Source organism: Triticum urartu, chromosome 1A (genome assembly GCF_056163025.1).
Source record: "Triticum urartu cultivar PI428250 chromosome 1A, HENAU_Tu73, whole genome shotgun sequence".
In the NCBI taxonomy this organism is placed as follows: Eukaryota; Viridiplantae; Streptophyta; class Magnoliopsida; order Poales; family Poaceae; genus Triticum; species Triticum urartu.
Genome location: NC_141873.1, coordinates 547,180,978 through 547,252,601, shown reverse-complemented (window position 1 = coordinate 547,252,601; position 71,624 = coordinate 547,180,978). Strand labels below are relative to the sequence as shown.

The 71,624-nt window shown below is 47.1% G+C and overlaps 4 protein-coding genes, 2 non-coding genes and 3 pseudogenes across 6 annotated transcripts; 4 read left to right on the top strand and 5 right to left on the bottom strand.

Annotated features, from left to right (window-relative positions):
- Positions 1-228: 228 nt before the first annotated feature.
- LOC147992513 (uncharacterized) lies at positions 229-985 on the bottom strand. Its single transcript, XM_087539046.1, has one exon. The coding sequence runs from the start codon at positions 976-978 to the stop codon at positions 229-231; it is 750 nt and encodes a 249-aa protein (XP_087395172.1). The 5' UTR covers positions 979-985.
- Positions 986-3,372: 2,387 nt separating this feature from the next.
- Positions 3,373-4,558, top strand: LOC147992512 (F-box protein At5g07610-like; annotated as a pseudogene).
- An 8,526-nt stretch (positions 4,559-13,084) lies between these two features.
- On the bottom strand, positions 13,085-13,156 carry TRNAD-GUC (transfer RNA aspartic acid (anticodon GUC)). Its single transcript has one exon. It is a non-coding gene; the product is annotated as a tRNA-Asp (tRNA).
- Positions 13,157-13,666: 510 nt separating this feature from the next.
- LOC147992511 (uncharacterized) lies at positions 13,667-19,175 on the top strand (annotated as a pseudogene).
- A 25,536-nt stretch (positions 19,176-44,711) lies between these two features.
- Positions 44,712-46,911, bottom strand: LOC125528206 (GDSL esterase/lipase At5g45910). Its single transcript, XM_048692712.2, is given in 4 exon segments — positions 44,712-45,207; positions 45,796-46,019; positions 46,021-46,423; positions 46,507-46,911. Coding segments are annotated over 4 exon segments (1,098 nt in total). The 5' UTR covers positions 46,760-46,911; the 3' UTR covers positions 44,712-44,989.
- Positions 46,912-47,286: 375 nt separating this feature from the next.
- Positions 47,287-51,775, top strand: LOC147992510 (uncharacterized). The gene is made up of 6 exons (XM_087539045.1): positions 47,287-48,254; positions 49,659-49,793; positions 49,962-50,031; positions 50,145-51,203; positions 51,300-51,451; positions 51,661-51,775. Exons 1-6 carry the CDS (start codon positions 47,287-47,289, stop codon positions 51,773-51,775), a joined length of 2,499 nt encoding a protein of 832 aa, XP_087395171.1.
- Positions 51,776-54,407: 2,632 nt separating this feature from the next.
- On the bottom strand, positions 54,408-55,563 carry LOC125528305 (F-box protein At5g07610-like; annotated as a pseudogene).
- Positions 55,564-57,735: 2,172 nt separating this feature from the next.
- TRNAD-GUC (transfer RNA aspartic acid (anticodon GUC)) lies at positions 57,736-57,807 on the bottom strand. Its single transcript has one exon. It is a non-coding gene; the product is annotated as a tRNA-Asp (tRNA).
- Positions 57,808-62,220: 4,413 nt separating this feature from the next.
- Positions 62,221-64,492, top strand: LOC125528317 (GDSL esterase/lipase At5g45910). Its single transcript, XM_048692806.2, has 4 exons — positions 62,221-62,643; positions 62,735-63,050; positions 63,179-63,498; positions 64,036-64,492. The coding sequence occupies exons 1-4, from the start codon at positions 62,271-62,273 to the stop codon at positions 64,251-64,253; spliced, it is 1,227 nt and encodes a 408-aa protein (XP_048548763.2). The 5' UTR covers positions 62,221-62,270; the 3' UTR covers positions 64,254-64,492.
- Positions 64,493-71,624: the final 7,132 nt, after the last annotated feature.

Below are 71,624 nucleotides of genomic sequence, written 5' to 3'. Positions count from 1 at the left end.
CTAGTAATAACTATTTCACATGACAACTCTACCTTAGCATTTGAAGGGGAGTCAAGTCTTGACAATCAAACCTAAGTTGTTATATCCAGTTTGCCAACTAAAATGCCAAAATTCCTTGGATTCTGACTCAAATATGTGCACAATATTGCCTCCCTTGCAAACTGTTGTTTCATGTCAGTCTAATAACCTATGAACAACCAAAGCCATGCATTTTTCCACGGACCCAAACTAATCAATTTTACAGAAACACAAACACATCAAGCAAAGCATTGAGCGAACGAGGACCTTACGGAGCAGCCGCTTATTGCCCTCCTCCGCCTCCTGAGCAAGCCTCTCCAACCTCCTTAGCATCCCGGAATACATCTCCTCCGTCTCGGTTGCTTGCTCTCCGATGTTTGCTGGCGGAGGCGGCAGCCACGGCATTGTCGACTCCGCCGTGAAGGTGTGGCACTGGTACTGGCCCCGGAAACGAGGACCCACGTTGACGATCGTGAGGGAGGTGGGGACGAGGCGGGAATCAACAAGGAGGAAGGCGCGGTGGTCGAAAGAGTGGATGGAGAGGTCGGAGGCGACAGAGGGGGCTAAGAGGAGAAACACGACAGGGTGGGTGAGGGCCAGAGATTTGGAGAGGGAGCGGGCGACGGCGGCCTCGCGCATGGAGGGGCGGCGCGTCGCCCACGCGCTGCGGCGGGAGGAGAAGAAGCCGACGGTGGCCGTGCCCGGGCGGGCGGGGGAGTAGGGCTTGAAGCAGTCGAGTGCGTTGGATAGGACGGAGCGTCGGGCGAGCGACGAGTGGCCGGTGACGTAGATGGGTAGGGTTGGGGCGGGATCGTCGTCGGGGAAGGAAGGGGGGAGGGCGGCACGGCCGAGGAGTATCCCGTCGCAGTCCCCGCCAGCGGCCGCACAGCAGTCGAGGAGCGCCGCGAAGGCCTGAAAGGAGACGGAGAGCTTCGCGGCGTCGGCGTCGGCGGCGGCCATTCCTGGACTGCGATGCGATCTGGGGTTTGGCCGTTCGAGGGCTGCTTCGGCCTTCGGAGCGTGTACTTATCGGTTTATCGATCGGTCAACTATTTTCCACTTCAGTGTCAGCTTTTTAAGTACCGTCAGATCTTTATGCAACGGCTCAGATTCGTCCCCACTCGTACATCCGCAGTCACCACTCTTCACTCCTGTACATTTTTTTGATGGATTCACTCCTGCACTACATTTGAAGGTGCTTATACTGGTGTCACAATTGTCATGTTGCTCTTTCTATGTGACGGTGAAACGGCGAGAGATTGGAGAAAGACATGCTACTTGGTTTCTTCAAGAGCTGGATGATTGATGGCTTTCTCAACAAGGCTCCTTAGTTTAGGCAATGGAATAAACTAAAAGCAGCAATGGCATTGATGTTATAAGGACTTAGGCTAGCGTTCAATGGATACTAGAGGAGACGGCACGCTCCGCCACGCCTGGCTATTGTCGCTAGTCCGTAGATGATTTTAGGGTGATTGGGTTGACGTAGTTTTTCATTTTATTTTGTGGGATGGTCGGATCGACGTAGGTTAAGCCTTGTGTATCTATGTGTCTTGTTTTTTAGGGATCATCAACATGAGCTGCATCTTTTTCTGAAAAAACACCCCATATATTAATTAATTAAAAAGTTTTTTTGCGCAGAATTAAAAAGATTATTACAATTGTTCATTACAAAATTTGCCACCCATGGTGGAACACTATTAAGAAGAATGACATTAGATCTACTAATAAACCTAAACTTCACATTTTCGTGAGCCACCCCCATTGGTTACCAGATTAATTTTTGCAATTTTAAGATTCGTGATCATCCTGGATATACTCAAGGCTTCTTCTTTTTTCAGATCTAAGCTTCTTATTTGCAAGGAAAGAACAAACAAAAGCACTAAGGTTTGACCATTTGCACTCTTATACTCTAAGCTATCTGAACTAGTGCTATCCATGCTAAACACTAAGTTTTGATCATCGGGAATACTCCTCTTGCTACCCGTCGTGCTCTCTAGAATGGTTGCAAAGGCACCCTTGCGGTTGGACATGTCGTTGCCGCTATTTGGGAGAGTGGGGAGCCCAAACTTCACATCCTTGGCGCACAATCTATGAACGGCAGTGCGCTCCACCTACTCATCTCTATACAATCTTTTTCATCGGCCTCGAATAGATTCAGTTCTCTTGGATGGGTCAGCAGCCTCCCCTTCAGCATGGGCGCTCATGTTGATGGAGCTAGCACCCACGCCTTTAGTGCCATCTACATCCACCAAGTCACCCTAGCTGACTATAGGGGCACCATCCGCAGCTTCTTTCTGTCACAACACAGTAGCGGTAAGGGTCTCGGGAGCACTCAAGATGATGGAGGAAGCGCCTCCCTTAACCCCCACATCAGCCTGATCCGGCTCGTTCACCCACCTAGACACGATGTCCATCCCAGCATCATTGAGAGGCCCCTGTCCTGGGAACCTGCAGCCCCAGCGTCTCCTCCCCACAATTCTACACACCAGCAGAAGTGGGAAACAAAGGCGCCGTAGCGATCGTGAGCTTCTGGACAGTCATGGTCACTGCCTTGACCACCTTCTCCAGCAGCTTGGACCTGCCCGCCATTTCCGCATCTCCAGGGGTCCGACAGACCTCCATAATCAAGGAGCCGCCAGGTCGAAGCTCCCCAAAGCATGCAAGTCCTTCGGAAGCGTAGGAGCCTTGAGGTTAATGGAGAAGTTCTTCTTCCGTAGCTCGCTAGGGGCTCCACAGAAACCAAGTTGTAGTGTGCCCCATGATGTTGTAGCAGAAACAAAATTAGGCAACTTTTCTTATTTAACAGGAAAATATATCTTGTTAGTGCCCCAACGTCGGTTGTGTCAATGGATTTCCTCACTGGCTCGTCCACTTGATGCTTGACGCCGGACGCGGATGTACTCATTGATGATCTTCTTCTTCTTGTGTGACACCGCAATGACGGTGCCGAGCTTGTCGCCTTGTGACGGTGATGTGGTATGGGAGCAAATATTATTTGTGCCTACAAAATAACTAAAGACATTTAAAAATGTTCACCGTTTTATCTTGAGTGAATGATCACCGTTTTGTGATATTTTTTGAGGGTTTTTTAGGGGATGCTATCTTTTTAGGTGATCACCGTTTTGTGATAATTTATCGGTTCATGGGTTTCGGCCGAGTTACCGACTGGATCAACACGTGCCCTAGATATTATTATTCCTTATTAGGCCAGGCCTAAGGCATTTGTCTTTTTTAATAGAAAAGGGAGACCAAGGCCCAAGGAGGTGGAGCACAATAAACCCCAAAATTCGATATAACATTTCAGATACGTACGCCGCCGTCGTCATCCGGCTGGATCTCCACCACTACGGGACGATGGCAAAGAGGTCCAGGAAGAAGAAGGATCAGCCGGCGGCGGCGGCAGAGAGCCTCCCCGATGATCTCCTCGTGGAGGTTCTTGCGCGGGTGCCGTACGGATCCCTCTGCCGCTTCAAGTGCGTGTCCAAACCATGGCTCGCCCTCTGCTCCGACCCCGGCATCTGGAAGAGGTCGCCGCAGGCCCTATCGGGCTTCTTCTGCTACGCCCGCGACGACCGGAAGCACGAGCTCCGCTTCCTCGACCTGCCGGGCGAGGCCAGCCCCTCGTCGACCCCGGCCTCCCCTTCCTGCGCGGCGCGTGGGACGGGGGCGTCCAGACCGTGGACTGCTGCGGCGGCCTCCTCCTTTGCCAATGCTGGAAGAGACCTTCTCGAGCCGGCTCCGCCGGCGTGGAGTACGTCGTGTGCAACCCGGCCACCGAGGAGTGGACCGTCGTGCCTGCCACCAAGCAGCTGCACCCGAGCAAGAAGAACACCGTCCGCTTGGGTTTTGACCCACTCGTCCCCTCCCGCTTTGCCGTGTTCGTGCTCGTGCGTGGCCACGGGGTCACCAGAGTGGAGATCTTCTCGTCGGAAACCGGGAGGTGGATTTCCAAGGAGAGCGAGTGGGGCGACCGCACCAGCGTGGACGATCACAATTGTTCAGCCTCTGTCTTCTTCGGTGGGGCGCTGCATCTGACAACCAGCGATTCTTCCTTGATCACGGTGGACACCGAGGGGAATACTTGGCGGCAAATCCGAATGTCGCTCAACCTAGAGGACACCTCGGATTACGGTTATATCGCGCAGTCTCAGGGACGCCTGTATGCAATGCATATGGATTACTGCAATGATAAGTGCGAGCTCTCAGTGTGGGTTCTTGAAGATTATGCTAGTGGGCAGTGGACTTTGAAGCATACAGCTGACATGTCGGGAATGATAGGCCACGATGAGGTGTGTACATTTGTCGCAGTCGATATTGAACGCAAATCGATCTTTTTCCAGACCAATGGGTCGAATGAAAAGTTGTGTCATACCATATGGAAAACGAGAGATGTCGTGTTATCTTCAGTTTTGAGAGGGATTTTAATCTCCGATGCGAACCTTATATCCCTAGTTACATGGAATGTGTCAGATGGTTTGTTAAAATCAGCAACGTAATTGCCTACCGAGTTTGCATGCCACCAATACCTTCATATAAGTGAGCTGTTAAATATGGGTCAGATCTTCTATGCAGCTTGGTTTTCTTCTGTATTTTGATGTTCTGGTCCATGACATTGTGGCTTTGTTCAATGTTAGTTAAAAAGGGTTGATATTTAGTCCGTAGTCACTTCACTTCAATTCCTTTGCTTTGGTCACTTGTGAGGCACTCATGTGGTGGCAAATGCTTGCGATACTCTGCATTTTCTTTTTTTTCTATTTATTCCCTGTAATGATATGCATGTTCTCCTTAACCATATTCCTATGTATTTGGAAAACTGGATGAATCGCTCTCCCATTTGTTGTCCGCTGCAGTAATCTCCTATATCACTAAGCTCTCTATGGGTTGAAGAACTGAGAATCAGTTGAGGTGTCCAATTTTGATTTTGGTCAACAATTTTGACCAAGATTGCTACTATATGAAGGGCTGGGCGAATTGATTGCTGTGTGGGCTGCGATTTCCCCAGAAGGTTCATATTTTCGAGCTCTCCTCCACTCAGAGGCGCCTCCACCGCCCTTATTCTCTTCCGACCAGCGACGGGCCCTATCCTACTAGCCGCACCTCCCCCTCTCTATCGGCCGCACCTTTCTTCTCCCGAGGATCGTCGCCCTAACTTTCTTGTGTCGCTCAAGCTTGAACGCGGTTTTTGCACGCGCATGACATCCATGGCGAGTCGAGGCGGTGAGGGCAGCCTGGGACGACTTGGACGGCGGCGTGTGCAGGGGGTCCCGTGTGTGGCGGCCACACTCAAACTTGCCCCTATGCTAGCGCCGTCTCCTCCCCCATCCTAGCCCCTGGTGCGGTTGCAGCGGCCACAAAATCCGGCGTCTGTGCCACCCCGTGGACGCCCCTATTTGAGGTGCACGTCGGGTGTCACCGTGGACGTCTCGACGTCAGTGCCATAGCCTGCGCCGAGCGAGGGGCGATGGAGCCTGCAGGCGATGCGAGATCAGCCAAAAAGATGGGGGTTCAGTACCTCCCACACGCGACGGCGCACAGGCTTAGATGTGTGTTGGTCTGTGTGATTTGATGTGCTTGCTTTGTTCTGGCGTTGCCCAACTGCCACTTCAGAGCATCTCCACTCGCGCCCCCAACAGGCCCCCGAGGCGAGTTTTCTCGCGCCGGCACCGAAAAAAACCCCAGTCGCGCTCCCAGGACGCCGAAATCCGTCGGCTCGGCCCATTTTTTGGCCCGGCAATCCCAGGCCGAACCCAGCGCACTGAGGGCGCTTGGGGGTTCCGGCTGAAGGAAAACCGCACATGGGCCACCACTGTCAAGCGAAAACACATCTTGCACATCCAGATCCCCCCCCATGCATGCTCTTTCACCGCTGTGCCGATCCCGGCGCCGCCTACCCACCCACCGCCGCTAGATAGGCCATTCCCCCACCGGGAAAGAGAGAGTTCCGTCGCGGCAGCCTCCACCTCACTCCTGGGCGAGCTTTCCGGCGCTCCGACCACGCAGCGCGGGAATACCGGCGGCTTCGTGCCTACAACACTTGCCAGGTGTTCAGCAATTTATTTGCTCGGTGATGGACTCGGACGACAAGGAGGTGCTCGCGGCGCTGCTGGAGGAGGTAGCCGATGCCGATGCCCAGGACGAAGAGCATCTCATGGTCCTCGCCGCTCTGGCCAGCCTGTTCGCGGGCAATGCAAACCGCGGCAATGTGGCTCGGCGCCGGGCCGACTGAAGGCAAAGCAAAGGCATCATCTGGAAGGCTATTGCTTGCTCTACTCCGACTACTTCGCCGATGCTCCACTGCACGAGGAAGCAGTTGGCATTCTCGTTCGAAGGAAAGGTACTTGTTCGAGGAAAGAAAGCGTATTAGTGCTCTGGGCTAATCGGTCGGGCAGTGTATTTCAACGCCGTTATCGGATGAGCCAAAAACTCTTCCTCAGGATTGTGAATTCCATCCGTGAGTTCGACAGCTATTTCAAGTGCAAGAAGGATTGCACTAGCACACTTGGATTCACCTCACTCCAGAAGTCCACGACAGCTATGAGGATGCTTGCATACAAAGCTCCCGGTGATTCACTGGAAGACTATGGACGCATGGCGAGTCCACGGCCATTGAGTGTTTGTACAAGGTCTGCAGGGCAATGATGGCAGTGTTTGGACCGCAATACTTGCGATCACCCAATGTTGAAGACACTGCTCGGATCCTAGCATAGAATGCAGCAAGAGGATTTCCTGGGATGCTTGGAAGCATCGACTGCATGCACTGGAAATGGAAAAACTATCCATTTGCTTGGCAGGGGATGTACAAAGGCGCCAAAGGCGATTGCAGTGTGGTACTTGAGGCAGTGGCCACACACGACCTCTGGATTTGGCACTCCTTCTTTGCTATGCCAGGAACTCACAATGACATCAACGTACTGCAGTGCTCCCCTCTCTTTGCCAAGCTTATTGAAGGTCATTCTCCTCTGGTGAACTTTGAGGTCAATGGGCGGCACGATAACAAGGGATACTACCTAGCAGATGGCATCTATCCGAGATGGTCTACATTTGTGAAGACTATCTCAAATCCTGTGCCAGGAGGCAAGAACTCCCACTTTGCCAAGTGTCAGGAGGCTTGCAGGAAGGATGTCGAGCGGGCATTTGGTGTGCTTCAATCACGATTTGTTTTTGTTGGGTACCCCGCTTAGACTTGGTCGAAAGATCAAATGTGGGAGGTCATGACTTGCTGTGTCATCTTGCACAACATGATCATTGAGAGCGAGCAGGAAGAGCCAGTGTTTGACACTGAAACATATTACAGGCAGGGTCCTCTTGCCCAAATTGATCGCCAGCTACCGGCAACTTGGAGTGCCTTCCTCAATATGCGTCAGGAGATCCAAGACCCACAGGTGCATCAACAACTGCACCGGGATCTTGTGGAGCACCTATGGAGGCTCAAGGGCAACGTCTAGCTCGACGTGTGATGAAATATGAATTTTTATTTGTTGAACTATATGATTTGTATTGATTTGTTGAACTATTTGATTTGTATTGATTTTCTGTGATGAACTATGTGATAAAAAATAGCTTATGTTGAATTTGTGCCGAAGCATGCAGAATATGGACCGAAATTGATCAATTTGCGTTGATAGTGGGCCAATTTGCGCTGAAAGTGGGCCAATTTGCGCCGAAAATGGGTCAAAATCGACGCCTGAAGGCGACCTTAAAGGGGCAGCTTGGAACCCGACTGCCCCACAACGATTTTTCCACCGGCACGCCCCCAGACGGCGCTATTTCATGCCCCTGGGGGGCCGAACGGCTGGAGATGCTCTCAACATGCTCCCGGCCACCGCTCAAGAGCTGCCCCGCGTGCCTCATGTAGATGCCATTGAGACAGGTTGGCGGTTAGGCACTTCTCTACCTCTAATTGATTCTCACGTAAATAATCTCTCTCTACTAATTGATCCTCATCCGGCCCCTGATATGTCAGTTTTTATCCTTTTCGTTTGTTGAAGTTAATCCATGAGCATCATGTTTTGTATCCGCTTCATGCTATATTATTCGCTTTATGGAAAAAAGGGAAAAATGTGTATTCTCAAGGTAAATCATTCATGAACTGAACAATTTTTCATGATTATCCAAAACATTATTTGCAAAAAAAATTGCCCCAACCTGAACTTTTTGTTACGGTAACTAGAGTAGGATTAGATTGATAATACCGAAGTAACTCTTATCAAGAACATAATTGGACCCTTCGGCCAAGCTAATTCGCCCGCAACCCTTTATAAGCCCGACCCCTTTCAACTCCCAAACCGACCCAACAACACCTTTCCTCCCGAGCTAAATCGATTCCTTCGGTAGCGCTCTCATTCTCATTTGTTTAGCCAAGTTCAAATGTCGTCTCTCAGTGATGTTGTTGCTCTCGTGGCCGGCGTTGTGGCGCCCGGGCTCATCGTCTCCTTCGGTGAAATTCTGATTAACATTGTGTCTGACGTGCCCGGTGTCTCGCTTGCCGAGTCCGCGGGCTTCGTGAAGGCGCCCGCCAACGTCGCATGCGCCGTCTCCGAGCTTGGCAAATCCTTCGCCTTCGTCGGCAAGGTATGCACGGATAAATCGTTGTCCCTTTCTCCCTGTCCGATAGATCCGTATTAATTGCCCTTAGGTCTTGATTATTTAGTGGATGACAAATATGGTGCCAATATTTATACTAAACTTATATACTTATTTATAACGCATATACATATCAAAATCCTAGATTGTACATCTTATAAGTTACTTTTCATTAATATAAGCAGATAATAATATATTTTTAAACAAATAATGTAGTTCTTTGTGCTACAATTGTAATGTCTATTGTTGAGAAATGTGCATGCAATGTGGTAATTTGGACCATATTTGTATACATTGGACCTTAAACATATATATTTAGAACCAATCTTTTTAAATGTGGGAAAATAAGAAAACAAAAATCATAAGCTTCGGTGGATGATTTGTAACATAGTGTGTGCATATGCGATATCTGAACTTTATGGTCTGAGAAATATCCTCATTGTGGTTTCTACTTTATGATTATGCATGACAATAATATTCTAGAACATACAAGGCCTCCTTTGGTTTGTAGGAATTTTATAGGAATTCTATAGGATAGGATTTGCATAGGAAAAATTCCTTTGAAGCTCTTTGGTTTGTAGAAATGGATTCCTATTCCTATGTAGGATAGGAATCAATACTTCACATTTTGAAGGGAAAAAACATTAGCCTAGACTCAATGGAAAAATTCCTATCCTATGCACCAAATGACATCTCTTCCTCTACAGGAATTGAGATGCATGTCATCTCACTTCCTATGATTTTTCTATTCCTATAAAATGTCTATCCTATGAACCAAAGGAGGCCAAAATGTTTACAAGAACACTACTAGGCAAAACCCTAGCACTAGCGTTGGTTAAACGCCTAGTAGTAGCGCGGGAACTCGCGCTACTGGTACATCGCTACAGCTAACTTTTAGCAGTAGCACGGATGCCCCTCGCTATTGCTATCCGTATGTATCGCGTTTTAGAATACCACGCTACTGCTAAAAGCTGCAGCGCCGCTATTTATAACGCGCTACTGCTAAGGCCGCGCTACTGCTACACACATACCCCGTGCTACTGTTATTATTTTCTATTTTTTTCCTGTAGCGCATTTACTCTGTATTTGTACAGGTTTTATACAATAGTCTCTCTCATATCATACACACAATAGTCTCATCATATCATACACATACAAATTTAATCATATCATACACATACAAATAGTCTCATCAAATTATGTCATCATCATAATCATTGCAACACAAATGATGTCTCTTGTCATCATCTCAAAATAGTGATACAAGTTATGACATGTCTCGAATACATGCAACTACATCGTCATCCATTTAAACAATGATATAGAAGAGAAGAGCTATCACTATGAGCAAGAGCGGAATTATGCAGTACATGAGGCGCCGGTTCTAATTCTTTCTCGTGCTAGCGTGAACCTCAAGTAACTAGCTTCCACTTCTTATCTGCTATCGAACCCTTTCTGGCTACCGCCTGAGAACCCTGACACTCTAGCCACTCGTCGTACACTTTCGCAACCCTCCCTATGTACACGACATAGCACTTCTTCATCATCAAAGGCCTATGTGCCTGTTAGAGATGCATCTTCATCAAGCGAATTCAACAATAATATGCAACATAATATACTTGAGCAACACGAAGCAAAAGAGTTAGTAACTAAATGCAACATATAGTAAATATAATCTACGCAGGTTCATTGTACCCAAACTAATTTACTAGATGTACGCATGTTCATCGTACCCAAAACTAACTAACCAGCGTTACGCAAGTTCATCAGGACCGTTTACATCACAAAGTTTCATCGCTATAGAAAGTACATATTCAACCGACACGTCATCATCGACATCGTCAATCACTGGAAGTTCTATCCATCCATATCCGGGAGGATGCACCCTAGCTTCGTGAACGGCGTCAGGTCCAAACATTGTAGGCCTATGCGAGTTCGGACGTCATCTCGCGATATAGGGCCGTGGTGGAACATCCCATTCTCTTCAATGACTTCTTTCATGATGATCATTGCAATGCCTTCTGGATGCGAAAAAAGTCATCTCTGAGTTTATAATCCGCTTCGACTCCTAAGGATTCTGCCCATTTGCAGATATGATCATCGTTTCTGGTTTTCATGCGAAGTTATTGGCGATCCCTTCTGAACTCCATCATGAGATGGAGGATGTAGAATCCATCATTCTTGCTTGTTGTCTGTTGATGGACGCGACAGAAGGTAGTTTTATGCGATAAACCCGGCGCGCCCTTCCTTTGTTTCTTGATCTCGATGTGGCCTCCCTTCATGCTGAAGCTGTGGAGAGCAGCATCCACAATATTCATTATGTGGGTGCAGTTCTTCTTCTGGAAGTTTCTAGACGAGTCAAAATACACGGCGTGGGAGACTAGCAGGAAAACAACAATAAGGACGGTGCGCCCGTTGCTGCGAAAAATATACACCTCAAATTAGCCTCCATATGAACGAAGGAATGATTGAAACGTACAAGAGGGCTGTCCAACAATGACTTACATTGGATGATAAGGCAGGAGAACCGTTTCCTTTTCCTTATTCATCATCATGAAGTTTACCCTAGCAGCTTGATGTTTAAAGTCGCCGAGACTCAAGGACTCATGCATGAAGTATGGATCCACCACCAAGATTTGCGAAATTTGTTCTCTCCTGATGACGAAGTTCATAACTTCATATGTAGAGCAAAAAGACGGACCATCGTAAAACCGAGCCGCCTCGTGAGACACAATCTCAAAGATGTGATCAAACCGCAGGAAGTACACCTCCACGGGAAGTTTGTCGACGTAGCACCTGTCCTTAGGCACACGAACCACATAAAGTGGGTATCCTAGAGTCTTCGAGGCGAGAAGGCTTTTCTCTGTCAACAACACATGGTCGTGCAGTTTCCTGAGATCCCCTGATATGCGCTCTAACAGTTTCGGTTGTAGGATCCGCTCGCCCGTGACATGGACCATCGCCGCACCTTTGACCGGTACATGGTTTGCAAAATCGGTTGGCAGAGCCGACTGGCTGTTAGAAGCTTTGGTAGCTTTGGCGGCAGCAGAGACTCTCTTCGGCGGTCTCTTCCCCTCCTTCTTCTTGGGTTGACCTTCCAGACCTTTCCCGACCCCCGCCACCAATGTTGTCAGGCTAAGCACTGCATGACCCTCAGCTAGTATAGTTTATTTAAGCAGTGCAAGTTGTCAAGTCACTTGATCCTAGTCAACGTAATTATTTTCTTCTATTTCTTTTGAACGATTGATGTGCAAAGTTGAGACGGTTATGTAATATGAAGTGCCGCACCAGTTCACCAGTAACCATCATGATCCATGCACACTATTGTGGTTTTTTAAGTGTTGCTTTGGTTAATAACCAGTCCATGACTGCGTAAGCGATTGGCAGACACTAATCTACGTCGTTGTTGGCCAGCTAAATCCATGTTCTGAAGAATCGTCCTCTCTTTGCTGTCCAAAATTGCAACTTACAGATTTTTTTTGTTCACTATCTAGCATTCAAAATTTGTAATTAATCTTCCAGTTCCTGAATATGCAAACTGGTTTTCGTGTTGTAATTTCTATTGAATGGTTCCGGACATCTGATCAATGTTTCACATGAAACCTATAAAGCTAAATGAAAGAAAAGGAGTTAATTCCAGTCTAGACTACCTGCTTGTCACAAGTTGACACATGTGCACATGTTTTATAATTTGACCACTTTGCACTACATTTCGGGCCTACATTTCCGATTTGCACTGCTTCTATTATTTTCTCTTTTTTTGTCATGGATGATGTTGCAATGGTGTGGCATTCAGGCACAATTTTCCTTGCCGTTTTCAAGCAAGCAAACAGCCAGGCAGGCGGCCCGAGTTGGCTGCTTTTGATTCATATATACTGGAGGTGCACAAGAGCAGATCCTAAAATGAAGCATGGTGCAAATCAGAATTATGTGAACTGTCAACTTGTGGTTGTCCAAATTAGAATTGATTGGAAGTCAAATGTTAGAATGATCTGTCCTACTGAGAATAAGATTCTGATTTTATTATTGTATTTCACCACAATCTGTAGATCATGTTGCATTACCATGGTAATACATTGAACAGTTGTAAGCATTTGGAACATGGATTTGGTTACAGCAAGAAAACACACTTAATTCGGTAATAGCAAGGGCATCTAAGCTTGGGAACATGATTACAGCAAGAAAGCACAGATGACCAGTGGCATGTCATGATGCCAATGACTGAATATGTGTGTGCACGAAGTAAATTGTGCCAAGAGGCTGCATTTCCATGGCCCATTGACGAATTGTAAGTGCAAGTACCTAAATAAGTAGCATTGGAACATAATTTAGTTACAGCAACGACTTATTCCTCGCCCTATACTATATTTCAGCTGCTGTACCCATGGTTTGGCTTAGGTGAATGAAGAATCGCTGTATTTTGCCATGCATGTGTGTGAATTCTGAAGAAGATACGAAATGCAAAAAGAAATGAGAAAACAAACGCCGTTGCCGGGGATCGAACCCGGGTCACCCGCGTGACAGGCGGGAATACTTACCACTATACTACAACGACTTTGATGATAATGCGTTTAACAAGAAATAGTAATTATATTGCTTGCTCTTAACAAATCGGAGATGAAACGGGAACCGCAGCCGCCGTTTCGGCCCAAAAAACCTAGACACAATCGAAACTTGGCAGGTGCTCAGGCGAGATCGCCGTGTCCAGCTCCTCCCCCCGCTGCCGTCGCCGGCCATCTCGATCGGTCCCTGTCCGCGGCGATCCCTACTCCTGCAACTGCAAGTATGCATACTCTCCACTCTCCAGCTCCGACGCACCGCGCTTCTTCCGTTCTAGGCAAAAATCGATCTCATCGCACCCCGAATTCGCTCTCAGGGTTTAGCTCCTGAAATCCAAGATCGCTCGGCTCGGTTTTATTCAACCAACACTGGCTCTTGAGTATTCACAATTTCTTCTGCGAAAATTCAAGAGTTGCATGAGCCAAGCTGAGGCACTGCAGATAGTCGACCGGAGGCTTCATCGAACGGTGCGACCTGCTGCCAACAGCAAGCCCCTACTATTTCTCAAGCTTCCCAAAATATGTAGTATGAGTCATGGCCTTGTTTTTGAGAATCTCCCACAGGTATGTGTTGCTGGCAGCCAAGTTACAGTACGCAACTAGTAAAAATAACAATCTGGCTGTGATTGAAGTATTCTAGCATGCATCAAGTAAGATGTCTATCTCAACTGCTAGCACAGGATGAATACATGTTGCATGCATCTAGGTAGCAATTTGGTGCTGAAGGACACATGTTTCCATAAGAAATCAGTGGTTCATGTGCACGTTTAAATTTGCCAACATCACTTGCCTATGCTTTTTCTCTATTGGTGCACTGTATTCATCCGTGCAAAGTACATGAGCTGGTAACAAGATATGGGAAAGTAGTGGCTGCACCCACCTTCGGTGCACCCACGGTGCACTCGTGCAAGAAAACATAGTAAAACATTTCAAGAAATTATGAAATTTTGTGGGAATGATCATCAATAAATGTTAAGGGCGCTTCAAAGTTTGATGGTCAAATAACATTCGAGGGGCTCTGTACAAAAAAGATAAAATTACAAAATCTTCCGTCGGTGCACCTTGGGTGCACCGAGCTGGGGTATAGAAAAACCACTCTCAACAAGATATATATTAACATCACAGATATATTGATTTATTTTGTTCGCAGCAGCCATCTACTAGCTACTCCTTCTGTTCTAAAATATATGGTGTATCAGCCTTTTCTTTTCTTTTTGCAGTGTATTAGTTTTTCAAAAGTCAACTGTCTCGGTTTGGTTTGTTTCTCTTGTTTCTTCCTTCGGCTGATCTTGCTGGGGAGTGGGGGTTGCCCATCGGACTCTGCATTTGAACCTTTTTTCCCATCTTAATGAAACGACACGCAGAGCTCTTGATTGTTCCGATAAAACAGTGTTTCTATGTAATTACGTTTGACCAAGTTTATAGTAAGCTCTATCAACATCTACAATACTAAAAATATATTACATGGCAAATCTAATGATAATTATTTGGTATTATGAAGTTGGTCAAACTTAGAGAAGTTTGACTTTCTTAAAAACTAATACACCTTATCTTTTAGAACGAAGTAAGTACTATCTGGCCAGCCAAACTTGTCAACCTTGGTTTTGCAGGACATCCTCCACCGTATACATTCTCTGTTGCCAGTGCAAGCAGCTGCTCGTGTTGCATGCGTGTCGCATGGGTTTCTATGTTCGTGGACATGTTATTCCAAGCTCATACTCAACTCCGATAGACTCGAATTGAGTGACAAGAAATTTGAGGAAAGAGGAACCTATATCATCGACAAAGTTGACAAAATTCTTGAGAACCATCACAAGAATGGGGTCAAGGTGGAGGCGCTTAAACTTGGACTTTACCCTTGCACGACAGTCGAAGCCTCCTGCTTGGACAGGTGGCTTCAAATCGCCGGCAAGTCTGGGATTCAAGAACTTAGCTTGACTATGAATGTTTTCATGAAGAAAATCAACAACTTCCCATGCTCGGTTTTGTCCGACGAGGCTGTTGCCAGTTCAATTCAGTCTCTTTACCTCACCAGTTGCACTTTCGATCCCATATCATATCAACACTTGGCCTGTTGAGAAGATTGAAAACTTTACATCTTCGTCTTGTCGATATTAATGAGGAAGGATTATGGCACTCGCTCTCCAAATCCGCCACCTTGGAGCGGCCAGAAATCACCTTATGCAGTGGGATAAGTTGCTTGAGAATACCTTGTACGCTGCAGCAGCTCAACTCCCTTGGTGTTGAGGAATGCAAGAGCCTACAGATAGTAGAGATTGATGCTCCAAGCCTCATCTCCTTTCATTATAGTGGGTCCTTGTTAGATATCTCTACCACGAATTCTTTGCTACTTATACATGTAGGCTTGTGTTGCATTCTTTTTGATGCTCGCGTGAGGTTTCCATCCATTGCAGGAAATGTCGAGAGCCTCACCATCCGCTCTCGTGTTGAGGTACATATGCGCTCTCAAAGTATATTTAATCAATAATATATGTATGTCTATTGCACTTTTATGCCGGAACAAACAAACACAAGGTTAACCTTGGGATTTGTTCTTCTTCAGAACGTCAACATTCCAATGCTACCCTCAAAGCTCCCCCATCTCAAGAACTTGGATACCGGACTTCGTAGAGCAGTAGTGTCCTCCCTCCAAGCCGCGACATCTTCTCTTTGGTTTCTTTTCTTGATGCTTCTCCTGTATTGGATTCTTTCATCCTACAGGTACAAGTCATTATGTATATCATTTGAGCTCTCTATGCAAATTGGTGTGTTGCTTGTTCGTCATAACAATGACATTATTGTTGATCCTACATGTGCATGCATATGCAGGTAGAGAGGGGTGCCCTTAGGACCGACATCGTTGTTGGAGATGACGATGACGAGCGTCTGAGGCAGATGTTGGAGCACTGCTATGACCGCCCGAGACAGGTGACTATCACAGGGTTTTGTGCATCCAAGAGCTTGATCCAGCTCATGATTTACATTCTCGAGAGCGCACCTTTGGTCGAGTACTTGATGTTGGACACAACCTATCTCTACGATATGAGGTTTGGACACAACCTATCTCTGCGATATGAGGTTTGGTACCACTAGTAGATGTGCCGCCTCAATGAAGAATAGTCAATGCTCACCAATGTGCAAGACAGATATCCCCTAATGTCACAGAGCCGTGGAGGTTGCGGATAGGTACATGAGTACATCAACATGAGAGTTCCCCCAACCGTTGAATTCAAGGTCTTGGAGTTGTGTAGTCGATGCCATGATACCAACCTACTCAAATGGAACAAATAATGTTCATTGATAGTATTTCTTACCAAGTAAAACTTTGGACGGTTTAGGCATTCATCATTCCTCCCAGATTTGGCTGATGTTGCCGCCATGACAAGTTGTTGTTGCTCCACTGCGCGCCAGCGTGCACCCAATCCGTGCATGCTCCTGTGGGCTGGTGAGGTTGGTTACGGCCCGATAAGATGTCCACGTTAAATCACAGCCCAACAAAATGTTTGACGATTATTATTAGCGATTTGATCAAATCAGATCGATGTATATACCTAGTAAAAATTACGAGAACTCAAGGTAGGGCCAGCGCCCCACCTTGCCCTACCGCGTCCTCAACCCGTGTTTATTCCCAAATACTCAATCGTGCAGCTGCGCTTAATGGACGTCGCGAGCGCACGCTCATGGACTGAACAATGCAACAAACTGTTTCCGGATTTGGCAAACTGTCCACCCACTTATTCTATATATGGAAAGATTCTTCAAGTACAGTGCGTTGATTTTTCTTCACCTCGTCCGACGAACCGTGTCAACCCAGCGATGATGTAACGTGCATTAATTCTGGTACAAGAAAATTCAAAAAACTATAAGTTTCACATCGCGTGTCCGAATGATGATCCGTTTTCACCGCTGAATTCCTTGTGACGAGATCTTTAAAACTAGATCCCATATGAATATGTTTTGATGATCTTTTTTAAAAAGCAACTTTGATGCTAGATGAGGCAAGTGTAGTGCAAAAGATGAGCAATTCGATGCTAGAAGAATTGCACCATGTGTATAAGTGAATTCGCGTAGTAGCCTCCTACTTAGTTGTGTGCAATAGGTAATATGTGGTTACAGAGTTCGTTGCCTACCATATTGTGAAAGTTGTTCACCGTAAAGTGGGAAGTTGTCTAACATGGTTTCATAGTTGTCTGCCTCAGAAACCAAGTTGCCTACATCACTACGAAGCTTCCCACGGGTGATCCGCAATTGCCTAAAATACTATGAAAGTTGTCCATCATGGGACCTAAATTGCCAACACTACTGAGCGCATGGTCGTTGGCTAGTCAGGTCGCGATGTTAGATGAGAAGTTTCATAGGGGGTTATCAGAAGTTTCATAGTGGGGCGGATCAGACAATTGCCTAGAAACCTACGCAAATCCTTAATTTTTGGTCGAGTTGCCTACAAAAATCATTGAAATCTTCAGATATAATGATGGAGAACACACATGAGTTGGCTAGTCAGGTCGCGACGAGCTTTCCAAAACTAAAATCCACATGAATATGTTTCTTTAATCTATACCAATATAAAAAGACCCAAAAGGGCAGATCCAAATCATCTCGACCGTCAAATCATGTTATCTAGCGGTTCAAATCGCTTCAATGTTGAACACCAAACACGTTTAACGCTCTAATTACCCAACACTGCCATTGGTTATAAACATGTTTTGACTCAACGCTATCCCATAAAATCTGCCATGTAATTAATATCCTACCATTCCCGTAAAAAAAGTAATTAATATCTTACCAAATAGCAACGTGCAACAAATATATCTTACCTAATATAACGTGCAACTAATATCCTATCTAATATAAACGTGCATTGCATGTACATTATTACTAGTATTTTTAAAAGCAACTTTGATGCTAGATGAGGCAACTTTAGTACTAAACAGAAGCAAGTTCACTCCATTTAAAATAACTAATTAGCAACAATAAGCATCTAACTAATGATACAAAACAACTTCGAAACAGAGGTATATAACATCACAACTTTCCTTCTACCAGAGGCAACTTTAGTGCTAAAAGCAGGCAACTTCACTACATTCTGTGTCCTAGTTAATTTTGTCTAATTTTCTCCCAACTTCCTCGCCAGTACCTCTAATTTGCCTATTGTTCATGCTAGTATGTCGTTGTTTCTTAATTTCCTATAATACTATAGAGTCTTCTACCAGTGATGCTTTTGTGTCTACTATTGTTAGTTATGATAGGCAACATGATGATGAATCTTGGCCACTTCAGAGTGTTTATAGGTAACTTAAAAAACAATGATAAATAACTTCACAGTATTGTAGGCAACTATTTTGAAAAGTTAGGCAACTGTGGAATAATTGTCGGCAACTAATTACCAATAGCAGGCAACTATACATCAATGATAGGTAATTTATAGCATGTATAGGAAATTGAACATCAAATGTAGGAATTGACCATCAACAATAGACAATTGAGCAATCATGATATGCAAGTTGGTATAATATTAGCAAAATTCATAGATACACATGGTGCAGTGAATTTGCTTTGTATGTAGCACTAAAGTTGCCTTATGTTTTGTGTGATTTTTCTCATTTTTTACGCAAATCAACCTAATAGCCAGTCCTACTAGTCCAAAAAGAAAAATTGCTTCCCTATAGCACTATAGTTGCCTCCATTGCACCCAAAGTAGCCCTTGAATTTTTTTTTGACGAAACCTACTCATATAGGATCTAGTTTTGAAGAACCCATCGTGAGAAACCTGATGGTGAAAACGGAATTGAATCTCAATGCTTGAATCAAAAGTTATGGCTTTTACAACTTTTTGAACCCCAAAATAAATGCACGTGGGATAAGATTTAGCCTAATTGCATTGATAGACATGTGCGTATAGGATGTGGTCAAACAATTTTCTTTTCTAGTGTAGACAGTTGGACACAAAGACATGTAATTACTATATACGATTGTTCGCTCCAGGCAACAAACGAGCGCCGCGGCGCTCTCTAGCCACGTCCTATATTCCCATGCATTGCCGCAGGCTCAGGCTCACTTTTCTAGGGATGCTTAGAGTGAAGGTTGTTTCTTCTTAATTCTAATCTAATATCGCTATTCTAGTTTCGTGCAGTGAGCTATGCCAAAAGCCATCCTCCCATCCATCCATTCATTAGAAGTTTATAACACATGGTTCAAAGTAAAGCACCTGCAAAAGGTATAAATTGTGGCAAAATATGTAGTGTGTTCAACATAATCTCCACATTTTTCATGTTAGAGGAATATAGAGGTAACCAAGTCACCTTAACTATGGTCTGAGAGCATCTCCAGCCGTTCGGCCCCCCAGGGCGCCGAAAAAGAGCCCCCTGGGGCGAGCCGGCGCTAGATTGACGCGTGGGGGCGACCTAGCTCCCAGACGTCGGCTCACCGGTCGCCTCGGGTGCGGCGATGTTGTGTACAAAATATATGAAAACTCAGCGACATTTGCATGAACTCGGCGAAATTTCATTCAAATTTGTACATAAAACATGAAAACATGCAAACTACGCCTAAACTACGCCTAGCCGCCACCGTCCGCCGCCGCCGCGCCTGTAGAAGCGGGTGTAGTCGCTGTCGTCGTCGTCATCATCGCGCGGCTGGCTTGGGACGGCGACGTCTCTGCTGCAGCCCTGGCCAGGGTCGGCGAGGCGAGGTGGCGCGCTGGACGGCTCAGCTGAAGGAAATATGCCCTAGAGACAATAATAAAGTTATTATTTATTTCCTTATGTCATGATAAATGTTTATTATTTATGATAGAATTGTATTAACCGAAAACGTAATACTTGTGTGAATACATAGACAAACAAAGTGTCACTAGTATGCCTCTACTTGACTAGCTCATTAATCGAAGATGGTTATGTTTCCTAACCATAGACATGACTTGTCATTTGATTAACGGGATCACATCATTAGGAGAATGATGTGATTGACATGACCCATTCCATTAGCTTAGCGCCCGATCGTTTAGTATGTTGCTATTGCTTTCTTCATGACTTATACATGTTCCTATGACTATGAGATTATGCAACTCCCGTTTACCGGAGGAACACTTTGTGTGCTACCAAACGTCACAACGTAACTGGGTGATTATAAAGGTGCTCTACAGGTGTCTCCAAAGGTACATGTTGGGTTGGCGTATTTCGAGATTAGGATTTGTCGCTTCGATTGTCGGAGAGGTATCTCTGGGCCCTCTCGGTAATGCACATCACTTAAGCCTTGCAAGCAATGCAACTAATAAGTTAGTTGCAAGATGATGTATTACGGAACAAGTAAAGAGACTTGCCGGTAACGAGATTGAACTAGGTATTGAGATACCGATGATCAAATCTCGGGCAAGTAACATACCGATGACAAAGGGAATAACGTATGTTGTTATGCGGTCTGACCGATAAAGATCTTCGTAGAATATGTAGGAGCCAATATGAGCATCCAGGTTCCGCTATTGGTTATTGACCGGAGACGTGTCTCGGTCATGTCTACATTGTTCTCAAACCCGTAGGGTCCGCACGCTTAATGTTACGATGACAGTTTCATTATGAGTTTATATATTTTGATGTACCGAAGGTTGTTTGGAGTCCCGGATGTGATCACGGACTTGACGAGGAGTCTCAAAATGGTCGAGACATAAAGATCGATACATTGGACGACTATATTTGGACACTGGAAAGGTTCCGGGTGAGATTGGGACAATACCAGATCACCGGAAGGTTATCGGAACCCCCCGGGAGGTATATGGGCCTTATTGGGCCTTAGTGGAAAGGAGGGGAAAGGAGCAAGGGAGGGGCGCCCCCCCCCAAGCCCAATCCGAATTGGGAAGGGGGCCGGCCCCCCTTTCCTTCCTCCCTCCTTCCTCTTCCTTCCCTCTCCTACTCCTAATAGGAAAAGGGGGAGTCCTACTCCCGGTGGGAGTTGGACTCCCCTCCTTGGCCGGCCCCCTCCTCCACTCCTTTATATACAGGACAGGGGGGCACCCCAGAGACACAACAATTGATCATTGATCTCTTAGCCATGTGCGGTGCCCCCCTCGACCATAATCCTCGATAATATTGTAGCGGTGCTTAGGCGAAGCCCTGCGACGGTAGAACATCAAGATCGTCACCACGCCGTCGTGCTGACGGAACTCATCCCCAACACTTTGCTGGATCGGAGTCCAGGGATCGTCATCGAGCTGAACGTGTGCAAAAACTCGGAGGTGCCGTAGTTTCGGTGCTTGATCGGTCGGGCCGTGAAGACATACGACTACATCAACCGTGTTGTTATAACGCTTCCGCTTCCGGTCTACGAGGGTACGTAGACAACACTCTCCCCTCTCGTTGTTGTGCATCACCATGATCTTGCGTGTGCGTAGGAAATTTTTTGAGATTACTACGTTCCCCAACAGTGGTATCAGAGCCTAGGTTTTATGTGTTGATGTTATATGCACGAGTAGAACACAAGTGAGTTGTGGGCGATATAAGTCATACTGCTTACCAGCATGTCATACTTTGGTTTGGCGGTATTGTCGGATGAAGTGGCCCGGACCGACATTACGCGTACGCTTACGCGAGACTGGTTCTACCGATGGGCTTTGCACACAGTTGGCTGGCGGGTGTCAGTTTCTCCAACTTTAGTTGAACCGAGTGTGGCTACGCCCGGTCCTTGCGAAGGTTAAAACAGCACCAACTTAACAAACCATCGTTGTGGTTTTTGATGCGTAGGTAAGATTGGTTCTTGCTAAGCTCGTAGCAGCCACGTAAAACTTGTAACAAACAAAGTAGAGGACGTCTAACTTGTTTTTGCAGAGCATGTTGTGATGTGATATGGTCAAGGCATGATGCTAAATTTTATTGTATGAGATGATCATGTTTTGTAACCAAGTTATCGGCAACTGGCAGGAGCCATATGGTTGTCGCTTTATTGTATGCAATGCAATCGCCCTGTAGTGCTTTACTTTATCACTAAGCGGTAGCGATAGTCGTAGAAGCATAAGATTGGCGAGACGACAATGATGCTACGATGGAGATCAAGGTGTCGCACCGGTGACGATGATGATCATGACGATGCTTCGGAGATGGAGATCACAAGCACAAGATGATGATGGCCATATCATATCACTTATATTGATTGCATGTGATGTTTATCTTTTATGCATCTTATCTTGATTTGACTGATGGTAGCATTATAAGATGATCTCTCACTAAATTTCAAGATAAAAGTGTTCTCCCTGGGTATGCACCATTGCCAAAGTTCGTCATGCCTAGACACCATGTGATGATCGGGTGTGATAAGCTCTACGTCCATCTACAACGGGTGCAAGCCAGTTTTGCACACGCAGAATACTCAGGTTAAACTTGACGAGCCTATCATATACAGATATGGCCTCGGAACACTGAGACCGAAAGGTCGAGCGTGAATCATATAGTAGATATTATCAACATAGTGATGTTCACCATTGAAAACTACTCCATTTCACGTGATGATCAGTTATGGTTTAGTTGATTTGGATCACATGATCACTTAGAAGATTAGAGGGATGCCTTTCTAAGTGGGAGTTCTTAAGTAATATGATTAATTGAACTTAAATTTATCATGAACTTAGTACCTGATAGTATCTTGCTTGTTTATGTTTGATTGTAGATAGATGGCCCGTGCTGTTGTTCCGTTGAATTTTAATGCGTTCCTTGAGAAAGCAAAGTTGAAAGATGATGGTAGCAATTATACGGACTGGGTCCGTAACTTGAGGATTATCCTCATTGCTGCACAAAAGAATTACGTCCTGGAAGCACCACTGGGTGCCAGGCCTGCTGCTGATGCAACTGACGACGTTAAGAACGTCTGGCAGAGCAAAGCTGATGACTACTCGATAGTTTAATGTGCCATGCTTTACGGCTTAGAACCGGGTCTTCACGACGTTTTGAACGTCATGGAGCATATGAGATGTTCCAGAAGTTGAAGCTAATATTTCAAGCAAATGCCCGGGTTGAGAGATATGAAGTCTCCAATAAGTTCTATAGCTGCAAGATGGAGGAGAACAGTTCTGTCAGTGAGCATATACTCAAAATGTTTGGGTATAATAATCACTTGATTCAACTGGGAGTTAATCTTCCGGATGATTGCGTCATTGACAGAATTCTCCAATCACTTCCACCTAGCTACAAGAGCTTCGTGATGAACTATAATATGCAAGGGATGGATAAGACAATTCCTGAGCTCTTCACAATGCTAAAAGCTGCGGAGGTAGAAATCAAGAAGGAGCATCAAGTGTTGATGGTCAACAAGACCACTAGTTTCAAGAAAAAGGGCAAGGGGAAGAAGAAGGGGAACTTCAAGAAGAACAGCAAGCAAGTTGCTGCTCAGGAGAAGAAACCCAAGTCTGGACCTAAGCCTGAAACTGAGTGCTTCTACTGCAAGCAGACTAGTCACTGGAAGCGGAACTGCCCCAAGTGTTTGGCGGATAAGAAGGATGGCAAGGTGAACAAAGGTATATGTGATATACATGTTATTGATGTGTACCTTACTACATCTCGCAGTAGCACCTGGGTATTTGATACTGGTTATGTTGCTAATATTTGCAACTCAAAACAGGGACTACGGATTAAGCAAACACTGGCGAAGGACGAGGTGATGATGCGCGTGGGAAATGGTTCCAAAGTCGATGTGATCGCGGTCGGCACGCTACCTCTACATCTACCATCAGGATTAGTATTAGACCTAAATAATTATTATTTGGTGCCAACGTTGAGCATGAACATTATATCTGGATCTTGTTTGATGCGAGACAGTTATTCATTTAAATCAGAGAATAATGGTTGTTCTATTTATATGAGTAATATCTTTTATGGTCATGCACCCTTGAAGAGTGGTCTATTTTTGATGAATCTCGATAGTAGTGATACACATATTCATAATGTTGAAGCCAAAAGATGCAGAGTTGATAATGATAGTGCAACTTATTTGTGGCACTGCCGTTTAGGTCATATCTGTGTAAAGCGCATGAAGAAACTCCATACTAATGGACTTTTGGAACCACTTGATTATGAATCACTTGGTACTTGTGAACTGTGCCTCATGGGCAAGATGACTAAAACGCCGTTCTCTGGTACTATGGAGAGAGCAACAGATTTGTTGGAAATCATACATACAGATGTATGTGGTCCAATGAATGTTGAAGCTCGTGGAGGATATCATTATTTTCTCACCTTCAGAGATGATTTAAGCAGATATGGGTATATCTACTTAATGAAACATAAGTCTGAAACATTTGGAAAGTTCAAAGAATTTCAGAGTGAAGTTGAAAATCATCGTAACAAGAAAATAAAGTTTCTATGATCTGATCGTGGAGGAGAATATTTGAGTTACGAGTTTGCTTTACATTTGAAACAATGCGGAATAGTTTCGCAACTCACGCCACCCGGAACACCACAGCGTAATGGTGTGTCTGAACGTCGTAATCGTACTTTACTTGATATGGTGCGATCTATGATGTCTCTTACATATTTACTGCTATCGTTTTGGGGTTATGCTTTAGAGACGGCCGCATTCACGTTAAATAGGGCACCATCAAAATCCGTTGAGACGATGCCTTATGTGTTGGAAATATGCCCTAGAGGCAATAATAAATTAGTTATTATTATATTTCCTTGTTCATGATAATTGTCTTTATTCATGGTATAACTGTATTATCCGGAAATCGTAATACACGTGTGAATACATAGACCATAATATGTCCCTAGTAAGCCTCTAGTTGACTAGCTCGTTGATCAATAGATGGTTACGGTTTCCTGACCATGGACATTGAATGTCGTCGATAACGGGATCACATCATTAGGAGAATGATGTGATGGACAAGACCCAATCCTAAGCATAGCACTAGATCGTGTAGTTCGTATGCTAAAGCTTTTCTAATGTCAAGTATCATTTCCTTAGACCATGAGATTGTGCAACTCCCGGATACCGTAGGAATGCTTTGGGTGTATCAAACGTCACAACGTAACTGGGTGACTATAAAGGTGCATTACAGGTATCTCTGAAAGTGTCTGTTGGGTTGGCACGAATCGAGACTGGGATTTGTCACTCCGTGTAAACGGAGAGGTATCTTTGGGCCCACTCGGTAGGACATCATCATATGCCCAATGTGACCAAGGAGTTGATCACGGGATGATGTGTTACGGAACGAGTAAAGAGACTTGCCGGTAACGAGATTGAACAAGGTATAAAGATACCGACGATCGAATCTCGGGCAAGTAACATACCGCTAGACAAAGGGAATTGTATACGGGATTGATTTAGTCCTTGACATCGTGGTTCATCTGATGAGATCATCGTGGAACATGTGGGAGCCAACATGGGTATCCAGATCCCGCTGTTGGTTCTTGACCGGAGAACGTCTCGGTCATGTCTGCATGTCTCCCGAACCCGTAGGGTCTACACACTTAAGGTTCGGTGACGCTAGGGTTATAGAGATAGTAGTATGCGGTAACCCGAAAGTGTTCGGAGTCCCGGATGAGATCCCGGACGTCACGAGGAGTTCTGGAATGGTCCGGAGGTAAAGAATTATATATAGGAAGTGCTATTTCGGCCATCGGGATAAGTTTCGGGGTCATCGGTATTGTACCGGGACCACCAGAAGGGTCCCGGGGGTCCACCGGGTGGGGCCACCTGCCCCGGGGGGCCACACGGGCTGTAGGGGTTGTGCCTTGGCCTATATGGGCCAAGGGCACCAGCCCCAAGAGGCCCATGCGCCAAGAGAGAAAAAAGGGGAGAGTCCTACAAGGGGAAGGCACCTCCGAGGTGCCTTGGGGAGGATGGACTCCTCCCCACCCTTGGCCGCACCCTTCCTTGGAGGAAGGGGCAAGGGCTGCCCCTCCCCCTCTCCCTTGGCCCTATATATAGTGGGGAAAAAGGAGGAGCAAACCAATCTAAGGCCTGGCGCCTCCCTCTCCCTCCCGTGACACATCTACCTCCTCCCGCAGCGCTTAGCGAAGCCCTGTTGGAGTCCCGCTACTTCCACCACGCCGTCGTGCTGCTGGATCTCCATCAACCTCTCCCTCCTCCTTGCTGGATCAAGGCATGGGAGACGTCTCCCTTCCGTACGTGTGTTGAACGCGGAGGTGCCGTCCGTTCGGCGCTAGGATCATCGGTGATTTGAATCACGACGAGTACGACTCCATCAACCCCGTTCACTTGAACGCTTCCGCTTAGCGATCTACAAGGGTATGTAGATGCACTCTCCTTCCCCTCGTTGCTAGTCTCTCCATAGATTGATCTTGGTGATGCGCAGAAAATTTTGAATTTCTGCTATGTTCCCCAACAGTGGCATCATGAGCTAGGTCTATTGCGTAGATTCTATGCACGAGTAGAACACAAAGTAGTTGTGGGCGTTGATTTTGTTCAATATGCTTGCCGTTACTAGTCTTATCTTGATTCGGCGGCATCGTGGGATGAAGCAGCCCGGACCGACCTTACACGTATTCTTACGTGAGACTGGTTCCACCGACTGACATGCACTAGTTGCATAAGGTGGCCAGCGGGTGTCTGTCTCTCCTACTTTAGTCGGATCGGATTCGATGAAAAGGGTCCTTATGAAGGGTAAATAGCAATTGGCATATCACGTTGTGGTTTTGCGTAGGTAAGAAACGTTCTTGCTAGAAACCCATAGCAGCCACGTAAAACATGCAAACAACAATTAGAGGACGTCTAACTTGTTTTTGCAGGGTATGCTATGTGATGTGATATGGCCAAAAGGATGTGATGAATGATATATGTGATGTATGAGATTGATCATGTTCTTGTCAAGGGAATCACGACTTGCATGTCGATAACGAGACAACTTCAAGAAGACACGATGATGGAGATCATGATGATGGAGATCATGGTGTCATACCAGTGACAAGATGATCATGGAGCCCCAAGATGGAGATCAAAGGAGCTATATGACATTGGCCATATCATGTCACTATTTGATTGCATGTGATGTTTATCATGTTTATACATCTTATTTGCTTAGAACGACGGTAGTAAATAAGATGATCCCTCATTAAAATTTCAAGAAGTGTTCTCCCCTAACTGTGCACCGTTGCTACAGTTCGTCGTTTCGAAGCATGCCGTGATGATCGGGTGTGATAGATCCTTACGTTCACATACAACGGGTGTAAGACAGTTTTACACAGCAAAAACACTTAGGGTTAACTTGACGAGCCTAGCATGTGCATAGACATGGCCTCGGAACATAGAAGACCGAAAGGTCGAGCATGAGTCGTATAGAAGATACGATCAACATGAAGATGTTCACCGATGTTGACTAGTCTGTCTCACGTGATGATCGGACACGGCCTAGTTCACTCGGATCATGTAATCACTTAGATGACTAGAGGGATGTCTATCTAAGTGGGAGTTCATAAGATGAATTTAATTATCCTGAACATAGTCAAAAGGATTTTGCAATTTATGTCGTAGCTCGCGCTTTAGTTCTACTGTTTAGATATGTTCCTAGAGAAAAATTAGTTGAAAGTTGATAGTAGCAATTATGCGGACTAGGTCCGTAGACTGAGGATTGTCCTCATTGCTTCTTAGAAGGCTTATGTCCTTAATGCACCGCTCAGTGTGCTGAACCTCGAACGTTGTCTGTGGATGTTGTGAACATCTGACATACACGTTTTGATAACTACATGATAGTTCAGTTAAACGGTTTAGAGTTGAGGCACCAAAGACGTTTTGAAACGTCACGAAACATATGATATGTTTTGAGGGCTGAAATTGGGATTTCAGGCTCGTGCCCACGTCAAGAGGTATAAGACCTCCGACGATTTTCTTAACCTGCAAACTAAGGAGAAAAGCTCAATTGTTGAGCTTGTGCTCGGATTGTCTGAGTACAACAATCACTTGAATCAAGTGGGAGTTAATCTTCCAGATGAGATAGTGATGTTTCTCCGAAGTCATTACCACCAAGCTGCTAGAGCTTCGTGATGAACTATAATATATCAGGGACATATATGATGATCCTTGAGTTGTTCGTGATGTATGACACCGCGAAAGTAGAAATCAAGAAGGAGCATCAATTGTTGATGGTTAGTGAAACCACTAGTTTCAAGAAGGGCAAGGGCAAGAAGGGATACTTCATGAAACGGCAATTCAGCTGCTGCTCTAGTGAAGAAACCCAAGGTTGAACCCAAACCCGAGACTAAGTGCTTCTGTAATAAGGGGAACAGCCACTGGAGCAGAATTACCCTAGATACTTGGTAGATTAGAAGGCTGGCAAGGTCGATAGAAGTATATTGGATATACATTGTGTTGATGTGTACTTTACTAGTACTCCTAGTAGCACCAGGGTATTAGATACCGGTTCGGTTGCTAAGTGTTAGTAACTCGAAATAAAAGCTACGAAATAAACAGAGACTAGCTAAAGGTGAGCTGACAATATGTGTTGGAAGTGTTTCCAATGTTGATATGATCAAGCATCGCACTCTCCCTCTACCATCGAGATTGGTGTTTTGCGTTGAGCATAGACATGATTGGATTATGTCTATCGCAATACGGTTATTCATTTAAGGAGAATAATGGTTACTCTGTTTATTTGAATAATACCTTCAATGGTCTTGCACCTAAAATGAATGGATCATTGAATCTCGATCGTAGTGATACACATGTTCATGCCAAAAGATAGTAATGATAGTACCACCTACTTGTGGCACTGCCACATAAGTCATATCGGTATAAAACGCATGAAGAAGCTCCATGTTGATGGATCTTTGGGCTCACTCGTTTTGAAAAGTTTGAGGCATGCGAACCATGTCTATTGGTAGATATGCATGAAGAAACTCTATACAGATGGATCGTTTGGACTCACTTGATTTTGAATCACTTGAGGCATGCAAATCATAACACATGGGCAAGATGACTGAAAGCCTCGTTTTCAGTAAAATGGAACTAGAAAGCAAATTGTTGGAAGTAATACATTTTGATGTGTGCAATCCAATGAGTGCTGAGGCATGTAGTGGATATCGTTATGTTTTACTTCACAGATGATTTGAGTAGATGTTGAGTATATTTACTTGATGAATCACTAGTCTGAATTATTGAAAGGTTCAAGTAATTTCAGTGTGAAGTTGAAAGATCGTCGTGACAAGAGGATAAAAGATCTATGATATGATCATAGAGATGAATATCTGAATTACGATTTTGGCACAAAATTAAGAAATTGTGGAAATTGTTTCACAACTAATACAGCCTGGAACACCATAGTGTGATGGTGTGTCCGAACATCATAACTGCACCCTATTGGATATGATGCATACCATGATGTCTCTTATCAAATTACCACAATAGTTTATGGGTTAAGCATTAGAGACAACCACATTCACTTTAAATAGGGCACCACGTAATTCCGATGATATGACACCGTATGAACTATGGTTTAGAGAAACCTAAGCTGTCATTTCTTGAAAAGTTTGGGGCGGCGACGCTTATGTGAAAAAGTTTCAGGCTGATAAGCTCGAACCCAAAGCGGATAAATGCATCTTCATAGGACAACCCAAAAACAGTTGGGTATACCTCCTGTCTCAGATCCGAAAGCAATAAAGGATTGTTTCTAGAATCGGGTCCTTTCTCGAGGAAAAGTTTCTCTCGAAAGAATTGAGTGGGAGGATGGTGGAGACTTGATGAGGTCATTGAACCGTCTCTTCAACTAGTGTATGGCAGGGCACAGGAAGTTGTTCCTGTGGCACCTACACCAATTGAAGTGGAAGCTTATGATATTGATCATGAGACTTCGGATCAAGTCACTCCCGAACCTCGTAGGATAACAAGGATGCGTACTACTTCAGAGCGGTACGTAACCGTATCTTGGAAGTCATGTTGCTAGACAACAATGAACCTACGAGCTATGGAGAAGCGATGGTGGGCCTGGATTCCGATAAATGGCTTGAGGCCATATAATCCGAGAGAGGATCCATGTATGAAAACAAAGTGTAGACTTTGGAAGAACTACTTGATGGTCGTAAGGCTGTTGAGTACAGATGGATTTTAAAAGGAAGACAGACAATGATGGTAAATATCACCGTTAAGAAAGCTCGAATTGTCGTTAAGATGTTTTCCGACAAGTTCAAGGAGTTGACTACGGTGAGACTTTCTCACTCGTAGCGATGCTAAGAGTCTGTTGGAATTATATTAGCGATTACTGCATTATTTATGAAATCTTGCAGATAGGATGTCAAAACATTGTTTCCTCGATGATTTTCTTGAGGAAAGGTTGTATGTGATACAACCGGAAGGTTTTGTCAATCCTGAAAGATGCTAATAAGTATGCAAAGCTCCAGCAACCCTTCTGAGGACTGGAGTAAGCATCTCGGAGTTGGAATGTATGCTTTGATGATGATCAAAGATTTTGGGTTTATATAAAGTTTATGAGAAACTTGTATTTCCAAAGAAGTGAGTGGGAGCACTATAGAATTTCTGATGAGTATATGTTTTTAACATATTGTTGATCAGAAATGACGTAGAATTTCTGGAAAGCATATAGGGTTATTTGGAAAGTGTTTTCAATGGAAAACCTGGATTAAGCTACTTGAACATTGAGCATCAAGATCTATAAGGATAGATCAAAACGCTTAATGGTACTTTCAAATGAGCACATACCTTGACATGATCTTGAAGGTGTTCAAGATGGATCTGTCAAAGAAGGAGTTCTTGCCTGAGTTGTAAGGTATGAAGTTAAGACTTAAAGCTCGACCACGGCAGAATAGAGAGAAAGGACGAAGGTCATCCCCTATGCTTAAGACATAGGCTCTACAGTATGCTATGCTGTGTACCGCACCTGAAGTGTGCCTTGCCATGAGTCACTCAAGGGGTACAAGAGTGATCCAAGAATGGATCACAGTACAGCGGTCAAAGTTATCCTTAGTAACTAGTGGACTAAGGAATTTTTCTCGGTTATGGAGGTGGTAAAAAGAGTTCGTCGTAAAGGGTTACGTCGATGCAAGCTTAACACCTATCCGGATAGCTCTGAGTAGAGATACCGGATGCATATAATGGAGCAACAATTTAGAATAGCTCCAAGTAGAACAGTTATTTGGAATAGTTCCAAATAGAGCGTGGTAGCTACATCTAGGAGATGACATAGAGATTTGTAAAGCACACACGGATCTGAAAGGTTCGGACCCGTTGACTAAAACCTCTCTCACAAGCAACATGATCAAACCTAGAACTCATTGAGTGTTAATCACATAGTGATGTGAACTAGACTACTGACTCTAGTAAACTCTTGGGTGTTAGTCACATGGCGATGTGACCTGTGAGTGTTAATCACATGGCGATGTGAACTAGATTATTGACTCTAGTGCAAGTGGGAGACTGTTGGAAATATGCCCTAGAGGCAATAATAAATTAGTTATTATTATATTTCCTTGTTCATGATAATTGTCTTTATTCATGCTATAACTGTATTATTCGGAAATCGTAATACACGTGTGAATACATAGACCATAATATGTCCCTAGTAAGCCTCTAGTTGACTAGCTCGTTGATCAATAGATGGTTACGGTTTCCTGACCATGGACATTGAATGTCGTTGATAACGGGATCACATCATTAGGAGAATGATGTGATGGACAAGACCCAATCCTAAGCATAGCACTAGATCGTGTAGTTCGTATGCTAAAGCTTTTCTAATGTCAAGTATCATTTCCTTAGACCATGAGATTGTGCAACTCCCGGATACCGTGGGAATGCTTTGGGTGTATCAAACATCACAACGTAACTGGGTGACTATAAAGGTGCATTACAGGTATCTCTGAAAGTGTCTGTTGGGTTGGCACGAATCGAGACTGGGATTTGTCACTCCATGTAAACGGAGAGGTATCTCTGGGCCCACTCGGTAGGACATCATCATATACGCAATGTGACCAAGGAGTTGATCACGGGATGATGTGTTACGGAACGAGTAAAGAGACTTGCCGGTAACGAGATTGAACAAGGTATAAAGATACCGACGATCGAATCTCGGGCAAGTAACATACCGCTAGACAAAGGGAATTGTATACGGGATTGATTTAGTCCTTGACATCGTGGTTCATCCGATGAGATCATCGTGGAACATGTGGGAGCCAACATGGGTATCCAGATCCCGCTGTTGGTTATTGACCGGAGAACGTCTCGGTCATGTCTGCATGTCTCCCGAACCCGTAGGGTCTACACACTTAAGGTTCGGTGACGCTAGGGTTATAGAGATAGTAGTATGCGGTAACCCGAAAGTTGTTCGGAGTCCCGGATGAGATCCCGGACGTCACGAGGAGTTCCGGAATGGTCCGGAGGTAAAGAATTATATATAGGAAGTGCTATTTCGGCCATCGGGACAAGTTTCGGGGTCATCGGTATTGTACCGGGACCACCGGAAGGGTCCCGGGGGTCCACCGGGTGGGGCCACCTGCCCCGGGGGGGCCACATGGGCTGTAGGGGTTGTGCCTTGGCCTATATGGGCCAAGGGCACCAGCCCCAAGAGGCCCATGCGCCAAGAGAGAAAAAAGGGGAGAGTCCTACAAGGGGAAGGCACCTCCGAGGTGCCTTGGGGAGGATGGACTCCTCCCCACCCTTGGCCGCACCCTTCCTTGGACGAAGGGGCAAGGGCTGCGCCTCCCCCTCTCACTTGGCCCTATATATAGTGGGGAAAAAGGAGGAGCAAACCAATCTAAGGCCTGGCGCCTCCCTCTCCCTCCCGTGACATATCTACCTCCTCCCGCAGCGCTTAGCGAAGCCCTGTTGGAGTCCCGCTACTTCCACCACGCCGTCGTGCTGCTGGATCTCCATCAACCTCTCCCTCCTCCTTGCTGGATCAAGGCATGGGAGACGTCTCCCTTCCGTACGTGTGTTGAACGCGGAGGTGCCGTCCGTTCGGCGCTAGGATCATCGGTGATTTGAATCACGACGAGTACGACTCCATCAACCCCGTTCACTTGAACGCTTCCGCTTAGCGATCTACAAGGGTATGTAGATGCACTCTCCTTCCCCTCGTTGCTAGTCTCTCCATAGATTGATCTTGGTGATGCGCAGAAAATTTTGAATTTCTGCTACGTTCCCCAACATTATGAACTATGGTTTGGCAAGAAACCAAAGTTGTCGTTTCTGAAAGTTTGGGGCTGCGATGCTTATGTGAAAAAGCTTCAACCTGATAAGATCGAACCCAAATCAGAGAAATATGTCTTCATAGGATACCCGAAGGAGACTGTTGGGTACACCTTCTATCACGGATCCAAAGGCGAGACATTTGTTGCTAAGAATGGATCCTTTCTAGAGAAGGAGTTTCTCTCGAAAGAAGTGAGTGGGAGGAAAGTAGAACTTGATGAGGTAACTGTACCTGCTCCCTTATTGGAAAGTAGTACATCACAGAAACCGGTTTCTATGACACCTACACCAATTAGTGAGGAAGCTAATGATGATGATCATGAAACTTCAGAACAAGTTACTACTGAACCTCGTAGATCAACCAGAGTAAGATCCGCACCAGAGTGGTACGGTAATCCTGTTCTGGAAGTCATGCTACTAGATCATGATGAACCTACGAACTATGAAGAAGCAATGGTGAGCCCAGATTCCACAAAATGGCTTGAAGCCATGAAATCTGAGATGGGATCCATGTATGAGAACAAAGTGTGGACTTTGGTTGGCTTGCCCAATGATCGGCAAGCAATTGAAAAATAAATGGATCTTCAAGAAGAAGACTGACGATGACGGTAATGTTACTGTCTACAAAGCTCGACTTGTCGCAAAAGGTTTTCGACAAGTTCAAGGAATTGACTACGATGAGACCTTCTCACCCGTAGCGATGCTTAAGTCTGTCCGAATCATGTTAGCAATTGCCGCATTTTATGATTATGAAATTTGGCAGATGGATGTCAAAACTGCATTCCTGAATGGATTTCTGGAAGAAGAGTTGTATATGATGCAGCCCGAAGGTTTTGTCGATCCAAAAGGAGCTAACAAAGTGTGCAAGCTCCAGCGATCCATTTATGGATTGGTGCAAGCATCTCGGAGTTGGAATAAACGCTTTGATAGTGTGATCAAAGCATTTGGTTTTGTACAGACTTTTGGAGTAGTCTGTATTTACAAGAAAGTGAGTGGGAGCTCTGTAGCATTTCTGATATTATATGTGGATGACATATTGCTAATCGAAAATGATATAGAATTTCTGGATAGCATAAAGGGATACTTGAATAAGAGTTTTTCAATGAAAGACCTCGGTGAAGCTGCTTACATATTGGGCATTAAGATCTATAGAGATAGATCAAGACGCTTAATTGGACTTTCATAAAGCACATACCTTGACAAAGTTTTGAAGAAGTTCAAAATGGATCAAGCAAAGAAAGGATTCTTGCCTGTGTTACAAGGTGTGAAGTTGAGTAAGACTCAATGCCTGACCACTTCAGAAGATAGAGAGAAAATTAAAGATGTTCCCTATGCTTCAGCCATAGGCTCTATCATGTATGCAATGCTGTGTACCAGACCTGATGTGTGCCTTGCTATAAGTCTAGCAGGGAGGTACCAAAGTAATCCAGGAGTGGATCACTGGACAGCGGTCAAGAACATCCTGAAATACCTGAAAAGGACTAAGGATATGTTTCTCGTATATGGAGGTGACAAAGAGCTCATCATAAATGGTTACGTTGATGCAAGCTTTGACACTGATCCGGATGATTCTAAATCGCAAACCGGATACGTATTTACATTAAACGGTGGAGCTGTCAGTTGGCGCAGTTCTAAACAAAGCGTTGTGGCGGGATCTACATGTGAAGCGGAGTACATAGCTACTTCGGAAGCAGCAAACGAAGGAGTCTGGATGAAGGAGTTCATATCCGATCTAGGTGTCATACCTAGTGCATCGGGTCCAATGAAAATCTTTTGTGACAATACTGGTGCAATTGCCTTGGCAAAGGAATCCAGATTTCACAAGAGAACCAAGCACATCAAGAGACGCTTCAATTCCATCCGGGATCTAATCCAGGTGGGAGACATAGAGATTTACAAGATACATACGGATCTGAATGTAGCAGACCCATTGACTAAGCCTCTTCCACGAGCAAAACATGATCACCACCAAGGCTCCATGGGTGTTAGAATCATTACTGTGTAATCTAGATTATTGACTCTAGTGCAAGTGGGACACTGAAGGAAATATGCCCTAGAGGCAATAATAAAGTTATTATTTATTTCCTTATATCATGATAAATGTTTATTATTCATGCTAGAATTGTATTAACTGGAAACGTAATACTTGTGTGAATACATAGACAAACAAAGTGTCACTACTATGCCTCTACTTGACTAGCTCGTTAATCGAAGATGGTTATGTTTCCTAACCATAGACATGAGTTGTCATTTGATTAACGGGATCACATCATTAGGAGAATGATGTGATTGACATGACACATTACATTAGCTTAGCACCCGATCATTTAGTATGTTGCTATTGCTTTCTTCATGATTTATACATGTTCCTATGACTATGAGATTATGCAACTCCCATTTACCGGAGGAACACTTTGTGTGCTACCAAACGTCACAACGTAACTGGGTGATTATAAAGGTGCTCTACAGGTGTCTCCAAAGGTACATGTTGGGTTGGCGTATTTCGAGATTAGGATTTGTCGCTTCGATTGTCGGAGAGGTATCTCTGGGCCCTCTCGGTAATGCACATCACTTAAGCCTTGCAAGCAATGCAACTAATAAGTTAGTTGCAAGATGATGTATCACGGAACAAGTAAAGAGACTTGCCGGTAATGATATTGAACTAGGTATTGAGATACCGACGATCGAATCTCGGGCAAGTAACATACCGATGACAAAGGGAACAACGTATGTTGTTATGCCTGACCGATAAAGATCTTCGTAGAATATGTAGGAGCCAATATGAGCATCCAGGTTCCGCTATTGGTTATTGACCGGAGATGTGTCTCGGTCATGTCTACATTGTTCTCGAACCCGTAGGGTCCGCACGCTTAACGTTACGATGACACTTTCATTATGAGTTTATATATTGTCACATCCCTAGTTTTGGTATGCCCTAGGCTAGCCCTTCATGTGTGCATCATGTTTAAAATTCTCAGAAACTTGAAATGGGGATGATCAAACCCTAGCATCAAAAGGAATTCAACTAGGTTAAACCAAAAAAAACATTTTCAATGAACCCAAAGTGCCTCAAGAAAAGTTCATGATTTTTGGTTAAGGTAGAAACCTCTGCCAAAATGATGAATATATTTCTAGGACATTTTTGGATTTTTGAATTAACTCATATTGTATTTGACTTGGGGTTATAAATTCCTATAAATACTTTTATAACTCCAATAATTCTGAAAAATATTGTGGGGCTTTGGGCTAGTCCATATTGCATCCACAAATAATTTCAGAAGCAACAAAAATGGTTTAGTATTATTACTAAATCAAAATAGAGCAAAATAAATAGAAAACTGTAACAGAATTAGAAAGGAAAGGAGAGTACCTGAGCCACTTACCTGGCATGCCCTGTGCAACCCATCACTGCTGCAGGCCCAGCCCACCAAGGACAACACTGTCTTCTTCCTCCTGCCAGGAGGAGAAGCAGCTGCGTGCCCGGCACCCAGCCGAGCCACGACAGCCTTGCTTGCCACCTCACGGTATCTCGGTGCTTCCAGCCGTGCCACAGAGATGCCCTCGCTTCCCTCTGCCTCTCTCCTCTCTCACATCCCCCTCTGACCCTCTCTCTCGGACATCCGAGCACCACAGTCGCCGCCGCTCGCTGCTGCCGCGCCCTGAGCCACCCCCTCGTCTCGCCGACGCATCCACTGGCTCCGCTGCGTCGCCCTGAAGCTCTCCGCCAATGAATACGACGCCGGAAGCCTGTATCATAGTCCCCATTCTCGTCTTGAAGCTCTGGCCACCAGAAATCCGGCCACACCAGATCTTCCCCGAGCCGCTGACGACGCCCTCGAGATCACTGTGAGCTCCGCCGCCTTTCCCCCCTCCTCTGTGAGCTCGTTCCCATCCTCTAGCCGCATTTTCCACGGAAGCCGTCAGCTCCTCGCCGCCGGCGATGATGCAGACGCGGCCATGGGCACTGCAGCCCGTGTCCGAGCACACCAGTGTGCTCAGCGCGTCTCCGCGAACCCGTAGCCACCAGTATCTTCCCCTCCCACGCTCTCTAGCCCCGAACCCATCTGCTCCCGAACTCCGGCCGCCGCCACGAGCTCGCTTCCGGCGAACTCCGGCCACCCCGCGCCCTTCCGTTGGTTCCCCTGGATGCGCGCGGGCACGGGCTACCTCCTGTTGTCCTCGACGCGTCGATCCGTCACCTCTGGCGCAACTCCGGCGGACGACGCCGCGGTTTGAGGTCACCGCCGGCCAAAACTCCGGCGTGCTAACGGTCAACGTCATTAGCCGCTAACATCTCCACTAATTACCCCCTGGTGACACCGACTGCAGGGCCCCACGGATAACTAACCCCAGAATTATTTTCTGTTTAGTTTAGATTAAGACGGCCGGCCCCACACATCAGTTGACCATGCCACATCAACGTTGACCTGGCCCCACAGGTCAGCCTCTATTCCTGCCCCGTTACACTGACACGCGGGTCCCACTGGTCAGGTTTGACCAGGGGCAGCCCAGTTGACCTGCTGACCGCAGGCTTATGTCATGCTGACGCAATAAGCTATTTTCTGGATTTAATTTATTTCAGAAAATCCAGAAAATTGCCTAAACTTCTAAAAATCATAGAAAATCAACCGTAACTCCAAATGAAATAATTTATATATGAAAAATGATCAGAAAAATCCAATCTATCCATCTGTACCTTTTTCATGCATGTTAGAACAACTTATAGCTACTTTTTAGGACAAATCAAATGTATGGCATTTAAATAACCATATGTGGAGTTTGAACTTGAACCTAGTGTTCAAACCAACTCCATTTAACTTGTTGCTAGTTGCATTAGCTCAATCAACAGCATATTGCCATGTCATGATCATGCATCATATTGTTGCATCGCATTGATTGTGTTCTTCCTTGTTTGCCGGTAATTGTCCCCTCTCAGTAGACGACGTTCCGACGATGTGATCGATGACCCTGATGAAGAGCTATACTATCTTCAGAAGTGCCAGGCAAGCAAAACCCCCTTGTTCATTCCGATACAATCCCACTCTCTCGCTCCTGCTCTCTTTTACTGCATTAGGACAACACCGATTCAACTGTTACATGCTGCGGTAGCTGAACCCTTTCCTCTGCATGACCTATCATTGCCACAGTAAATAGATGAAACCCACTAGCATGAGTAGGAGTTGTTTGAGCCCTGTTGTGCCTACTCATTCATGCTTGTTGTCATGCCTGCTACTGCTTAGAGTTGAGTCAGGTCTGGTTCATCGGGAATGAATTGGAATGTGGTGAACATGTCCTACGTTTGAGAGCTAAGTGTGTGAACATGATTTGGTAAAGGTGGCGGTGAGAGGCCATGTAGGAGTACATGGTGGGTTGTCTCATTGCAGCCGTTCTCAGGAACTGAGTTCTGTGTTTGTGATCCATGAACAGTTACTACCACACATTGGGTTCCGGTAACTCGGCCCCTCTCGGCTTATTAATCAACTCGATCTCTGTCCAGGAGTTGCAACTAGTTTCTGGTGTTTGTAGGTAGTGTTAGTAGTCTACCAAGTGGCACCCGGTACAGGTGGGCTTGGGACAGACTAGGCACAGTGGCACGGTGTACCAAGTGGCACCCGGATGGTGGGCTTAGGAACCCTGCTCACATCGTTTGGGGCCGTGAGTGACACCCCGGCCGGATCTCCTTACGGATGGAACCCGAATAGGCGATAAACCTGGACTAGAGACTTGTTGGTTAGTCAGGTCGTGGCCGATTCCCTCGCCAGGCTTCCGCTTGAAGGTTGCCGAGATACATGACGTGTACATGGTGGTAAGTGGCGAGAGCGTGTGTGAAGAAGTACACCCCTGCAGGGTTGTCATTATCTATTCGAATAGCCGGATTCCTAGGATATGGAAACTTGGACCCCTTTCATAGTTCATAGACAAGTGAAAGTGGATACTCTAAAATGCGCAAGATAAGCGTGAGTGCTATGGATGGCCTTCTCGTAGGGAGACGGGAGCGGATCCATAGTGGTGTAGTGATATGGTGAATATGTGGACTCGTGTGCGCCACCTCAAAAGAGTTACCAGCAGTCGTAGTTCAGGATAGCCACCGTGTCAAAGCTGGCTTGCTGCAGTCAAACTCCACCACCCCCTTTATTGATACTGATGCATATGTAGCTAGTTCTGATGTAAGTCTTGCTGGGTACATTTGTACTCACGTTTGCCTATTTTATGTTTTGCAGAGAGACGTCAGTCTCGCTAGTAGTTCCACGTGGACTTCGACGTTTAGCTTGTTACCTCAGCTACGATCTTGTACCCTTGGGAGGGTCTTGTAGATAGTCAGGCTTCTCAGCCTTCTTCATTTGTAGTTGTTTGTACTCAGACAAGTTAAGCTTCCGCATGTGCTTGTTGCTTGTATGCTCTGTATGTTGGGTCATGAGACCCTGTTTGTAATATCTCGCTCCTCGGAGCCTAATGAATAAATACTTGAGTCGTAGAGTTATGTTGTGGTGCCATGTTGTATTTACACATATCGAGCATATTGTGTGTATGATTGAAATGCTTGGTATGTGTGGGATCTGACAACCTAGTTGTCTATCCTTGGTAGCCTCTCTTATGGGGAAATGTAGTCTTGTGCTTCCATGAGCCATAGTAGTCCGCTACAGCCCGGTTCACCGGAGTCCTGCTAGCCTAGCACTACTGCTCCAGAGCACTTGACTGGCCGGCGTGTGATTCACTTCGTTCCTGTGTCTGTCCCTTCGGGGAAATGTCACGCGGTGACATATGGAGTCCTGCCTAGCCTGCTACAGCCTGGGTTCCTGGAGTCCTGTTAGCCCAAGCTACAGCCCGGATTCACACGCTGCTAACCGACATGCTCGATGTTGATTCATGTATGCCTGTCCCCGTAAGTTAGTGCCACTTTGGGTTCACGACTAGTCATGTCGGCACGGGTTCTTTGTCATATGGATGTTAGCGACACTATCATATACGTGAGCCAAAAGGCGCAGACGGTCCCGGGCCATGGTAAGGCGACACCCGTGGGAATACCGTGCGTGAGGCCGCAAAGTGATATGAGGTGTTACAGGCTAGATCGGTGTGACTTAGAATCGGGGTCCTGACATATATTTTGATGTACCGAAGGTTGTTCGGAGTCCCGGATGTGATCACGGACTTGACGAGGAGTCTTGAAATGGTCGAGACATAAAGATCGATATATTGGACGACTATATTCGGGCACCGGAAAGGTTCCGGGTGAGATTGGGACAATACCGGATCACCGGGAGGTTATCGGAACCCCCCGGGAGGTATATGGGCCTTATTGGGCCTTAGTGGAAAGGAGGGGAAAGGAGCAAGGGAGGGGGCCGGCACCCCTTTCCTTCCTCCCTCCTTCCTCTTCCTTCCCTCTCCTACTCCTAATAGGAAAAGGGGGAGTCCTACTCCCGGTGGGAGTTGGACTCCCCCCCTTGGGCGTGCCGCCCTCCTTGGTCGGCCCCCTCCTCCACTCCTTTATATACGGGGGCAGGGGGCACCCTAGAGACACAACAATTGATCATTGATCTCTTAACCGTGTGTGGTGCCCCCTCCACCATAATCCTCGATAATATTGTAGCGGTGCTTAGGCGAAGCCCTGCGACGGTAGAATATCAAGATCGTCACCACGCCATCGTGCTATCGGAACTCATCCCCGACACTTTGCTGGATCGGAGTCCGGGGATCGTCATCGAGCTAAACGTGTGCAAAAACTCGGAGGTGCCGTAGTTTTGGTGCTTCATCGGTCGGGCCGTGAAGACGTACGACTACATCAACCGCGTTGTTATAACGCTTCCGCTTCCGGTCTACGAGGGTACGTAGACAACACTCTCCCCTCTCGTTGTTGTGCATCACCATGATCTTGCGTGTGCGTAGGAATTTTTTTGAAATTACTACGTTCCCCAACACCAGCCTCGTCCTCCTCGTCACTGTCGAGGAAGATGACACCGCGCTCCTCGCGCCCGCGGCGCCGGGCCTGGAGCTCCGTGTATGCCCGGCGCTGGCGGCGGACCTGCTCATGGACGTAGTCCTCCTTCGCCCACTTGAGAGCGGACTCGTTGTCGGGGGCTGCCATCTCGACGTGCTCCAGCTTCACCAGGAGCAGCCCCGGCTCGGGCTTCGGCCAGACCAGGCGGCGGGAGCGCCTCCCCGGAGCCAGACCAGGCGGGGAGGGCCAGGCACCCTCGTTGATGACGAGGGCACCACTGCAGGTGCAGCGCCCGAGCGGCATCTCCTCCGGCTCGGGCTTGACGGGGCGGAGCGCGGCCGGTGAACCAGAACCCGACGACAAGGACGACCCCAGCTCCATCCGCCGCGGTGTCCAAGAGCTACCACGATGGCGAGAGAAGGTCGGCCGCTGCGGATACTCGAGGCGCGGCACGTTGCCGGTCTCGATGTGGTCGAGGACGGCCTCGAGGGTGCGGCCTGGCACGCCCCACCACTCGCGTCGACTGTCGGCATTGAAGCGGCCGCGGGGCATGACGCCGTTGGTGGCAACGATCTGCTCATCACGACGGCGCTGGAAGTACATGATCCAGAGGGTGTGGCTGTCGGCGGCGTAGCGCGGCTCGTCCTCTGCGCCTGCGTCAGGGAAGAGCGGATGCGGGCGATCTCGGCACGCCGCGCCGCTCCTTCGGGCACCGGTGGCACCGGTACGCCGGCGGCGCTCAGCCGCCAGGTCCCCGGCACCCGCATGTCCGGGGGCGCCGGGTACTCAGCCTCGTAGAGCAGGCGCGCCTCCTGCTCTTGGAGGTGGCGGCGGCCGAAGCCGTTCGCCGCCACGCCGTCGCCTGGGTACCTCTCGGCCATGTTTCTCGTAGGCAGGAAGAGAGGAGTGTTGCTATCTACGCCGGAGAGGGTGGGAAATGAGAGTTGTGGCGTCCACCGGCGGGGAGGTCGCCTTTTATAGCCGTAGCGGGGCGGTGACGGGCTGCATGCTGGGCGACGCGTGGCTAGACGCGCATCGCGCGCCGCCCGTGAGAGGCATCAATGGAGGCTGACCGGCGCGGCAACCTTCGCATTGATACCCACGGAAACCGAGGCGATGAGGGCGATGAAGTGGCGTCTCGCTGACTCGACGGGCCCATCCGCTTTCGCGCCGAAACCACTCGCCCCGGCGTCCCCGGGCGCCCCCCCAGCGCGACGGGTTCGATCTGGGTCCGCCAGCGCTAGTTTTGGCCCAAACTGGCGAAAAACGGGCTCCTGGGGGCGCGACTGGGCCGATTTTTCGGCGCCGACGCAGCAAAAACTCCTTGGGAGGGCCTGCTGGGGGCGTGGCTGTAGATGCTCTGAGCTTCTATGGTGCCTGCTCCTTGTATTGATTGCTATTCTCAAAGACACCGAATGGTAAGTAGGAAGAGCTTAATTTTTTTATTCCAATGATGAGTGATCAAGATTTGGCACATGAGAGAGTGTAACTATTAGTTTCCCTACTTCTTTTCCTTATAACTTATAAGTTACCATTCTTGAATCATTTCTGGAAATATCTAAACCATTTCTCAAATGGTATGTGTTACAAATCCCGACTTAGAAAGGGTCATTTTAGCAGAGCACAATTATTATACTTCCATTTGTTTCTTTGCTCGGCCGAGTTATCTAGTTATGTTATAGATATCCTTGCAAGTATGTGGTGTGTAGAAGCTTGATCCAACCAATATATTTTTCTGAACCATTTGGACCAAGTTGCTTTTAGGAGCTTGTTGCTTTCAGATTCTATAGGCCCCATGAAGATTTGAATCATGTCTGATATCTACCATGTTTCAAAGCTAAGTATTTGTATATCCATCCAAGTGAAGATGCTCTTCAATTTCCTATATTGTTTCAGATGCCACGGGTTATTAGGTGGAGTTTCCTGTACCACCATGTGGTGACCATAAACTTGCAATAAAAGCATATCAGAAAATCGCATCGCATAGTGGTACATAGCTTCATAAAACTATCATACATTATTTTCTTGGTATGCTTTTCCATGACATTATTTTTTATGCCATGAGAATGTGACTAATGTAATTCTTGAGTTATTATACTATCAGGTGATTTTCATTGTTGTTCTTGCATATAGATACATGTGTGACAACATTTGGTCTTTATTTTATCCATTTCCACTGTACTTTAAGGTCACATTTTGGTTGGGCCCATGTATTTATGTGAAGGATTACTTAAATGAACTGCAAAGTAGACCATTGCAGTTTCATTATTTTTTATGTTTAGCATTCTTATCCCTACTACATGTCTTACTATTTGATGCACGAATCTCTACGTGCTAAAAAGAAAGTAAATACAAATCAGCTTTATCACGAACATACTTGGGCATTTGATTAAAATGGATGATTTCTATTGTGCCTACATTACATGCTTGCTATTTAAAATACTATGAGCAAACCGAGGGTTTGCATATTTTCAGATGAATGTATATCCTAATATCCGAACAAACATGTGATAACATTGTTCATAAATAATGTAGCTTTTTTGATCGGTAGAAGCTTTTTTTCTAAAATTTGCAGATTATAGAAGCTTAGTTTACCTATACCAATATAAAAAGATCCAAAAGGGCAGATCCAGCTGATCTCGACCATCAAACTAAGTCAATCCAACGACCTAGACTGCTCCAATGACGAGCGTCAACGTGTTTAACGTGCAATTAATATAATACCAAATATAGCACTAATCACAAAATTAACACATAAATAATAGCATACCTAATATTCGCGTGCAATTAATATATTGTCTAAATATTAATGTGTGTTGCACGTGCGCATTTACTAGTGATTAGTAAAAGCTCATCTTGTTCATTTCAGGTATGCCGGTATTAGTGTGTGTTCAGTTAAATGGTCAGCCTAACTAGACTTGAGTTTGCATCTGTATCATATCGCAACGAAGGCATGCATTTTGCATACACCTCCCCTGGGTGTCAACTATAAGGTACCATCACAGACAAGATCATTGGTGCTTTTCTTCTTCGGGATTGGAGGATAACTTTTTGTTGCTATGTATTTGTTCTAGGAAAGGAACTGATGTTGAGCATCCAAGTAGAGATGTGGCCTCTCAATGAAACATTCTTTGTTCTAGCAAAAATCAAACAGTCTTTGTCAATGGTTGCGGACTTTTAGCACTGTAACCTGAACCGTTATTTGAAAAATTGAATTATTTCCCTAATATTTCATGAGTATTATTTATGTGGAATGTATGGGTGCGGCAACGCGCGTCTTCGTTGTGTAGTATTTTTTATAGAAGAAATTTCTAAGGACCACGCGGCAATCAGGGCTCGAACGTGAATGGGCTATAGTGTGGTCTTTGCAGGCCTAGCCAGCATCATGACACCATGTTCTCGTCGTAGTTATTTATTTGCTAATCCTAAATGAAAGTTACTTAGTGCAATACATGCCCAATGGGAAAAAAGAAATAGAGAACAAATTGCAAATTTATACCATTTGACGGAAGCCTGTGTGAACCAACAACATTTTGACGCAGTAAGTGTCATATAGGGAATTCGCTGACGTAAGTCGGTCCGGGCAAGCACTAACAATTTATTCAAGAGTTGCCTCCGGTTTTTTTTTCTTGGGCAACGTATACATTTCAACACCACCATATGGCACTGAATCAAACTTCCTTTTTCCATTAGGTAAACTCAACCTCAGATCAAATAATAAATAAATAATCCTACCACAACTCCATAATAAATAAAATAATGTTTATGTGTGGAGGATGGGCGGGCTGGAGTAGGGCCCGTTGAGCCAGCCGTCGCTGATGTGCTTGTATGCTGCCTCGGTGAGGTGGATGCCGTCCCAGCTGAGGTGGTCGGCCGGGTTGGCGCACGCCGCCGCGCCCGGCATCCCGCACCGCGCTCTGTTGGCGTAGTTGTACTTGCCTCCCCCGGAGCCGCAGCACGCCTCGAAAACCGCGTTGAAACCTGCACACACAGAGCACAACACCGTTGCGAGTTACTCCCTTCGTTTTAAAATAGATGACCCAACTTTGCACAACACCGTACTCTAGTTGATTGATCACTACCTATAACGTGCATGAACAGTGTCCCGGTCGGCGCTGGTGCTGCATGCGTGCATGTGGACTGCCGGGTCGAGGCATGTGTTGGTTGGGCGTGTCAGTCAGTGTCCATCCACTGTTACTTGGCGATTATTATGTCAGCTCAAGAACTTATGTTGGAATGATTTTTTTCTGAATTATTTGAAGATCTTCTTCTACTCGCCGCCGCGCAGGACATCCAGGGACATATGCCCAGAGTGGGCATGCAAGTAGCACCACACTGATGCTGATGCCGATGCTGACAGTGACACTAGCTAGTGCCGTGTCCACTGCTGCTGCTAGCTCGTGCACAAACGCGGAATCTATCTATCCACACGTTATGCGTGGCTTGTCTGTCCCTGGCGTGTTAGTTAGACTTATTGCTGAAAGAAGATGCCCAACGGCTACCTAAGACTAAGAGTATTGGTCGGTCGGAAGGAAATGTGGGAACTACTCCGCGTGCGCACGTACGTACCGTATTTCTTGGGGTTCTGGACCATGTCGTAGACGGCGGAGTAGAAGTCGCCGTACATGATCCGCGCCGCCCGGCCGTAGCGCTTCCGGAGGCGGGCGATCTTGGCCTGGAGCAGGTTGTTGTGGAACGTGGACAGATCGTTGAACTTGCGGAGGCAGCCGAGGCTGTCGTAGTCGGCGCTGCTGTTGGTGCCGTAGACGGTGAGGTAGATGGGGAAGCACCCCGGGCACCACCACGTCCCTGGCCCCCATGCCCACCACCTTCTCCACGCCCCTGATGATGGTGTTGACGATCTTGGGCGTGTACCTCCTCGCCTGGTCCGCGCTGTAGTTGCCGAACAGCATCGCGTTGTAGTCGTTCCCGCCGAACTCGCCGAACACCACCAGCGAGTCCCGCAGGTAGCGCTTGCAGGCGGCGGCGTCGCCGCACACGGTGGCCGTGATCTGCTGGAACCACTGGATTTGGAGGCTGATGGGCCCATTGTTCCAGATCTTGTCGGAGAGGCCGAGGCCCCGGAAGAAGGGCGCGTCCATGGCCGTCGCCCCCGTGATGGCCATGTTGGCGCCCTGCTTGAAGTCCGTGCCGTTCGCCTTGGACGGCGGTAGGAACGGCACCCCAAACTTGGTGCCTGCATGCAATCGTACGTCAAGCAAGAACGATTTATTTGAGCAAGATGGAGTGTGTGTGTGGAGAACCGAGCACATCACTTACTGAGGAAGTCGACGATGACGCGGCCGTCGGAGCACCGGCAGGTGGGGGTGCCGAAGTAGGTCTCGCCGTAGGGCGGCTGCGTGAACGTGATCGCCGTTGGCTTCCCGCTCGTGCACAGGTTGCCCGTGTCCGTGATCGAGTCGCCGAAGTTGAACACCGCGTTGTACTTCTGGGCCTGGGCTGACGCCGCGCCCGCAAGAAGCAGCAGGGCCAAGCATGGCAGCAGCTGCTGCCGCACCGCCGACGACCTCATCGTCCCAGCCGCTGGCTGCTGCGGACGAGAGAGCAGGAGAGGGAGGGAGGCACGCAAAGCGCAAAGAAGAAAGCTACGGAAAGGAAAAGGAATGGGGATGCTTCATGCTTGGCCAGTGGCCGGGCTTTCTATAGCCCCCGTGACCCGCGCTTTAATCTGCTTTCGAATCTCTCGCCCGCCCGGCCGACCACACTCCAATGGCTGTGACTGAGAACGAGCGTCATGCATGTTACTCCTGTTAGAGTTTGAGCTGTTCATCTTATGTAATTAATCTTAACCTATCTCTATCTCTTTCTCCTCCCGTAGCTATCCCTGTCTCCTAAACCGAACCAGATCGGTATTTTCTCTGAACTTGTACGCTACGGCAAGGCACGTTCGCCTCAATATAAATACATACGATGCGGCTCCCTCAAGGAGTAGGAACGCTTATACATATTCTTACATGGCATCAGAGCTAGCCTCTTCCCTATCATCTAGCGACACAACAAAAATAACCAGAACCCTAGCGCCCTTCCTTCGTCTTCATCATGAGTTCCAGCGTCGTCGGCCTCAACCTCGGCGCTCCTTCAACAGAGAAGTTCGCAAGGGGGAATTACCTCTTATGGAAGGCGCAAGTTCTGCCAGCCCTGCGAGGCGCGCAGGTGACCGATCTTCTCGACGGCAGCGATGCAATGCCGCCGAAAACAGTGGAGGTCGCCAAGGCGGACAAGACCACGACCATCGAGCCGAACCCACTGTATAGTCCATGGATTGCCAAAGATCAGCAGGTCCTAAGTTATCTGCTGAATTCGCTCACTCCAGAAATCCTCGCGCAAGTTATTGGTAAGGAAAGTACCTTTGATCTATGGACCGCCCTTACCACAATCTTTGCTGCGCAGTCACAATCGCGAATAACAAACTTGAGGATCGCCATCTCCAACACCAAGAAGGGCAACATGTCCAGCAATGCCTTCATCGCCAAGATGAAGAGCCTCGGAGACGAGCTTGCGGCAGCAGGCCGTCCGGTGAGAGATGGAGAGATGGTGGACTACATCCTCGCCGGACTCGATAGGGATTACGATCCCATCGTCGCAGCAGTTGGCGCCATCAAAAACTCCATCACGGTTGATGACCTTTTCTCACAGATTTCCGCTTTCGGTCAGAGGATGGAGATGCTAGGCGACGGACCAGGCTTTCGTTCGTCAGCTAACGCCGTGTACAGGGGACGCGGCCAGTATCGGGGCAGAGGAGGCCGCGGACGAAGAGGACGTGGTCGTTCTGACTGTGCTCCTTCTCCTTCTGCTCGCAACGGTGGAAATAGCGGCTACCAGCAACGTCAACGCCAGCCGCCACCACAGCAGTATCAGCAACATGAGGATGATTACCCAGAGTGCCAGATATGTTACAAATACCATGCTGGCGGCGCCAGGGACTGCTGGGATCGGTACAAGGAAGATTGTCAGGAAAAAAAGAAGGTCAACCTCGTCACCAACTCATATGGCATCGACACTAACTGGTATGCAGATTCGGGAGCTACCGAGCATATCACAGGAGAGCTTGACAAATTGACGATGCGGGAGAAGTATCATGGAGGTGATCAAGTGCACATGGCAAGTGGAGCTGGTATGGATATTACTCACATTGGTAACTCAATTGTTAAAACCCCTTAGAAAAATTTTCGTCTAAACAATGTCTTACATATCCCTCATGCATCGAAAAATCTTGTCTCTGTTCATCGTTTTACACTTGACGATAATGTTCTCATCATATTCTATCCTTATTCTTTTGTGATTAAGGATTTGGCAACGAGGAGAGTCATTCTTAGAGGAAGATGCGAGGGAGGTCTTTATCCAATCATATCATCTTCTTCTTCGCCGGAGTCAAATAAACAAGCTTGGAGTGTCACCAAACCATCTTCAGAAAAGTGGCATAGACGCTTGGGTCATCCATCTTCAGTCATAGTTCAACATGTCGTTAGCAAAAATAAACTTCCTTTTGTGTCTAGTATTGAGTCAGTTTGTGATGCGTGTCAACAAGCAAAAAGTCATCAATTACCATATCCCATCTCTACTAGTGTATCTACTGCTCCATTACAACTTATTTTTTTTCAGATGTGTGGGGACCAGCCCCCACTTCAGTCGGTAGATTTTCTTAGTATGTAAGCTTTATTGATGACTATAGCAAGTTTACTTGGATTTATTTGCTAAAGAAGCGATCCGATGTCTTTCAAGTTTTTAGCAACTTTCAAAGTCTTGTTGAACGTCAACTGAACTCTAAAATTCTTGCCATGCAAACGGACTGGGGAGGTGAGTATGAGAAACTAAATTCCTTCTTCCAAAAGATTGGAATTTCTCACCATGTATCTTGTCCCCATGCTCACCAACAGAACGGTTCTGCTGAACGAAAGCATCGCCACATTGTTGAAGTAGGACTAGCATTGCTAGCTCATGCATCTATGCCTCTCAAATTCTGGGATGAGGCCTTTCTGGCCGCAACATACCTTATCAATATTAGATCCAGTAAAGTCATCAAATTTGAGAATCCTATCACTCGTCTTTTTGGTATTACTCCTGATTATACATCCCTCCGCATATTTGGTTGTGCATGTTGGCCGAATCTTCGACCATACAACACACGCAAACTTGCGTTTCATTCCAAACAATGTGTTTTCTTAGGTTATAGTCCTATACACAAAGGGATCAAATGTCTTGATGTCTCTACTGGCAGAGTCTATATATCTAGGGATGTTGTCTTTGATGAATCTGTCTTTCTTTTCAAGTCACTTCATCCAAATGCCGGTGCCCTTCTTTGAAAAGAAATTCTTCTACTTCCGGAGTTTGATCAAGGGGGTGATAACAATTGTACTAACCAATGTGCTAATATTCCTTCTAGTTCTACTCTGGGTACTTTGTCTGTGCAGGTGCATGAAGAAAACGGCGTTCAAAGGGGCCAAGATGATCAAAATCCGGTACAAATTGACCCTATATTTCATGTGTTTGAAGAAGAAGCAGCAGGCGCAGAACACAAGGAGGATGCGGCGGTGCCTGCCACGCCTGTGCGCCGATCCGCCTTGGATCACGGGCGGAGATCCGCGCGGAATCACACGCCTGTCAGCCAACAGGAGAATCAGGCATCCCTAGTCCGCTCCGCGTCTGCCACGTCAGCGCACATGCGGGGGATAGGAGATGACGCAGGATTTCCCTCGTCCGGCATGCGCATGCAGGGGACAGGAGCTGCAGTTTCGGGATCCTCTGCTCCGGATTACTCTGTGGACCCAGCCGTTGCTAGCTCAGGTCAGGCCACACCAGGGTCCACTGGATCCGGTGCACCAGCACAGTCTACACACATGGATGGATCTCCTGGATCTTCTGCCACCAGCTGATCTGTGCAATCTTCTGTGCAACAGCAAGAACAGCCTGCTACCACCTCAAGGGTCATGACCCGGCTACAAAAAGGTATTAGAAATCCCAAAATAAGAAGAGATGGTACTGTACCATATGGGATGTTATGTGTTTCAGGTGAACCAACAAAGTTGAGAGATGCACTTGGAGATACTAAATGGAAAAGGGCTATGGATGAAGAGTATGATGCGCTCATGAAAAATAAAACATGGCACTTGGTGCCAAGTCAGAGAGGTAAAAATATTATTGACTGCAAGTGGGTCTATAGAATCAAAAGAAAAGCAGATGGCTCAACTTATAGATACAAAGCACGGCTAGTTGCCAAGGGATTCAAGCAACGGTATGGTATTGATTATGAAGATAACTTTAGCCCAGTTGTAAAAGCTGCTACTATAAGACTTGTGCTAGCCATTGCTGTTTCTAGGGGATGGAGTCTTCGACAGCTAGATGTTCAGAACGCGTTTCTGCATGGTGTTCTGGAAGAGGAGGTCTATATGAGGCAACCACCAGGATATGAAAACAAACAAACACCTCATTATGTTTGCAAGCTCGACAAAGCTCTTTATGGTCTGAAGCAGTCACCTAGAGCATGGTTCTCAAGGCTAAGTTCACAGTTGAAGCATCTTGGGTTTATTCCATCCAAGGCAGATACATCTCTCTTCATTTATAATAAGGCAAACACAATGATTTTTGTGCTCATATATGTGGATGATATTATAGTTGCAAGTTCTTCTCAAGATGCCACTAATGCTCTCTTGCATGATTTGAGTTCAGAGTTTGCTTTGAAGGATCTTGGTGATTTACATTTCTTCTTGGGCATTGAAGTTAAGAAGACTCAAGATGGCGTAGTGTTGAATCAAGAGAAATATGCCACTGAACTTCTAACTCATATGGGAATGAAGGATTGCAAACCCTCACCTACACCATTGTCTTCTTCAGAACAACTTTCAGCATATCAGGGAGAACCTCTTAATGAAGAGGAGAGCACAAAATATAGAAGTGTTGTTGGAGCCCTACAATACTTAACTTTGACATGGCCAGATATATCATTTGTTGTAAACAAGGTTTGTCAATATTTGCATGCTTCTACCTCTACTCATTGAACGTCTGTCAAATGGATTGTACGATACATTAAGCATACTGTGAGTTTGGGACTCCAGTTCAGACGTTCTAGTTCCACATTTGTCAGTGCCTTCTCTGATGCTGATTGGGCAGGATGTGTTGATGACAGAAAGTCAACTGGAGGATTTGCAGTGTTTTTTGGTTCAAATCTTATTTCTTGGAGTGCCAGAAAACAGGCCACTGTGTCAAGGTCAAGCATAGAGGCTGAATACAAATCACTAGCAAATGCAACTGCTGAATTATTTGGGTGGAATCTTTGCTTCATGAGCTAGGAATCAAGCAACTTCGTATATCTTGTCTATGGTGTGACAACTTGGGAGCAACCTATCTTTTTGCTAATCCAGTGTTTCATGGTAGAACCAAACACATTGAAATTGATTTTCACTTTGTGCGTGAAAGAGTTGCAGAGAAGAAGTTGGATATACGGTTCATTCCATCCAAGGATCAAGTGGCTGATGGATTCACCAAAGCTTTGCCAGCCAAGTCTTTTGAAGAGTTCAAGAGAAAATCTTAACATAGGATAGTTTAGATTAAGGGAGGGTGTTAGAGTTTGAGCTGTTCATCTTATGTAATCTTAACCTATCTCTATCTCTTTCTCCTCCCGTAGCTATCCCTGTCTCCTAAACCGAACCAGATCGGTATTCTCTCTGGACTTGTACGCTACGGCAAGGCACGTTCGCCTCAATATAAATACATACGATGCGGCTCCCTCGAGGAGTAGGAGCGCTTATACCTATTCTTACAACTCCCTCCGTTCCGAATTACTTGTCGCAGATATGAATATATCTAGATGTATTTTAATTCTAGATACATCCATTTCTACGACGAGTAATTTGTAACGAAAGGAATACTACCCAGCTAGCTAGATTGTCCTCCCCTTTAGTATTTTATCAGTGGCTGCCAGTGAGAAATTTGTCTCTCCCTTTGACCTTTGCTACACTTTCAGCTCGGTTTGTCCTCCCCGGAGAGGAAACTTCACGTGAGAGATCACCACCACCGCCTTATTATTCTCCGATTCTCTGTAAAGGTCAGCATATATACTACGATCCTGCCATGATACCAAAGGACGCACAAAGCAGCTCCACACATGCATGCATGCGTGGCTCTTCTCCATGGAGAGCTTCACCTGCCCATATGGCACCTAGACAACTACGCACGTGTGATGTGAATATTAAGATTCAGTCATCTTGATTTTTGTTGCGATGATGTGGAACATACCACCATCCAACGTGGAATTCTTATGGACATTTTCTGGTGTTCCGTGGTCTAATTTCTCAGTTGCAATAAGAGAAATCTTTGATCTGATAGTACTCCCTCCGTAAACTAAACGCTCTTATATTAGTTAATAGAAAGAGTAATATATATTTTCCTCCATCTGTTGAATTGGTTTCTTGGAGAACTAACAGTACTGAGAGTAATCTTGAGGAACTCCATGTTGCAACAAGTTGGACGTTTTCGAGGGTTCGTGTTTGGATCGTCCAACACCAAAAGCTCTGGAGTTTGGTAATTAATGTTGAGAAACTGGTGCATGAGGATGTTGACTTGCTCGCAGGACTACCTAATCTACTACACATGTGGTTGTGGATATGAAAATCGTGAGGAAAAAGGATTATCATCCATGATGGTGTGGTGGCATTCCAGGTTCTCAAATACTTGAGAATCACGTGCTTCGCCCCGTGCCTAACCTTCATGGTAGGGGCGATTTCCGAACACCAAACTTTTATTTTGGAAGTACGCCATGTTCGGCGCGCCCCATCACCGATCGAGCAACGGGCTGCCGCTGCGTAGCCTTGTCAGGCCGCAGCGCCGCTGCCCTGTGGTTCTCCTCATGGCTGCAGCGATCCGCTGCCCTGTGGTTCTCCCTGTGGCTGCAGCGATCCGCGCTGCCGCTGTGTCGTCCCTTCGGGTCGTAGCGCCGCGGCACGTGATCTCCGCTGCGGGGAGGCTATTCCTATGGTTGCACCAACCCGCACGTTGCCACTGCGTCGCCTTTTCAGGCCGTAGTGCCGCGGCCCGCGGTAAACCGCCGTCCCCGAGGCTGCATCGACCCTCGCACTGCCACTGCGTTGCCCGGTCAGGCCGTAGCGAGCGTGGCACGCGGTCCCTGCAACCGCCATGAGGTCTTCCCCGCCGTCACCCCGACCGGTGCGCTGCCGCTGCGTCGCCCCTTCGGGTCATAGCGTCACGGCGCGCGGTCTACTCCGTCGTCCCCGCGCGTCGACTTCTACGTTGTATGCGTCGCGCCGCCTCCCTAGGCACGGGAACGCCACCGTCCGTGCCGGTCTTCATCATGCTATCGGGTTCTTTCTCGCCTACTTCGAGCACCGTCGCCTCCTTAGGCCGCCGCCGCCGCTCCTCTTCTTCTCGGTCCACGACGACTATCTCGACACCGGCCACCCCGACTCGACATCGACCACAGCATTCTTCGCACGGCTACACCACCCACGCTCTCGGCTACCTCGACAAACGGCACAAAGGGCTACCGCCTTGCTTGAGCAGCCTCGTCGGTTTCCACTCCAACAACGACTTCCGCGATGCATCGACCGATACAACTGTTGGGGGGGGGGGGGGGGGCTCCATCGGCATGCCTTCGGATTCTTCTCCAGTCTTACCGTCTGCGTTGCTACCATTGTGACTGCGGGGGGTGTTGAGTATAATATTTATTTAGGATAGCGTAGGATTTATTCTACCCTGCCTTGTACTCCAAGATGACCATATACTCCTATATATATGCCCATGAGGCTCAAGCAATACATCAACAATTCCACCAATCTCTCTCTCCCTTCTAACACATCCTGTTTCCAAATACATACGAGTATGGTTGAGGTGAACATGCATGCAGATAATTACAGGAAATAAATAGAAAGGAAATGTGAAAATGCAGATAATCGCAACCATAGATGACTTATTACCAAAACCACAGATTTCCGACCGCAGTCCACAACTAGTCCATGAAAGCAAACGAATTGAAGTGACTACTGACTAGGCAAACCACAGTAGCAAACCCTTTCTACACAACATTGTTCAAAGCCACAAAGGCATGGACTGGAACATCAAAGTACAGAAGAAAACCAAGCTGTGCGTAGAAGATCTGAACCATACATATTTAACATCTGATGACTTTCATGAAGTGACCATGGAGCTGCTTAATTTTTACAACCATCGGACAACCATTCTATGTAACTGAGAATATAAGGTTTGCACCGGAGATCATAATGACTATTCTCAAAACAGAAGACAACACGAGGTCTCCGGTTTTCCACATCGTATGACACAAGCCTTTCATTCAACCCATTGATTTGGAAAAAGATCGATTTGCATTCCGGAGTCCGGACCGAATGCTACAAATGTACACACCTCATCATGGCCTATCAATTCCGACATGTTGGCGGTATGCTTCAGAGTCCACTGCCCACTGGCATAATCTTCAAGAACCCAGACCGAGAGCTGGCGATTACCATTAGTGTAATCCATATGCGTTGCATACAGGCGTCCCTGAGATTGCCCAATATAACCATAATCGGAGGTGTCTGCTATGGTGAGGCGGCATTCGGATTTCCCGCCAAGTATTCCCTTCCGCATCCGCCGTGATCACCGAAGAATCGTGGGTAGTTAGATGCAGCGCGCCACCGAAGAAGAGAGAGACGGAACCATCATGATCAACCACGCTAGTGTGGTCGCCCCATTCGCTCTCCTTGGAAGCCCACCTTCCGGTTTCCGATGAGAAGATCTCCACTCTGGTGATCCCGTCGCCCCGTACGAGCACGAACACGGCGAAGCGGGAGGGAGCGGCCGGGTCGAATTGTCGAAAGCCAGACGGATGATGTTCCTCTCCTGAAGCAGCTCCTCGTTAGCAGGCAAGACAGTCCACTTCTCCGTAGCTGGATTGGACACAACGAACTCTGTGTCGGCGCCGGAGCTGGTGGCAGACGATATCTTCCAGCACTTGCAGAGGAGGAGGCCGCCGCAGCAGTCCACGGTCTGGACGCCCCCGTCCCACGCGCCGCGCAGGAAAGGGAGGCCGGGGTCGACGAGGGGCCGGCCTCGGCCCGACAGGTTGCGGAAGCAGAGCTCGTTATTCCAGTCGCTGCGAGCTTAGCAGAAGAAGCCCGACAGAGCCTGCGGCGACCTCTTCCGGAGGCCGGGGTCGGAGCAGAGGGCGCGCCATGCTTTGGACACGCACTTGAAGCGGCAGAGCGATCTGTAGGGCACCCGCGCAAGGACCTCGACGAGGAGGTCCTCGGGGAGGCTCTCTGCCGCCGCCGCCGGCTGCTCCATCTTCTTTCTGGACCTCTTTGCCATTGCCCCGTAGCGGTGGAGATCCAGCCGGATAACGGCGGCGGCGTATGTATCTGAATGTTATGCGGAATTTGGGGGTTTATTGCGTCCCGTCTCCTCCTATTCTCGGAAACTAGATGATATCCTGCACGTTGTTGCGAAAATATTTAGCAACATATTTAAATGTGTTTTGTTGTATGACGCGTGAATATTTGAAGTAATAATATAAAAAGTTAAAACTGAAAATACATATAATTTATTGCGTTTCATTACTATATAGTTGTAAAATGTTTATTAAATATAAATAACTTAATAGAATGAAAATTCTCATGTATGCTTGCATGTTGAGATGAGTCTTTTTTTCATGACGTTTTATGATGAAGTGGCATGCGTGCATGTTGAGAGATATATGATAGTGGAGGTGGGCCTTTTGTCATGCATGTTGTGTGATGATGTGGCATGCTTGCATGTTGAGAGAAATAATTAGTGAAGGCTAGCTATTTAGATATAGTAGATACTGCGTTAGGCGTGGCCTAAAAACTAGAGCGTGTGTTTGATCCAGTCGGTAACTCGGCCGAAACGGACTGGAGATGGAGTGTGATACACGTATTCCCCGTGTTCTCCAAAAAAAAGGAAACGTTTCCGTGTGGGTTTGTCGCTTTTTGGGCGGTTTTGACAACACACACAAAAGCAATACACCAATACATGAGTGGAGTCCATTTATTATCAAAGTCCAATGTGGACACATCTTTTTGTAGCAAGATTTATTTCAGAGTTCTTTTTTACATAATCACATATATTTTATTAGACAAACGTATTACAAAGAGTACATATGTGGTCATCACAGAAGACATACATAGATGTCTTGCAATATTGAATCAAAGACTTCGCAAGAAGTAAAACTAAAATTTTACTTTGGCAGAATCTTGTGCCACACCAAAACATCGCCCACCATCGTCCTCCTCCGTTGTTGAAGCAACATCGAAGAAAGAGGGGAACTGCCTTCATACCAAGATCTAGAGGAGCACCTTTGCATACAAGGATGCTTTTCGAGCCGATGAACCGGACTGTCTCAAGCAACAAGACCGAAACTTTGTGGCACGTCAGCCAGGGTTCTTCGATCCCCATGTCCGCTAGATCCCAGCGCCGTCAACTTCATTCGATGAGATCGAAGAAGAGGACCGTCACTGCATTCCTCTATCCACACACTCCATTGCAAGATGCCAAACACAACCACAACAGCCGACACCAACACCACCCGAGAGAGTGTTCAGAGTTGGATAGCCTGAAGAGGACTACCGGAACAACGACACCGCGGAGGCGTGCACATGCGATAACGATGTCTAACACTTGGAAGCACCCTCCGAGCGGCCAGGCAAAGATCTATGTCGACAGAGGTATGTCTCACAATGGGGATGTGGGTGCAGCAGCCGCGGTGCAAAGAGATGAACATGGCAATTATATCGGATCCTCAACGATTGTACTTCCGGGATTGAATGATCCAGCAGTCATGAAGTTGTAGCGTGTCAGTGAAGCATTGGCTTTAGCCAATGATTTTTCTTTGAACCGTTTGATGATTGCATGTGATTACAAGCCAGTGGTGAAGGACATCAACAAAGGGTTAGGGCTTGGGAGGCTATTTCAAGAAGTGTGATTTTATGTTTGAAAGTCGTCATTCGAACCAGGAAGCACATCATCTTGTAAAATTTTCAGTACCGCTCCCACAAGGTCGTCGCTGATCTACATGCGGCGAGTCTTGTCCTCTTCCGGCTATAGGCCTTTCTGCGGCGAAGGAAGGATCGAAGGATCGTGCTGATCGGCGACAGCGACCCGATCGTCCACTCACACACATGGAGGATATTCAGGGCTGTACGCCGTCTACTAAATACATGGTCTACTTTTTTTTTGAGACATATAAATACATGGTCTACTGTTAATGTGCCACCGTTGATCCATAGAATTTCCATCAAGTAAAGCTAACGATGTTAAATTTGGACGAACTTTGTATTGATTGGCTTCCTGCACCCATCGCCAACTCCTGCAGTTGTGCAAAAAACAAGAACAAAAATGACGTTGGTTTTCTCTGCCATCGACAACTCCTAAAAGTTCGCCGTTGCCTACTGACGAACTGCAACAGGTTTGGCGCGATTGCTGTAGAAGTGCAGAAACAAAAGAGAGGCAAAGAAAAAAATGAAACGCCGTTGCCGGGGATCGAACCCGGGTCACCCGCGTGACAGGCGGGAATACTTACCACTATACTACAACGACTTGGATGGCAGAGAGTTTAACTAGAGTTATTAGATCAGCTAACTCTGATCAAATCGGAGGTTGTCCTGGGCCGGAGAGCTGAAACGGGAACCGCAGCCGCCGTTTCGGCCCAAAAAACCTAGACACAATCGAAACTTGGCCGGTGCACAGGCGAGATCGGCGTGTCCAGCTCCTCCCGTCGCCGGCCCTCTCGATCGGTTCCTGTCCATGCGCCGCGCTTCTTCCGTTAGATCTAGGCGAAAATCGATCTCATGTTGAACCAATTTCAGATTATCCCGTCGCTTCCGTCGATCGTAACCTAACCTGGCTCGGCTTGGTTCCATCTTTCCTTGTTGAACCAGCGCTGGCTCTTGAGAATTTGCACGTCTCTTTGGCAAAATTTGTAGGGCAGAACTGAGGCAAGATCTGCTGCACCGCAGATAGTCGACCAGAGGCTGCATCAACCGGTGGGAACCTTCCAACAGCAACACCATATTTCTCAAGCTGCCCAAAATATATCGGCCATGGCCGTTTTTGAGGATCTCCCACAGGTATGTGTTGCTGCCAGCCAGGTGTATATTCATCAGACATAGCACGTAGCAAGTAAAAATAATAATCTCGATCGGTGGCATTCAAGTATTTTAGCAGCAAGTAACAAATCTAATGTTAAAGAATTGCTATCGTAGACATTGATTGTTTTCTCTATAAACTTGGTCAAAGTTAGATAACTTTGACTCTCTAAAAAACTAATACATCTTACTCCATCTTTTAGAACGAAGAGAGTACAATCTGACCGTTGAAACTTGTCAACCTTGGTTTTGCAAGACATCCCACATCATATACATTCTCTGTTGTGAGTGCAAGCAGCTGCTCGTGTGGGTTTCTATGTTTGTGAGATACTATTCCAAGCTCGTACTCAACTCTGATACACTTGAGAGTTGAGTGACAAGAAATTTTAGGAAAGAGGAACCTATATCATTGACAAAGTTGACCGAATTCTTGAACCATCACAGCAATGGGGTTAAGGTGGAAATGCTTAAACTTGGGCTTAACCCTTGCAAGGAAATCAAAGCCTCTGCTTGGACAGGTGGCTCCAAATCACCGTCAAGTCTGGGACTAAAGAACTTAGCTTGGCTACGTATATTTTCATGAAGAAAATCTACAAATTCCGATGTTGGGTTTTGTCCAACGAAGCAGTTGCAAGTTCAATTCAGTCTCTTCACCTCACTAGTTGTGCTTTAGATCCCATTCCGACACTTGGCCTGTTGAGAAGATAGAAAAAAGGTGCATCTTCGTTTTCTCAATATTAATGAGGAAGAATTATTGCAGTCGCTCTCCAAATCTACTGCCTTGGAGCGGCTGGAGATATCCTTACGCAGTGGGGTAAGTTGCTTGAGAATACCATGTACGTTGCGGAACTAAAATTTCTTGCTGTTATAGAATTCAAGAGGCTACAAATAGTAGAGATCGATGCTCCATGCCCCAACTCCTTCCATTATAGTGGAGCCTTGTTCAATATATCTATCCAAAATTCTTTGCCGCTTAAGAATGTAAGCTTGTGTTGCATTCTCTCTGATGCTCGCGCGGGGCTTCCATCTATTGCAGGAAATGTCGAGAACCTCACCATCCAGTCTCGTGCTGAGGTATATATGCTCTCTCATAGTATATTTAATCAACAATATATGAATGTGTACTGTAGTTTTATGTTGGAACAAACAAGCACATGGTTAACCTTGGGATTTGTTCTTCTTCAGAACATCAACATTCCAATGTTGCCCTCGGAGCTCCCTCATCTCAAGAACATGGACATCGGACTCGGTAGAGGAGTAATGTCCCTCCCTCCAAGCTGCGACATCTTCTCTTTGGTTTCTTTTCTTGATGCTTCTCCTGTAATGGATTCTTTCATCTTGCAGGTAAATCATTATGTATATCATTTGGAGCTATCTATGCCAATTAGTGTGTTAATTGTTTGTCGTAACAATAACATTATTGTTGATCCTACATGTGTATCTATATGCAGGTAGAGCAGGGTGCCCTTAGGACCGACCTCGTTATTGGAGAGGACAATGACGAGTGCCGGGGCAGAGGCTGAAGCGCCAGTATGACCGCCTCAGGCAGGTGACTATCACAGGGTTTTGTCCATCCAAGGGCTAGATCCATCTCACGATCCACATTCTCGAGAGCGCACCTTTGATCGAGTACCTGACGTTGGACACGGCCTATCGTTGTGATATGAGGTTGGGTACCACTGGTAGATGCCCCTCCTCAATGAAGATTAATTAATGCTCACCGATGTGCAAGGCAGATCTTCCCGGATGTCATAGAGCCATGGAGGTTGTGGGTAGGTACATCGCCATGGGAGTTCCCCCGACTAATGAGTTCAAGGTCTTGGAGCTATGTAGTCGATTTCATGATGCCAACCTACATGAATGGAACGAACAAATAATATTCATTCATAGCATTTCCTACCAAGCAAACCTTTGGACACTTCATACATTCCCCATTCCTTCCGGATTAGGCTATGTTACAATGTCAAAGTATTCCTCTCTTGCTTCGATTGATGCAAAGAAACAAAATACTAGTAAAAAGGGGGCCAAGGGGGGGGGGGGGGGGGGGTAATGAGGAGATGAATGAATTGTTGTGGGCTACCATAAAGCTAGAAACAATCAGATTGTACGCATATCAGTTTGTAAGAAGGAAAAAACTAGTAAGATAACAAAAACTTATGCTACATTAATTATATCATGTTTCTGAAAGAGAAAAGTCTGAAATATACCTTGAACACGTACGTCTCATCGAAATCATATCTTGAACAACTAATCCCTGAAATTTGTATCCAAACTACTGATCCCGGTCAATCCCAACCCTAAAGCAACCCTGATATGTTTGTCTGGTAAAAGTTAGTACCGTCGAAGAACCACTTTTTCTATCACTGACTACATGAGCCTACATGTTAGGTACATCGTTATCCTCTCCCACCCTCTTTACCCTCTTCATCTCGCGCCCCCAATGCTTCTTTTAGAACCGGTCAGGAACCGATACAAACCCGCATTGAATGGCAAAACACGTCCGGACCACGCGGTCCAGGCGGCTATGGACGTTTTGAGGGTTGGCGTTGGAGATACCATGACTACAACTTTCCGTTGTCATAGAGAAAGTTGTTTTTTAGAAAGTATGCTTGTATTCAAATTGCAAATTAATACAAAGTCCTTGATTCATACAAGCACGTCCTAATGCATCCACAAAGAACCAGAATAACAAAAAGCACTGTAAAACAATTATAAAACACGAAGATCTCCGAAGTTCTGTGTCATCGTCCTTGAATCTTGTGAGTCGGCCCCTGTAACACAAAAAATTGCAATGAGGCCCAAGCAACTCATCATCTTCAACCACGGCATGATCGCCTCCATGATGTCCCCGTTTTCTTTGCTCCAGCATCGAAAAGACAAGGAACACATGTGCCCCTTTCAGGTGGAAGAGAACTATGATTTGGTTCCGACGATGCGGCCGAGCCAACTGCCGGGGCAAAGGAGGACATCCCTCCATCAGCAGCACAAAGAAAGATGAAGAACTACAATAGAAAATCATACCGACGAGGTGGAAGAAGAATCTCCTTCTCCACACAAGCACCACCTATCCGAGGACCAAAACCGGCCAGTTTCGATCACCCTCCAAACACCATAGCCTACAACCTCAACGAACCCGACCGTGATCAGAGCCCGGGAAAACTTATTCAGTTGTGACGCCACTGCAACGGCCTCGGCAAAATCTCCCTCAACGCTAACCCTACTCCCTACTGAGAACCCACCCGACGCACAAATCCGAGTTCCCCCTCCCTCCCAGCCCCAGAGCGGCCGGCGAAGGGAGGGGGAAACAGCGGCGACTCCGGCGTCATGCAAAGGGAATCCATGGTCGCATCCTTTCCGCCTGTGTACGAGATCCGATCTATCCGGGAGTTACTTGTCTGAGAGGAGAGGTTGCATAGAGAAAAAATTTACCGTACGTCCGATTGGGTTATTTCTTCCCAACTATCTTTTGTACTTGTATGAATCTTAACATTCAGATCACACACGGTGCCATATGGGCAGGTGAAGCTCTCCATGGAGCAGAGCTAGCCACGCACGCATGCATGTGTGGAGCTGCTTTGTGCGTCCTTTGGTATCATGGCAGGATCGTAGTATGCTGACCTTTACAGAGAATCGGAGAATAATAAGGCGGTGGTGGTGATCTCTCACGTGAAGTTTCCTCTCTGGGGAAGACAAACCGAGCTGAAAGTGTAGCAAAGGTCAAAGAGAGAGACAAATTTCTCCCTGGCAACCACTGATAAAATACCATAAAATACTGAAGGGGAGGACAATCTAGCTAGCTGGGTAGTAACATGCTTGACTCTCGTCCTCAGTCTCAGCGGACAAGAGATTCGAATCGAAAGCGAATTAAAGCGCCGGTCACGGGGGCTATAGAAAGCCCGGCCCCTGGCCAAGAGCATGCATCCCCCCATTCCTTTTCCTTTCCGTAGCTTTCTTCTTTGCCGCTTTGCGTGCCTCCCTCCCCCTCTGTCTCGTCCGCAGCAGCCAGCGGCTGGGACGATGAGGTCGTCGGCGGTGGCGGTGCCAGTGCCGGTGCGGCGGCAGCTGCTGCCATGCTTGGCCCTGCTGCTTCTTGCGGGTGCGGCGTCCGCCCAGGCCCAGAAGTACAACGCGGTGTTCAACTTCGGCGACTCCATCACTGACACGGGCAACCTGTGCACGAGCGGGAAGCCGACGGCGATCACCTTCACGCAGCCGCCCTACGGCGAGACCTACTTCGGCACCCCCACCTGCCGGTGCTCCGACGGCCGCGTCATCGTCGACTTCCTCAGTAAGTGCTGTGCTCCGCTGCTCCGCACACACACTCCATCTTGCTCAAATAAATCGTTCTTGCTTGACGTACGTACGATGACGCATTGCAGGCACCAAGTTTGGGGTGCCGTTCCTGCCACCGTCCAAGGCGAACGGCACGGACTTCAAGCAGGGCGCGAACATGGCCATCACGGGGGCGACGGCCATGGACGCGCCCTTCTTCCGCGGCCTCGGCCTCTCGGACAAGATCTGGAACAACGGGCCCATCAGCTTCCAGATCCAGTGGTTCCAGCAGATCACCGCCACCGTGTGCGGGAACGACTGCAAGCGGTACCTGCGGGACTCGCTGGTGGTGTTCGGCGAGTTCGGCGGCAACGACTACAACGCGATGCTGTTCGGCAACTACAACCCGGACCAAGCGAGCCGGTACCAATGCCGCTAAATGAAATCCTGTCCGCTATAGCCTGATTTTGCATGATTTTTCACCGATATATAGCTGATTTGGGTGAGTACTACCGTTACTTATCATAGCCTGCTATTCAAAACTTTGGCAGGTACACGACCAAGATCGTCAACACCATCATCAGGGGCGTGGAGAAGGTGGTGGCCATGGGGGCCAGGGATGTGGTGGTGCCCGGGGTGCTCCCCATCGGGTGCTTCCCCATCTACCTCACCGTCTACGGCACCAACAGCAGCGCCGACTACGACAGCCTCGGCTGCCTCCGCAAGTTCAACGATCTGTCCACGTTCCACAACAACCTGCTCCAGGCCAAGATCGCCCGCCTCCGGAAGCGCTACGGCCGGGCGGCGCGGATCATGTACGGCGACTTCTACTCCGCCGTCTACGACATGGTCCAGAACCCAAGCAAATACGGTACGTACGTGCGCACGCGGAGTAGTTCCCACATTTCCTTCCGACCGACCAGTACTCTCTTAGTCTTAGGTAGCCGTTGGGCATCTTCTTTCAGCAATAAGTCTAACTAACACGCCAGGGACAGACAAGCCACGCATAACGTGTGGATAGATAGATGCCGCGTTTGTGCACGAGCTAGCAGCAGCAGTGGACACGGCACTAGTGTCAGCGTCGGCATCAGTATCAGTGTGGTGCTACTTGCATACCCACTCTGGGCACATGTCCCTGCATGTGAGATTCCTGCATTTCCTGCGCGGCGACGAGTAGAAGTTCTTCAAATCATTCAAAAAAAAAAGCATTCAAAAAAATCATTCACAAAGAAGATCTAGAGCTGACATGATGGCCAAGTAAAGGTGGATCGGCACTGGCTGACACGCCCAACCAACACATGCCTCCACATGCATGCATGCATGGAGCACCGGCGCCGACCGGGGCACTGTTCATGCACGTTCTAGGTAGTGATCGATCCGTCTAGCTAGCTAACAAGGGTCTCTGCAGGTTTCAACGCGGCTTTCGAGGCGTGCTGCGGCTCCGGGGGAGGCAAGTACAACTACGCCAACAGCGCGAGGTGCGGGATGCCGGGCGCGGCGGCGTGCGCCAACCCGGCCGACCACCTCAGCTGGGACGGCATCCACCTCACTGAGGCAGCATACAAGCAGATCACCGACGGCTGGCTCAACGGGGCATACTGCAGCCCGCCTATTCTCCACACCTAAACATTATTTTATTTATTTATTTATTATGTGGAGCTGTGGTAGTATTATTTATTATTTGCTCAGAGGTTGAGTTTTCCTAATGGAAAAAGGAAATTTGATTCAGTGGCCTATGGTGGTGCTGAGATTATAATGTATACGTTGCCCAAGAAAAAAAATTGGAGGAAACTCTCGAATAAAGTGTAATTGCTTTCGTCCATCAAATGGTGTACATTCGTAACTTGTTGCATATATTGCCATCACTCTCACTCTCACCGCTTATCCCCTATTTCTAAATAGCAACAACAAAAACAGGGTGTCACCATGTTGGCAAAGCCTGCAAGGACGTTGGGATTTTTTCGAATACGCGCGAGTGTGCGTACTACTACCTCCTACCTCCATCCAGATTTATTGGTCCTCTTTGTATTATGTGTCAAAATTTGATCATAGATTTAATTGTCAAAATGTTAATGCATGTTATAAAAAAATTATATTATTGGATTCGTATTTGAACATAGTTTTCAATGATATTTTTTTGGGACATGCATTAACATTTTATTAATTAAATTCATGATCAAAATGTGATACAAAATACTAAGTGGACCAATAAATAAGGACGGTTGTAGTATATATTAAAACATAGGATGGGGTAAGGAGCCCATCCACGTTGGCAGTTACATATTACGTGACACCAAACTCCACTTAAGCACACCCTCACATTAGCTAACTTCTCACACTAGCCCACGCCGACACCACCCCAAAGAAGGCGTGCGCCTCGCCTTTGAGAATTCCTGCTTGTTTCCATGCTATACCTTCCGCTTCTACTCTACATAGTACATGATCTACAGATGGCATCATTGCGGCCAAGTTCTGACCAAGTTTGGTCATCAAAATTGTTTTCAATTTTATACTAACTATAGTATAAAGTTTGGTCATCTATTTTGAAACGGAGGGAGTAGATGCTAGCCCGAAATCACTATTCTGACCTTTTCAGCAATCTTTGCCACAAAATAAACTCAACATGAAAGTATTTCACGATCTGACCCTTTTAACAACGCCACAACCCGTGGCGTTTCTTCTTCATATAGAAACGCCGAAGTAGCTCGCATTTCAAATCCATATTCAAACGCCCAGCTAGCTAGCTTTGCCGATCCACATGAAAACACCAAGCAAGTGAACGTTGCTGCCCTTGCCAGCAACGCATTGAGCGTTGGCGTTTCCATGCCATGCCAGCAACGCATGCCACTAGTACAGGGCAATAACGTACACGTTCGGTAAGCCGGCCAGAAATTTCACTGGGACGAGAGCATCATTGGCGTGACTTTTTGGCCCGTGTATTTCCTTACTGATAGTATAACAACTGCCAGTTGTTTTGTCAGATCAGTTGGCGCAGCATAGCTTTTAGGTTATTTCCTTGCTGATCATCTTCTCAACAAATCATTTTGCTATATCCATCCCTTGCGTGCTACACAATTTTTATTTTTAGGATCAGGAAAAGTAGCTGCTCCATCCCTTGCGTGGTACACAAAAAGATTGCGCAGGATCAGGAAACGTTCCGCGTTCTCTCGGGGAAAAACTGCACAGCAGTACATACATGCATGCAACGCATGCCATAGTACAAATTAAAGATGGATATCCCCCAAAGTACATGCATGCATGCATGATGCCTTGGACAGGAGTGCTACTACGTCCATGCATGGCCTTTGGCATTTCCATTTAGAAAAGCCATGGCCATTGGCGTTTTCAGCATGGCCAGAAACGCCAAATTCATTGGCGTTACCAGAAACGCAATCGGGCTCGGCGTTTCGAGCCTGACACCTCAGCGAGTGGGGCCAGGACAGCAACGCGGCGTGGCTTGGTGTTTTTGTTTGGAGCAGAAACGCCATGGGTTGTGGCATTGCTAAAATGGTCGGATTATGAATTACTTTTATATCGAGTTCAGTTTGTAGCAAAGATTGCAGTAGAGGTTAGAATAGTGATTTCGACCTAGATGCTAGGCGCTACCTCTTGTACCTGGAGCCCATGCAACCACCGGGCTTCCCAGAACAAGGTGCTTGTTCCATCTCCAACTAACAATCGGGCCGCAACCTTGTACACTTGCAAGGACTTCTCAGGCACCACGATCTCAAACTTTGCCCATGGTATGGACATCTCGCCTACATAGGAATGTTGCTTCGATGGGATGGTGCTTCGTGCGGCCGGTCAAATTATTTTCTCCTCATGTCCTCACTTGTTCACATGCAATTGCGCACTGGAGGTAGAACTACAAACTTGTCCCGAGGGAGTTGCATTTGCACTTGAATGGAGATCTTTACCATTTATTCTGGAAGCGGACATCACTGAAGCGGCGATGATGCTTAACCAAAAACATATTAATAGGTCCCGGGATGTTTGCCTAGAGCATGAGATAAGAGCTACTTGATTATGATAGAGAGGTGGTAGTGAGAGTGGTTAGGCGCTCAAGAAATAGAGTTAGGCCAACTCCATCGCATAATCCCAAACGGACGTCCGGTTTGGCCGAATTTTATTCCTTTGGGGCAGCAATGTGTTCGCCCATGTCCGTGTTTGTCCGTTGGGTCGTGGGTGCACCCAACGTGCGACCGCACCCCAAATCATGTCCGGGGTGGATGTGATAAAAAAAGCAAAAAACCTTAAATAAAATGCCTAAAAAAATAAATAAACGCAGTTAAAAAAACTTAAAACATATTTAGGGGTCACGGCCACAAAACGGCCCAGTTTCACGGTCCACTTAAACGGCTCAGTTCCATAATTTACATAAAACAAAATAAAAAAACGCCGCCCGCGCGCTCTTGCCGCGCCCGTTGATGTCATGGCCATTGTCGCCGCCTTCAGTGGCCGCCGGTGTCGTTGTCGTTGCTGACGAGGTCGACGTAGTCCGGCGGCGTTCAGAGGTAGGCCGGCGGTCCGCGGTGCACGGGGGCGGCGGGCTGGAAGGTGCCCGGTGCCTGCACCACCTCCTCCCGAGGCGAGGCGTCCCGCTCCGGCGACTGCGGCGGCGTGGGGCACCAGTTCACACCCCCCATGGCGGCCGCCATCTACTCCGCCGTGCACGACCAGCTCCACCCCTGACCCACCAGGCCCGGGTGAAAGGCGGCCACCGGCGGCTCCTCCCTCACCTCCTCCTTCGGCACCATCTCCAGCTCGGGGATGGCGACGTCGCCGGCCGCGGAGAGGGCCGTCATCTCCTCGAGGCCCTCCCATTGGCGCTCGTCGTGCGTGCGCATGGAGTCCTCCATGACACGCGCCATGAGATGGGCCTCCTCCTCCGCTGTCATGCGAGGAGGTGAAGGTGGTGACGGAGACGGGGAAGGCGACGGCGTGGGCGTGAGGCCGTGCACTAGCGTACGCTCGCGCACCTCCCGACGTGGCCGCCGCGGCCCCGACACCGTGCCGGCGAAGTAGGACGCGCGTCGCACATCGTGCTCGTCCTGGGGCCACGTGTCCGACAGGACGGAGTCGGGGGCGTACCTCTCATCGTAGTAGAGGTCGTCGGGGAGGAGGTGTTGGAAATATGCCCTAGAGGCAATAATAAAATGGTTATTATTATATTTCTTTGTTCATGATAATTGTCTATTGTTCGTGCTAAAATTGTGTTATCCGGAAATCGTAATACATGTTGAATACATAGACCACAACACGTCCCTAGTGAGCCTCTAGTTGACTAGCTCGTTGATCAAAAGATAGTCATGGTTTCCTGACTATGGACATTGGATGTCATTGATAACGGGATCACATCATTAGGAGAATGATGTGATGGACAAGACCCAATCCTAAGCATAGCTCAAAGATCGTGTAGTTCGTTTGTTGTAGCTTTTCCGAATGTCAAGTATCATTTCCTTAGACCATGAGATTGTGCAACTCCCGGATACCGTAGGAGTGCCTTGGGTGTGCCAAACTTCACAACGTAACAGGGTGACTATAAAGGTACACCACAGGTATCTCGGAAAGTGTCTGTTGGGTTGGCATGAATCGAGACTGGGATTTGTCACTCCGTGTGACGGAGAGGTATCTCTGGGCCCACTCGGTAATGCATCATCATAATGAGCTCAATGTGACCAAGTGGTTGATCACGGGATCATGCATTACGGCGCGAGTAAAGTGACTTGCCGGTAATGAGATTGAACGAGGTATTGGGATACCGACGATCGAGTCTCGGGCAAGTAATGTACCGATTGACAAAGGGAATTGTATACGGATTGATTGAATCCTCGACATCGTGGTTCATCCGATGAGATCATCGTGGAGCATGTGGGAGCCAACATGGGTATCCAGATCCCACTGTTGGTTATTGACTGGAGAGGCGTCTCGGTCATGTCTGCATGTCTCCCGAACCCGTAGGGTCTCACACTTAAGGTTCGGTGACGCTAGGGTTGTAGAGATATTAGTATGCAGTAACCCGAAAGTTGTTCGGAGTCCCGGATGAGATCCCGGACATCACGAGGAGTTCCGGAATGGTCCGAAGGTAAAGATTTATATATAGGAAGTCCAGTTTCGGCCACCGGGAAGGTTTCGGGGGTCGCTGGTATTGTACCGGGACCACTGGAAGGGTCCCGGGGGTCCATCGGGTGGGGCCACCTATCCCGGATGGCCCCATGGGCTGAAGTGGGAGGGGAACCAGCCCCTGGTGGGCTGGTGCGCCCCCCCTTGGGCCTCCCCTGCGCCTAGGGTTGGGAAACCCTAGGGGTGGGGGCGCCCCCCACTTGGCTTGGGGGGGGAAGCCACCCCTTCGTTGGAAATATGCCCTAGAGGCAATAATAAAATGGTTATTATTATATTTCTTTGTTCATGATAATTGTCTATTGTTCATGCTATAATTGTGTTATCCGGAAATCGTAATACATGTGTGAATACATAGACCACAACACGTCCCTAGTGAGCCTCTAGTTGACTAGCTCGTTGATCAAAAGATAGTCATAGGTTTCCTGACTATGGACATTAGATGTCATTGATAACGGGATCACATCATTAGGAGAATGATGTGATGGACAAGACCCAATCCTAAGCTTAGCTCAAAGATCGTGTAGTTCATTTGCTGTAGCTTTTCTGAATGTCAAGTATCATTTCCTTAGACCATGAGATTGTGCAAATCCCGGATACCGTAGGAGTGCCTTGGGTGTGCCAAACGTCACAACGTAACTGGGTGACTATAAAGGTACATTACAGGTATCTCCGAAAGTGTCTGTTGGGTTGGCACGAATCGAGACTGGGATTTGTCACTCCGTATGACGGAGAGGTATCTCTGGGCCCACTCGGTAATGCATCATCATAATGAGCTCAATGTGATCAAGTGGTTGATCACGGGATCATGCATTACGATACGAGTAAAGTGACTTGCCTGTAATGAGACGGAACAAGGTATTGGGATACCGACGATCGAGTCTCGGGCAAGTAACGTACCGATTGACAAAGGGAATTGTATACGGATTGATTGAATCCTCGACATCATGGTTCATCCGATGAGATCATCATGGAGCATGTGGGAGCCAACATGGGTATCCAGATCCCGCTGTTGGTTATTGACCGGAGAGTCGTCTCGATCATGTCTGCTTGTCTCCTGAATCCGTAGGGTCTACACACTTAAGGTTCGGTGACGCTAGGGTTGTTAGGAAGACTTGTATGTGATTACCGAATGTTGTTCGGAGTCCCGGATGAGATCCCGGACGTCACGAGGAGTTCCAGAATGGTCCGGAGGTAAAGATTTATATACGGGAAGTTGTCATATGGTCACCGGAAAGTTTCGAGGGCATATCGGTATTGTACCGGGGCCACCGGAGGGGTTCCGGGGGTCCACCGGGAGGGTCCACCTCTTCCGGAGGGCCTTATGGGCTGTATGGAGAAGGGAACCAGCCCAAGTGGGCTGGGGCGCCACACCCCCCTAGGGCCCATGCGCCTAGGGTTGGGGGAAACCCTAAGGGGGGCGCCCCCTTGCTTGGGGGGCAAGCCCCCCTCCCCTTGGCCGCCGCCCCCCCTCTAGATCTCATCTAGAGGGGCCGGCCCCCTTCCCCTTTCCCCTATAAATAGATGGGTGAGGGGAGGGCTGCAAGGAACATCCAAGGCGCAACCTCTCCCCTCCCCAACACCTCTCCTCCTCCATAAGAGCTTGGCGAAGCCCTGCCGGAGTACTACAGCTTGATCACCACCACGCCGTCGTGCTGCTGTTGGAGCCCTCTTCCTCAACCTCTCCCTCCTCCTTGCTGGATCAAGGCGCGGGAGACGTCCTCGCTCCGTACGTGTGTTGAACGCGGAGGTGCCGTCCGTTCGGCACTAGGATCTTCGATGATTTGGATCACGTCGAGTACGACTCCATCAACCCCGTTCTCTTGAACGCTTCCGCTCGTGATCTACAAGGGTATGTAGATGCACTCCTCTCTCCCTCATTGCTAGATGACTCCATAGATTGATCTTGGTGATGCGTAGAAATTTTTTAAAATTCTGCTACGTTCCCCAACAGTGGCATCATGAGCTAGGTCTATGCGTAGTTACTATGCACGAGTAGAACACAAAGTAGTTGTGGGCGTCGATATTGTCAATTTGCTTGCCGTTACTAGTCTTATCTTGATTCGGCGGCATCGTGGGATGAAGCGGCCCGTACCAACCTTACACGTACACTTACGTGAGACCGGTTCCACCGATTGACATGCACTAGTTGCATAAGGTGGCTGGCGGGTGTCTGTCTCTCCCACTTTAGTCGGATCGGATTCGATGAACAGGGTCCTTATGAAGGGTAAATAGAAATTGGCATATCACGTTGTGGTTTTGGCGTAGGTAAGAAACGTTCTTGCTAGAAACCTATAGCAGCCACGTAAAAACTTACAACAACAATTAGAGGACGTCTAACTTGTTTTTGCAGCATGTGTCGTGTGATGTGATATGGCCAAAAGGATGTGATGAATGATATATGTGATGTATGAGATTGATCATGTTCTTGTAATAGGAATCACGACTTGCATGTTGATGAGTATGACAACCGGCAGGAGCCATAGGAGTTGTCTTAATTTATTTATGACCTGCGTGTCAACATAAGCGTCATGTAATTACTTTACTTTATTGCTAAACTGTTAGCCATAGTAGTAGAAGTAATAGTTGACGTGACAACTTCAAGAAGACACGATGATGGAGATCATGGTGTCATGCCGGTGACAATGATGATCATGGAGCCCCGAAGATGGAGATCAAAGGAGCAAATGATATTGGCCATATCATGTCACTATTTGATTGCATGTGATGTTTATCATATTTTACATCTTATTTTCTTAGAACGATGGTAGCTTAAATAAGATGATCCCTCGTAATAATTTCAAGAAAGTGTTCCCCCTAACTGTGCACCATTGCGAAGGTTCGTTGTTTCGAAGCACCACGTGATGATCGGGTGTG

Bases quoted from the DNA above. Each gene is read 5' to 3' on its own strand.
- LOC147992513 (XM_087539046.1), bottom strand. From the start codon at position 978: ATGGCCGCCGCCGACGCCGACGCCGCGAAGCTCTCCGTCTCCTTTCAG.
- LOC147992510 (XM_087539045.1), top strand. From the start codon at position 47,287: ATGAGTTCCAGCGTCGTCGGCCTCAACCTCGGCGCTCCTTCAACAGAG. The intron at 50,032-50,144 runs GTCAGGCCACAC...TCTGTGCAACAG, and splicing joins CCCAGCCGTTGCTAGCTCAG to CAAGAACAGCCTGCTACCAC. The intron at 51,204-51,299 runs GTTTGTCAATAT...TTGGGACTCCAG, and splicing joins TATCATTTGTTGTAAACAAG to TTCAGACGTTCTAGTTCCAC.
- LOC125528317 (XM_048692806.2), top strand. From the start codon at position 62,271: ATGCATCCCCCCATTCCTTTTCCTTTCCGTAGCTTTCTTCTTTGCCGC. The intron at 62,644-62,734 runs GTAAGTGCTGTG...GACGCATTGCAG, and splicing joins CGTCATCGTCGACTTCCTCA to GCACCAAGTTTGGGGTGCCG. The intron at 63,499-64,035 runs GTACGTACGTGC...GGGTCTCTGCAG, and splicing joins CCAGAACCCAAGCAAATACG to GTTTCAACGCGGCTTTCGAG.